Source organism: Drosophila guanche, unplaced genomic scaffold, assembly GCF_900245975.1.
Source record: "Drosophila guanche unplaced genomic scaffold, DGUA_6, whole genome shotgun sequence".
Taxonomy (NCBI): Eukaryota; Metazoa; Arthropoda; class Insecta; order Diptera; family Drosophilidae; genus Drosophila; species Drosophila guanche.
The window spans coordinates 119,830-189,484 of NW_022995757.1; the positions used below are offsets into that span (position 1 = coordinate 119,830).

Below are 69,655 nucleotides of genomic sequence, written 5' to 3' on the forward strand. Positions count from 1 at the left end.
TTAAGCTGTTATTATTTATAGTTTTCTTAACACTTAATTCTGTTAATTCAGCATGCTTAAAACAATTCCCTAAATATAAAGCTATTATTTTAATAATTTATGTATGCATCAAACACTAATATCCAACAGGGGTCGTGCTTATAAAATTAATCGCAAGTAGAAACAAACAAAAAAATAACAACAAAAATGGCAGCGACTTTCCTTAATATTTCCACATAAATCTAACGTTTTTGCAGGCTGGCTTGTTCAATCAATCAAGTCTTTGGGGGTATTCAAAATGCAAAAATATAGCAACAAGCAAAAAAAAAAAGAACGTAAAGTAAATCCCTAATTTTTTTGTTTTTTGCAGCCGCTTTCCGGTTTTTGTGTTGCTATTGTTTCGCTTGATGGATGCCATGACAAGGTTTTCATAACTTTGTGCCCCTCCCCCAAAACACAGAGACAGAAAGAGAGAGAGAGAGAGAGAGAGAGAGAGACAGAGACGAGCGTTTACAGCATGCAAAAACGATGCCAAAATATCCGCAGCCCGTAGTAAACCGTAAAGCCCGTATAGTATATTCCACGTTTTGACATTGCTACTCATGGAGTGTGGAAAATTCTTTTATTTTTGGCTGAAACTGAAAGAGAAACGGCAACAGAAACAGTTGTTTCTGGCTGCCAATCAGTTGGGCCGCGTGAAAAAATGTTTCTGCCATGAGGACAGAAGGTGGATAGGGGGAGGATGGAATGTATGGTTTGGTGTGTGTGTTTTTGGCATTAATATAAAACGCAATCAAAATCAAATCAAATGAAAATTTGCTCTCGTTGATAAGTTCATTATGTTTGCTTGCTCTTGGTTAGTTTTTGCCCCAATAATCAATGCATTGCAGAATTTATCTTGGACATTAATGCAGGCAGCAGCAGCAGTTGAACGTCGAAAGTCCCTCTCCTCTCTATTCGTAATTTGGAGAGCTTCCTTCTGGGCCCATCCGTGTCTGTGCTCTGATTTCATTTGTTGTGGCAGACACAGCCAAAAATTAAGTGCGAATCCCGCCCGCCCATGGTAAATTACAATTTTTGTGCTAAATTTATTGTTAAGTTTAGCATTTAGCACTTTTATTGTTGCACGAAAAAATGTTAAACGAAGTTTTCGTGGCTGGCTTGAATGGTTTTTATCCTCCTTCGTCAAATGCTGATGGTAGTGTTAGAGTTTTGGCTTTTTAGACATACTCCTCGTCGCTCAAATCGAGAAAAGGTAACCCAGCCGGAATCTCGGGAAACGGATCTGGACTATAATTATTCGAGGGGCGCAACGCAGAAGTGAGGTTTAATGGCCAGGCTTCGGCCAGATCAATGTCAGCCTCCGGTGGTGCATTGCGTTCAACGTTGACCCGTGGATTGTTACGTAGAATGCCCGCTGTGCTGCCATGGTGGGAGCGAAAATGTTCCGAAATGTTGCGCAATGGATAGGGATCGCCCGAGGCCGTTGCCGCGCACAAAGGACAAGTAACGAGGGTCCAATCGTCGTGATGCTTCTCGCGCGCATGCTTCATCAGTTCGATGTCCGTGTGGCCCATAATGCCGCAGAGGGGACAGGTGAAGCTCTCGGCGCACAGCACTGGCATTGGCTCACCGGAAAAGTGCAGTCTCCTGGCCTCCGGGTCCAGCAAACACTGCATGGCGTGTCCCAAGTGATGGTGTAATGTAGTTACCTTGTTGTCGTAGCAAGTCTGGCACAGATTATACGTGTCGCACTTCAAACACTTGTAGCGGTATTTAACTAGGAAGTCAGAACCACAACCATCGCATTCAAAGAAAAAGTGATATTCCATTTTTCATTGAAAATTCCTTGGAGATTGGTGGACTGGACTGGCAGAGGATTGGATTCATTAGTTTCCTCAATTTCTTCGACAGACTTACTTACAAGAATTACAACAATTTGCACTTGACCCGCAAAATTACAAATTTTATTTGACTTGAGAAATTCCAGAGAGCTGCCGGCAGCTTGAAGTTGTTACAAAGAAAGAACTGACAGACAAGATAGTGTCGCGTGGCTTCAATTTCGAAGCTCTGAAACGAATGGGAATAAGCCAAATAGAGTGACCAGATGGAAAGAAAAACAGCTGTTGAACTTTAATCGAATTTAATTTGCAGCAGCTGATTTTAAATGACTTTTGACTGATCATTTTAATGTTTAATTGGCTTTAATGTAAGTGTTTTGTTAAACAAATAAAAGAATTAGACACTGCAGATATGATGAGTTAAAATAATATTCTTAGCTGTTACGCCTGCTATATTTTTTTATACTCGGTCCTCGAAAAGTAAATATATTTGTACTTGTGCGGAAAAAATGTAACACACAGAAGGAAGCGTTCCACAAAGTATATTTATTCTTGATCAGCATTAATAGCCGAGTCAATTCACACATGTCTGTCTGTCTTGTGGAGCGCCTGGATCTCAGAGATTCTAAAAGCTAGAGCCACCAAATGTTGCATCCAGCTGGCTGTATGCTTACACCGTTTCAAGTGTATTTTACAATTTCGTCCCGCCCCCTTCCGCCTCCACAATGGGCGAAAATCTGCGGTATCCACAATTTTGAAGATATCGGAAAACTGAAAACGGAATACCATATCAGATCACCGAATTGGGATCCGATTGGATCTTTATTATAGCCAGAATGAAGTAATTAATTTGAAGTGGCTAAACCCCAAAAGACCGTGTTGGCGCAAGAAGAGATGTAGATGTAGATTTAGATCAAATGTAAAATGTAAAATTTGAAGAAAACTACAAGCTTCAGATGTATAACTGAGTACCGGGTATAAAAGTTGTGACGCGTAAGAAGCGCCTCACACGCGTCCTCTCGTTTTTAATACATTTCCACTGGCTGCCAATTAAATTAGCATAATATCAATCGAATATATATTTGCAATTCATACGACTACGAGTTATCCCCACGCTCATTACATTTGGATTAACATGTTAATAATTCGAAGCCAGAACCCAGAACCCATAACCCAGAACCCACTCAAGCAGCCACTCAAGCCCGGAGCCAGTGCCCGAATTGAGTCTCCTCCTCGAGTCAATAATTTACAAATGCATGCGGCAAGACAGAGTGTGTGGCATGGGGCATGTGGCATGGGGCATGGGGCATTGGGCACTTATGCACGTCACAAATCAATGTTTGACCATTGATAGTTGGAGTGTTATAATTGTATGTTTGACAATCTTCATAACTGTCAATTAGATTTCCATTTTGCTGTGGCACCAAATACCACCCGACCCACATTGCCAACTGCCTAATGTAATTGTTTAACACACTGCTGGGCATTATTATAAACAAAATACCTGAACAGACACGAGACAGTTGAGTAGACAGACGGAAGAGGCACAGAGGCCGAAGACCACCATCGAGACATCTGTATGAGGGCATCTGCAACATGATTGCCTTTGATTTTATTGACTGCATTGCGATTGTGGTTCCTCTTGTCCCTCTTCCTTCGACATTTATCCATGTCCTGTCCTTGCCCATTTTGCATACTCAACCATGCTAGGGCCTGGGCCTGGGCCTTGCACTTGCTCCTTCGATTTTGATTTATCGCAGCAAATTGTGTTTTGGCCTTTTTGATTGCTGAAGCGGGAACTGGTCTGCCCTGCTCTGCTCTGTCCTGCTCTTGTAATTTAAATCCACAGCTGAAATGAACTTTGGCAGACACCTTAAGACTCAAAATTGCAATTGAAAGATTTTCAAGCAGCAAGCGAAAATGCAGTTGGCAACCTTTTGTGCACCTTAAAGTTGAGTTTTGCTTGACCAAAATAGTTTTCCTAGTTGGAAAAATGTCGGAATCTCGCGTCTTTCGCTGCGGGTTGACCGGCACAGGAACTGGAATAGGGACAGTGAAACATTTGAGCCAGCAGTTCCGCTTTCGCTCCCTCTGCTGGAAACAAAAAATTACTAGGCATAAACTGACAAAAGGATGAAAAACACAAAAAAAAAAAACGGAATGCTCAAAGCGACAGAGTGGTGGTAGGACAGAGGGGCTAGGGCTAGGGCTATGACCAAATCAAAAGCATAATGCATAATTACAACAATGGAACAGAGGACAACGCACAACGGACAGCATACAACGGACAGCTGTGCGGACGAGGGTCATCCAGATGAAGCGTGTCCAGTGGTTGCTTGGCTGCCTGCCTGCCGGTTCGCTGCCTGTTTCAGGGTCCTTATCAGGACATCCGCTTTCAGCGATTTTTAATTGCTATTGTTACAGTTTATTGTTTTATTATAAAGGCCAAGTGAATGAATAGCCAAAGACTGAGCTGGATAGCAAATCAGAACACAGCACAGAAACGTCTCGATGGTCAGATAGAGAGAGAGAGCGGGAAAAAGATTGAGACAAAATTTTTTCACGCGAAATTTTCATTTAATTTATTTTGTCGTTTTAGCGAGTTCTTAGACTTTTTTGCGTTTCTCTCAGCGATTTCAATTTCATACAAAATAAAAATAAACGAACAATTAGCAGAGCAGACAAGGGAATGGCAGCTGCTGTTTTCATTTAAAAAATTCATAATTAAAATGTTTAAATACATTTAAGTTTTCTTTATATTTTTCTGAAACATTTTTGATCAATTTTACATCTCAAAGAAACTTAGTTTTGACAGAAGTAAAAAACGAGACGCTTCTGACGCGTCACAACTTTCATACCCGGAACTCCGTCAGATATCTTAGTGGTTTTTATAGAATTTTACATGTGACATTTTAAATTTGTTCTACATCTGTCATCTACATATACATCACTTCTTAAGTCAAACATGTGCACATTTGCTCATTTCATACTCTGCTTCGTGCGGTGTAGAAAAAATGTAAAATGTAAAACGTAAAGTTAAAAAAAAAACACAAAGTTACAGATGTAATACTGAGTGCCGGGTATAAAAGTTGTGACGCGTAAGAAGCGTTTCACACGTCCCTTCTCGTTTTGTTTGTACATTTATTGTACCATTTATAAAGAAATTTCTGTGCCTAAAAATGATAAATTATAATTTAATAATAATTCCCTTTGATGCCCTTTGCGTGCCTAATACTATGACAGATTGCCTCCAAGAATACATCTCAGAATTGGTTTATATAGACACCCATTGTTACGCTGCTCTACCCAACTTTGACCCCCAGTGGGGCCAGTGCCAGTGCCACTGCTCCTTGAACTACTTCAGATGACAAAAACATCAAATTAATATGCACTTTTCCAGCACTTGATCCTGCATGTGTTCGCGTGTGTGTGAAGTGGCAGAGCGACTGGCCTGCGCATATCCTTTCCGGGGGGTACTAGAAGCAGCGCAGAGGAGTGCAAATAATGGAAGAAGAAAAAAAAAAGAGAAGAATTTTGTATACAAATATGGTGAACAAATATAGTTGAAATGAAACAGCAAAGTGCACTCGAAAGAGGAGAAAGTGGAGTGCTGTGTGGAGTGCTGTCGAGTGGTGTGGAGTTTGGAGTGGTGGAGCAGAGAGTGGTGGTGCTGGTGGAGCTCCACAAGGGCCAAAAAAACATAAGCATAAGTGCCTGCGAGGACGAGAACGAGGATGGCACTACAATAATCATAAAAGCGCAAAAGAACAACAGGAACAGGAGCAGGAATACCGAATGGCACAGTCCAAGCAGCTCCAAGCACATGTGTCTCTCTGGCTACCATTCCTCCATCAAGTGCCAACCGGAAATAATGTATTAATCCTGTTGAGGCCATATTTTTTATTGAAGCCGCCTGGTGCGTCATTTGCATTAGCAATCTTTGTCAGCCATTTCCGCTCCTCCTCCAGCCAGGTGATAAACCACATTCTTCTAATATTTAACTCCATAAAAGAGCGGCAGAAACAAGTGGCAAAGGCAGGCAGGCAGGCAGGCAGGCTGGAATGTGTGCAAATACTCGTGCCATAATATATTTAAATATATGTACTTCGTGTGTATTACAAGCTGCAGGACAGGTTTTAAAGCCTTTAATAAATATAACTGGCTCAGCGAGCGAGCAGCGGCAGCAGCAGCAGCAGCAACGCGTCCTGTAATTATTATTACGCATACGCCCCATTGCACGACCAAAAATGTAAGCCCCATTACCAGCCGCCGGCACAGTAGTCAGCGATGCCAGCAAAAGTAGTAGCCAAAAAAACAAAACAAAAATAAACATTGTCGACAGGCAGTGGCTGGGCGAGCGGCAACTTGAACTAATTAATTTTTTGTTTTTAAATTTTTAGTTTTTATTTATCCAAAATTAAAATGTTCCTTTTAATTGAACACATTTTTTTTTTATGTTTAAAATACATTTTTTTGGTTTAATCTAAAATTTAACAAAAAATTTAATTTATTGTTTTAGTTTGTTTTCTTATTTAATTTTCTTTTTTTTACTAAAAATTAGGAGCAATTGCTTAAAAATATTAGTTAGCTTCACAAATTATTTGCAATCTTTTGGCACAACACTCCTAGCTGTAGGCTTAACTTCCGCTCAAATAATCAAACACCAAAATTGTTTAAGAACATTTAGAAATATATATTTTTTTATTTTTAAGCACACCATTAAACTCTACATAAAATACTCTCTAAACTCAATTCATTGGGCAAATTGTTTCCGTTTCAATTGCTCAATTTCAGCCCACGGTCTGAGCCACGAGCTGACCAAAAGGGCTGCCGGCAAATGGAGATCCTGTAAAAGAAAAAGCAAAAGTGTGAGTGCGAGAGTGTGAGTCGGTAAAGGCATAACGCTGGCGACAATTATGCGCATGTCGGCGGCTTAAGCAGCCATTAATCCTGTTTCCTTATAACCGCCGCGCAGCGCCCCGCAACAACCCGACTCGACTTTGGGGCAACAGCCCGGGACTTGCACTTCCATTGTTTCCGCTTGCTTTTTCATAAATTTAAATACAAAACATATTAAGTTTTATAGCCCGGGAGGGGTTAAGTTGTACAGCCCCAGTCGGGGCTGTGCATATGTTTGAGAATTTACCAACACTGTCATGTGCGGAACTCGGGACTCGAGAACTGCATTAGCAGGGCGGCGAAGGTTCAGGAAGCTGTTGCCGGGGGAACGTTACTTTAAGCTTAACAAGAAGTGCTGTCAAGGGATAAACGCTTAGCTTAGATCCAGTCCGGGCAAGGATTGGTTAAATGAGAGGGAACAATTTTGTAGAAAGCTGGAAGGATCAGGAAGCTGTTCAGGTTCTCACAGACAGACTCACACTTGCACTCTATCTGCTTCGAGCTCATCGTCATAAATAAATAAAGTAGAAAGCAAACAGCACAAAGCATAAATGGCATAAATAAACTTCAATTCATTATGCTGATAATAAAGAAAGAAAAAAACAAACCATATGTGGAATATCTATATGCATATCCTTTAGATACGACTATCGATGGGGCTATGTACAGTCAAAAAGCAGAAAATATTACCATGCATAAATAACGTATGGAGGCAGCGCCACGAGTGCCACGAGTCTGTGTGTCACAAACAAGTTTATCCATTTCTATATCTATTTGTTTTATCTGCACGGGGGAGAGTGCATTTCTATATGGTATAGATGGTAAATGCAATATAAATATAATGCACACAGACACAAACAACACGAGAAGGGACGTGTGAAACGCTTCTTACGCGTCACAACTTTTATACCCGGTACTCAGTAGAACATCTGTACCTTAACGGTTTCTTCTTCAAATTTTTACATTTTACATTTTACATTTTTTCTACATCACTTCTCACGCCAACACACTCCTTTAGCTCGCCCTCCTCGACTAGCGACACAGTCTGAAGAGGCACTGCAGAGTCAGAGGCCACTCACTACACGAAGCAGAGTGTGAATGAGAGAATGTGAAAAAAACAGCAAAAGCTGCTGGACATGGTGGGTTTAGCCAGTTTAAATGAATTTCTTCATTGTAGCATTGTGGGTCGGAAACGTTTCTTTCTGTGCGTTACAGCCGGTGTTCCGCACAAATAACATATACCCTATTTACCCTTCGAGTACCGGGTATAAATGTATGCAACGGAGAGAGAGTCAGCATACAAATGCCAATGCAATGGCGAACACAAAATTTTGTTTTTTTTTTTTTTTTTTTGGGCCTTCTGCGTCCCACACTGTCGTTGATTTACTATCCCGTCCAAGTGCCACCACCACCAACCAGCAGCCCAAACGAAACACTGCAATCTCGCTGGACCTACCATTAACTAAATTGATTTGTTTTCCAATAAAACAAAAGCATGCATAAACGAGAAGGGACGTGTGAGACGCTTCTTACGCGTCACAACTTTTATACCCGGCACTCAGTACTACATCCGCACCTTAGCGGTGTTTTGTCAAATTTAACATTTTTTCTTCATCTGTCATCTACATCTACAACACTTCTCACACCAACTCGCCCCTTTCCCTAGACCCAGACACTGCAGACTCACGGCAGAGGCAGAGGCCGAAGCAGAGTGTGAATGAGAGAATGTGCAAAAAACAACAAAAGCTGTGGGACAGGGAGGGTTTAGCCACTGCAAATTAATTTCTTCATTTTGCTATAATAATGATCCAATCGGATCCCAATTTGGTGGTCTGGTAGATATGGTTATTCCCTGCGGAATGGCGTTTTTAGTTTTCTTTTATCTTTAAAATTGTAGAATTGGGAGGTTTTCGCCCTTTTGCGGTGGCGGAAGGGGGCGGCGCTAACTGAAATACTCTGGTTTCAGTGTGAGCATACAGAAGTCTGGATGCAAATTTTGGTGGCTCTAGCTTTTATGGTCTCTGAGATCCGGGCGCTCAACAAGACGGACGGACAGACAGACAGACATGGCTCAATCGACTCGGCTATTGATGCTGATCAAGAATATATATACTTTATGGGGTCGGAAACGCTTCCTTCTGTGCGTTACGTACATCCACTTTGTGCACAAATACAATATACCCGATTTACTCTTCGAGTACCGGGTATAAAAAGAAGAAAATATGAGGTCCAGAGAGCAGCAAAAAAATGTTTCAACATTAAAATTGATGAAGCCAAGAAAAACTACAGTGGCGGTCCCATTTTAGATAAGAATTGCATTGAAAGCCATTGCCCCCAAGCAGCCGTACAAATTTGCACATTTTTTGACTCTATTTTGAATTTTATTTTTGTATTTTGTTGAAACTTTTATGTTTGCAGCTGCCCAAATAAAAATTCCTAACATTATTTTGAATTCATCTGTTATACGAATCCCATGTCTGACTCCCAACACAATTTGAATAATATTTGAACCCGTTACATCCATATGTATTTATTTTACATAATACCACATAATATGTATTGCCGCCTCACGCTCTTTGTGCTGGTTTTTCGCACTTAATTAATTAAATACTGTGGACTGTGGACTGTGTACCGTGTAAATTCCATGCCGCACTTTGCCAGAGCATTACACACACACCTACCCATCGCCGCCAAGCTCTTTTCTTTTTGTAAACACTTTACTAAAGGGTTCATTTCCGCTTGCCATTTCGCATTGCAAAACAAAATAAAAGCGGAAATAAAGAATGAAAAGCGAAGACACAGCACAGGCAACCAGTGCACTGTCTTTGTGTGTGTGTATGTGTGTGTGTGTGTGTGTGTGTGTGTGTGGCATGCTTAGTTAGCTTTGCCCCTTGACCGCATAGTTCCTGGCTTCTGGCCATCCGGTTGTCTCCGCTTCGCTTGGTGCGTTGGGCGTTAGGCGGGGCGAATGTTCATATAATATTTAAAAATTCCTTTGTGCATTTTTGTTTGTGTTCATTTTCCCTTGCGGATGCTGCTTGCTGCTTGCTGCATGTGCTTCATTTAGTTTTCATTATGTTTGCTTGCCATTAATGCCAAAAATCAGAACCAAAAATTACTTTCGCTTCATTTGCTGAAGTTTGCTAGCGAAAAAGGGCTCATAAAATTCTTAAAAATTTCATTTTTTCAGCGCCTTTAGGCCTTGCACAGTATATTGCTAGTAGCTCTCAAGAAAAGTTATCCATAAGCCAGCTAGTCACACTTATCCATAAAGTACACCAGCAATATGAGACTTTGTTTTGTTTTTTTTTTCTCTTTGCTGCAACTCGACTCCCTTTACTTACGCCCCATTTATAAACCTAAGAGAATCCACTTAATCTCTCTCTCTGTCTGCTGAGACTTAGAGAATATTCTCGAAAAGTTTTCCTTGATAGTGGCAACAATTGATAAGCACTGCTCCTTATTTCTTACACAGAAAATTCACACACTGACAGTGGAACAGACAGGCGGACAGACAGGCGGACAGATGGAGGCAGCGTAGCGGAAGTCATAAACAATTTTTATGTTTTCACATTTCAAGTGAAATTCATTTCGCGTTTTTCTTTCTTTCATTCCTTTGGCCTTCATTTTCTGTTTGCTTTCTTTTTTGTTGCTCTGTTATGGCTGCTGCGCTTTATGGATTTCAATTTCTTATTCCTTCTCACATGACCCATGAATGTATGTGCAAAGGGGGAAAAAAACAACCCGAAAGGAAGTGGAATTTGAGGCAATCCCTGCCTAGGAATGTCACCTGGCCAGCTAATGAAAGTGTCTTATGAAAATGAAAACTTGCAGCGAGCGCAAAATTTTGCGACACACAAAAAATTTGACTTAAAATAAGCAAGTCCTGCCCGGCTCCTCCGCCCAAAGTTGATGCCGGTAATGAGCTTAAATGGCTCATGACACATATAACCTGAAAGGGGAAAGGGCAAAAGGCAAAAGGGAAGCTTAAATTATGCTGAAATTGAGCTCAAGCCATGTCCTTGGAGTCCGCTCCACCTGGCAACTAGCACCTTCAGCATCGCCTTTCGTAATTTGCTGCCTTTTCTTGGTTTCCTCCATTTACAATTTTTTAAATCATTTTTGGCGCTGATTCGGCAAAAAAATATTTTTTTTTTCGTTTCTTTGCTTGGCAGTGAATTAAATTTTTAGAACGAAGGGGGAAAAACCTGTGCTGGCAATTGAAACTGATGCTTCGTGATATTCTCTCAGTGTATTCCGAGACTTCGTTGCCCTCGTCTGGGTGGTCTCTTTCGCCTGTTCTGGCGATAAGACGTTGGCTCTGCTCTGTGCTTCTGCTCCCCTAATTCTAAGCTCTCTCCACACACACAACTTAACCTCGATTCCAGCCAGCACATTTGTATTTCTGCCTAATTTGCCAGACATTTGAATGCTTTCCGCTGAAATTCGATTAAGAGCCAACGAACAGAACATATTTCCCCCTCACCACACCACAAAGCCGCATATTTTGTTAATCAAAGCTTAAGTCTAGAATATTTTCTAGAAGGTTTTTTCTCTGCCTTAAAGCAGAGCAAGCCCAAGCCCGTCCAGGACTGGTCCTGTATGTCATTCGGTTCTTCATTTATGGGCGATACTCGGGCATTCATTTCTCGTTGCTGTAATCAACTGCAACAGCAAAAGGGACGAGAGCGGCTCACCGCAGTGTGGACTTTAAATGAAACATTCAGCGCGGCAAATTGCAATAAGCCGGAACAAGCCGAATGACGAGAATCCCTGGGCAAAGGGGGAAGTCAACCCCGGAATGCAGGTTGCAAAGAAGAAGTTGGTAGCCGGAATCCCCGTGTGCATTCCCCATAGAGTCCCCCGTTCGGTTAAGCTGCGAATAGTCCTGGCTGTGGGATGTGTAGAAACGAGACCATGGCAGCCTCCGAAAAGGAGCGTTTAAGCGCTCAAAACTGTCACAGATCAGGGAAATATTTGTGCAAATTTTAACTATAAAGTTGGGAAAGACAGTACAAGTACAGTAAACAATTTTTATTTTTCTTATTTTTGCTCTGCCATTTGTTGTTTCATAATTAAAATGATACGCAATGAGTGTGGCTGTGTGGCAGCATTTAAAGCGATTGCAATTCAAAGCAAATTCAATTCAATGCGCCAGAGTCAGAGTCAGAGTCAGAGCCGGAGCCGGATAAATAAAAATATAAAATGCTCATCACGAAACGACTGCCAAGACGACGATAAAGCAGGAGCAGGTGGAAGGTGGAAGGTGGCAGGAGGCGCTGTCGCTGTGGAGCAGGAACAGGAAATGGAGATGATGCCATAATGCTTTAATCGCTTAACGGAAGTCGTGCAAGTGTGTGTGCGTGTGTGCCAGCGTGTGTGTAGTCACACGTTCAGATTTAACCCAACCCACACTCATCCTGTCTCATCCTGCCATACAAAATGTAATTAAGATCGATTATATGCCTTCCTGCAGTCGCAGCTTAAATCATTTCGCTCTCTACCCGCTCTAAAAATAATAAAGTGACATCCACACATCCACATGGAGCCAAAGACTCTCTCCGTTTTTCCGCCTTCTTCTTTTTTTCTTTGTGCTTATTAACTGCTAGATTGTGTGCGTTGCCGGGGAATAGACTGGCTTCGAAAGTTTTTGTGGGCAAACCGTTTCTGCTCTTTTCCTTTTGCGCTTTGTGGATCATTAACCGATGTGGCGGCAGACACTGTGCGGATGCCCTGTGAATGGAGAGAGAGAGAACATATGTAGATCGCGGACTGAACAGCGAACACCGCGCAGTTTTTTTTTGTCACTACTCAGCTCGGCATTTTGTTCCCCAAGTAATGACTGCGTCTGCCATGGGACATTCTCGTGTCCAAGTGGTTTATGTTCGTTGCTCTTTTGAGGGTATAAGAAGGGCCGCCAGGGACACGCTGGAGTTTGGGTTTGAGTTTGGACTTGGGTTTTATTTTGTGGATAGGGAACAAAACGTAACGACCATCATTTGTTGCAAAATGATGTATAATTTAATACCTGCAAAGCCAACTCCCAAATGGCCACCCATTCGTGTGTGTGTGTGTGTGTGTGTGTGTGTGTGTGACCTCCAAAAACAAACCAAAGCCCAGGCGAAGTCAACATTGTACTTCACTTCACTACCCCATTCCCAGCTTCTTCTCCTTTCCTTTTTTCTGTTCGCTCTCCTCTCTCTCTCTCTCTCTCTGGGCACATCCGGGACTGGGGACCCGGCCACGGACCACTAACGCGTCCCCAATGGGCAGCCAACAAAAACCGAGCACATGTGTGTATGAAAAAAAAAACAACAACAAAAAATACAACCAAAACGCAACAAGAGGACTTGGTTGGGAGAGTGTGGGTGGGGGTGGGGAGTTGGGCGTTCTCTGAGTACTCGTGCATTCAGTAGGAAGCGGGCATTGCTTTTTGTTTGCCCGCCACTGTAGTGGAGGGACCACCACCAGCAGGCTGGCCGGAGCAGAGTCATAGGCAGCGGGAGAGGGAGAGGGAGAGCCACCGAGTCAGTGGCTATGGCAAGTGCTCGTGGTCGTGGTCGTATCGGGGTGGCTGTCGCGGCGGAGGCTGCTGCAGGGGCTTCTGCCCGGCGGTTGTTTAACTCGAGTGCTGCACATAATTCATGTGTCCACTTGCAATTTTTCGTGCGCTCTGCGACATTGTTATGCTGGCCGTGTTGTAAAAACACCAAAAACAAAAGAGAAGCCGAAAAAAAACAGAAGAAAACAAAACAACAAAGAGAGGTGGAACATTGTGATACGTGTGCGAGCGACTTTATATGCCGTTATTAGTGTGTTAGAGAGACTGACTGACTCCGAGCTCAGTGGGAGGACGCATGTGTGTGTGTGTGTGAGTGGGTGTCACACACAAAATAGATTACTCAGTGTCGCGGCACTCTATCACGGCGAGATCGAGTCGGGAACTGCTGGCTGCTGGCGAAGGTGTCGCCCTGATGCGAATGCTAAGTGAATCAATTTTTTGGGCACCGCAAACTGCCACTTGACTGCGCTGCAATTGGCAAAGGGACATTTTTGTTAATTAATTTTGTATTTTTCCTGTCTAATTGGGTTCTGTTTTTAAGTGTTTCAAATGAAATGGAAGCAACAAATAAACTAACTCTAAATAAACAATTATTATTCAATTATTATTCTTTGAGTATTCATTATTCAAGGCCCGCGCAGAAGTTTTCTTATGCAAGAGAAAAACACTCAACAAGTAAACATCTTTAACTGCATTCAGTGAAAATAAACAAAGGCAGAGCTCAATGATTAAACAATAAATGGCAAACTAATGGAGTTCCCCGCCAGCGTCAGGGCTACTCCGAGTGACAGCAAACTGCATTTTCCCATATGTCAGCAATCGAAACAGCACCACAGCCACCAGCGACAGCGACAGCGACAGCGAAGTCCCTTTGGCAGCATAATTTATGGCTGAACATTTATGGCTTTATGGACTGGCGTTTGTCAAAGCTGCAGGCAACTTTTGTTTCAATTTGTTTTTATTTCTTTTTTAAAGTTGAACCCGGAGTGGAGCAGCTGATTAGCCCCCGAGCCTGTGGATCATTAGTAACTGCTGCGAACGGAGGCCCGGCCCGGCCCGGCCGCCTGTCTCTTCGCTTATCTTTCACTTTGCTCGGCAATTATCTAGTCAATCAATTGATAAATGGAACTCTCTCTCCCTGCTATTGCCCCAGAGAGCAACAGTGACTGACTGCCCCCAAGCAGACAAGGGAAAACTCCAAGAGACAAACATAGAAAAAAAGAAAGAAAAAAGTCTTTGGCTGGGGCCGGACTCTGCTCAGTCGTCACTTGACAACGACATTAGGCGACACCCTTCAATGGGTTTGAAGACGGTTCCATTCCATTCCATTTCGACCTTTTCGCTACACCCTTTTTATGTGCCAAATTATCCTTTCAGCTTGGCTGGGACCCCAGATTTCAGTTCAGTTGCCTCATTTGCTTGATTAATTGCCGCGATATCGGCATAGGAGTGGAGCACAGCAAATTAATGTTGACAGTCGTAACAGCATTTGAAAATTGAACATTTTGCATTAAATGTGATGTCACTCGATGGTTGTCAAACCTATGCGAAAATTGAATATTTTCAATGGCCCGACCACTTCCTCCTCGCTGTCCCCCAAAGGCGCATCGAAGTGGAAAATTATTTGGCCATTATGTCAATTCAGGATAAAACGGGGTGGAGATAGAAATAAAACGAAAATAAATCAAATTGAAAGGGAATGCATTATAAATTTAATTAAATCTAACTTGAAGTCTGCGGCTGCGGCATGCCTACAATTATTTGGAGAACTATTTGAAAGGGTTTTCTGCTTCTGGCATCTTGACTCCCAGCCATTTATGCCGCTTGTTGCAGTGGCCGCAAACAACAAATAAATAAAAACACAAACACACACAAATTTCAATTTTCCACATGGGAAATGTCGCCCCGGCGAACCAATTTATGATATCCGCAAAAAGTGGTCAACAAAAAACAACAAAAACAAATGAATTCGGAGCGCCAGACGGCGCTGTTGACAGCAGCAAAAAAAAAACGCCACATTTCGAGAGATTATTGCGAATTTTCAATGCGCTAACAAATGAAGGAATTCCATATTAAAATCATATTTTAATCGCATTTGGGCACCAGAAGTGTGTGCACGAAAGAAGTTGCATGTGTGTACGCACACATAGGCCCATCTTTCAGGGATGGTAAACGGAACAGAACTATCGAGAAGAACTGCCCTATCCATTGGCCATTATGCTTTATGTCTGCACACAAAGAGATCCGGGCTTCTGGCTTGGCCTGGCCACATAAATCATTTTTAAAGTCGATGTTTATTTACAATTACAGTTTATTTGGCAGAATGCAGACAGCATGCAGCTGGCCACGTAAATAATTATTTAAATGATTTAAATTGAAATTCAAGCCAACCAAAGTACCCTGCATGCTTTTTGCCAAAAAGAAGCTATCGATATTTGATATCGGTTATTGAGAGCATCGGCTCATTTTTTTTTGTGCAACGTGAAAGCCTCAGAACGTGCAAAGTTAACAATTAAAAATGAATCCAATCGCGGTGTCTAGTCAAAGTCAGGAAACACCAACAACATCCGGAGAGTGCGTGGAAAAATGAACACACCAAAAGCCACAAATAATTCTCGACTTTTGTGGCTGAATTTTTCTTCCTTAGATCGCTGCCGTCGGATGCACGTGGATCACTGTCCCTATCCTTGACGTAAGCAGCCATTGCTTAGTCCCTTAGCCTCCATTTAGTCTCTAACTTACTTTACATATTCCCACAGCCTGCCAGGCTATCATCATCGCATGAGTGCTGAAGAGAAGGAAAAACATCTCATTGCGTAAGCGCAAACCTTCTGGCAGCCAAGCTGGAGTCTAATTTTATATTTTCCGCCCGCAGGCTGGGGTTAACAACCCTTGAAGAAATTAAGGAATTTGCAAGAGGACTCGAGATGTGAGTAATTATTTTGGGGTAACAGTTTGCCGGGCACTCGAGCCTCGAGCCTCGAGCCTCGCTTGTGGCTAAATTGGAGCATTCAAACATAAAACGAATGCCAAAAGGCGTACTAGAAGAATACATTCAATCATACATGATCGTAACCTTTATTTATTTAATTGTTTAACTTTATTTCAATTCGATTTAAAAGCGGCAATTCAAAGCCACAAATTCGAGTGCGAACCGACTTGTTTATGGCTTCCTCGAACAGCCTTGATTCATCTACTTCTACGGACACGTAAGTAAATAAAGATCGGTGGAGAAGTGGATCTTAAAATGTATATTTTTAGTGAGGACAAGGCTGCTAGCCAACTGCCGGATTTTTTCGAATCGTAAGTTAATATAAGATGTGAAATCATAAGCTTTGCATTCTATTTGTGTATATTTTTGTAATAGAATCGCCGAACGTGTGAAAATCAAAAAGAGAACTTGCACTGAGCCCAAAGGAGCTGCTTGAAATGATGATGTGACTGAGGCTGGCGAATGTAAGTGAATTATTGATTGAATATTTTTGAATGCAAATAATTATTACAACTAGCAAATATATACTTTAAATATGTTTTTGTTTTTTTTTTTTGCGGCAAGGAAGTGCAACATTCTGGCTGACAGCCCCATCCAATTCGCAATCGGAACCATCAGCAAGCGCAGCCTTTTTTTTTTTGCTAAGGAACTTGCCTAAATTTTTATTTATTGTTTTTTCTTACATAAATCTTTGACTAAAATTGTTATCTGGATGCCTACTGATTTAAGTTAATTGATTTTGTAAATCAATTGCCATTGCGTAACGTTTGCGAGCAATTATTTATGTATGCCTATAAATATTCTGTACTCGTCAAAATTTGCGTTTGGCGTTGCTGCTCTTACTCGGCACACATTCAACGCTTTTGTTATTGAATTTTAATTAATTTCACAAATAATGGCACACAACAAGAAAAAAGAACACCAGCCAGCAACCAAACAAATGAATTTATGTCAAACGCAAATTAAGTTTTACAAAATTTACAATTCCCAGAGAAACAAAACAGCATTCGAACACATACAAACACAATCGAAACTTATAATGTTTACAATACAAATTGCAGAGAAAATACAAATATTTAATATTTTTTGGAATGTAATTTACATCAACATCTACAAATGTATTAAATAAAGCCATGTGTTCTTCCAAATGTACATTCAATTCTTGAGACAATAATTATACTCAGGAATTCCCTAAACTAAATATAGATTACATTAAATTAAGTACTTATAGAACTTAAATATTGAAAGTTTGAGACACAATTCAATAAAATAAACTCTCGCAGATATTTTATTCTCAGGCACTCGAAATAAGTAAATATTTAAATAAATTAAATTTAATTATTGCGTTCAATTTTGAATTTAATTTTGAAAGAATCGCTTCCAAAGTGTCTCGTTATTTTACGTAATTTATTGCTAAGCCAAAATCGTAATTTCAATTCTCAATTTATTTCTCAAAATGTTTCTTGATGAGTTTTATCTATTTTTTGTATCTTTTATATTAATAAACTTTAGTTTACAATTAAACTATCCCAATTACCTTTCGAGGGCTTTATTTGAGTTCAAATATTTTGTTGGCGCATTTATTATACCCGGTGCTCGAAGAGCAAATAGGGTATATTGTATTTGTGCGAATAACGGCTGTACAGTGGCGGAAAAAATAATAGAAACGCAGGCGCATTCACACCTAGATCATCAACCAATGTAATTCTCTCAAGAAAACTACCGCAGAGGGTCTAAGGAGCCAGTAAGGGACTGGAGCGATAAAAAGTCATTACATTGCACTTCTAGGCATTAAGGTGTAACATGTTTGCACAGCTACATGACTGGAAGCTATTGAGATCTGATTGCAAGCCAGAGTGAGATGAAGTGTCCTTATACTGGACGCGGAGCTTAACATCATCCGCATACATAGGTACTCGAGAATGTGTTAATACAGAAGGCAGGTCATTAATAAAGAGTGTGAAAAGTAAGGGGCCTAAATGGCTGCACTGTTGTACTCCAGAAGTAACCATAACAGGCAAAGATAAGGAGATTTTGAAGAGGACTCTTTGAGACTTAGAGCACAGGTAGCTAGAAATCCATCTCAAGGTCGAGCTTTTGTGCAGGAGGAAGTGGGTTCCAAAATCGAATGCCTTACTAAAGTCAGTGTAAATAACATCCGTATGCAAGTTACCTTCGAATCCTTTAATGACAAAGGAGGTGAACTCTTAAAGATAAGTGGTGTTGATCGTTGTTGACCCACAATTTTGAAGACAAAAGAAAACTAAAAATGCCATTCTGTAGGAAATTACAAAATCTATCAGATAACCGTAATGGAATCCGATTAGATCATTGTTATAGCCAGAATGAAGATATCCTACTGTGTACCGGGTACAAAAGTTGTGACGCGTAAGAAGCGTCTCAAACGTCCTTCCTTTTTTTTCAGAGAGATGTTCGGTTTGTCTGCTGGAGCAGCCAGGAGCACAAGCGCATTAAAATGAGGTTGGTGGACACTATATTCAAACCAAAACTCAAAATGCCATCTGTCAATCGGGGTTCTCTAAGAATATCACAGTTGAAGTCATCTGCTAGGCTTTACAGTAATATATTACTTTGTTTCTTTAGTAAAGCGTAAAATTCGTCAATGTTTATACAAACGCCTCAGATAAAATAAATAAATAAATTAAATAGAAAATAAATAAGTATTGCGTGTGTTTGTTAATTTTTACATGGCAGTATTCCTTGTTGACGCAGTTGTGTTGACGCCAACGAATCACGTATAATAAACATGTTTAATAACGCTTTTGAGGCCATAAATAATATGATGAACCGTTTAACAATACGCACTGGTTGCGATTGTTCGCAGGAGACAGGAGGTGTTGACACACCCTAGTCATCCTCAGCCCGATGGACTATGACCTAATTGAACTCTTACCTCTACTCGACAAGACGCCACCTAATGACCTAATCGTTATTAATAAACATGTGTGAACTCCGTTATTTTATTTTCTTATAAAGTGTCCATCGGAGTCCATCGACACAAAATTGTACTTAAACGTCTTTTGACTCTCGAACTATGGCAAATATTTGCCTAGAAAATAAATTTAAAAATTGAGGCAACCTCTTGTGTGTGTTGTTCTAATGGAATGTATGTAGCTATAGAATAATGATTGCTAATGCACCAAAAATGTGGCAGATGATGAAATGCTATGGAAATGAATATAATATTTTAACTACTTTCGGAGTATTAATTACTTCTCATATTTAATTAACATATTGAATATTATTGTTGATGTACCAGCACTGCAGCCGTTTATTGAGTGTCCAGAAGTATGTTTTAAAGTGATTTGAATTGGTTAATGTGTAGGTTTTTTGTGGGTTTGTCCTTTGCGAAGTTTCTCGAATCCGTCAATGAGGAAAGAAGTCCAAAAGCGCCTGTAAAAACGTGTATATGGCAAGAATCTCCATAAAGTGATTTAAATTCCATTAAACACTTACCAAGCTGGTGCTATTCTGTGTTCTAGTATATTTGAAGATGTTATTATACCCGGAACTCAAAGAGTAAATAGGGTATATTGTATTTTTGCGAATAACGGTTGTATGTAACGCACAGAAGGAAGCGTTTCCGACCCCATAAAGTATATCAATAGACGAGTCGATTGAGCCATGTCTGTCTGTCCGTCCGTCCGTCTTGTTGAGCGCCTGGATCTCAGAGACTATAAGAGCTAGAGCCACAAAATTTTTGGCTCCAGACTGCTGTATGCTCACACTGAAACCACCGCAAAAGGGCGAAAACCTCCCAAATCTACAATTTTGATAAAAGATAAAATAAATCCAAAAACGCCATTCTGTAGGGAATGAACATATCTATCAGATCACAAAATTGGGATCCGATCATTATTATAGCCACAATGAAGAAATTAATTTGCAGTGGCTAAACCCACCCCGTCCTGCAGCTTATATTTGTTTTTGCCACATTCTCTCATTCACATTTTGCTTCTGCAGTGTGCGGCCTCTGCCTCTTGCGTTCCTCTGCCTCTGCCGGGACTATGCAGTGTGGGTCTTGGAAAGATGACAGATGAAGAAAAAATTTAAAATTTGACGAAAAACCGCTAAGGTGCAGTTGTCTACTGAGTACCGGGTATAAGAGTTGTGACGCGTAAGAAGCGTCTCACACGTCCCTTCTAGTTCCAATTCGAATTTGGAGTGCAGAAAAGGAAACTACCATTAACGACGAATGCCATAAAGAGTGGCAAGAGAATTTCGGGAATTATTTCACTCTGTTGATTTGCAAGTGCACTTCAACGGGAAGGCAAGCCCCACCCGCACCCACACCCTACAGATCCCTCCCCCCTGCCAGTCCGTTGTAACTGTCTTGCGTTGGCATCCGTTTGGGCGTGGGGCAGGTGTTGATTTTTTTTTGCTTCTTGAAACATGAGTAATATTGAAATTTAATTACACATAATTCAAACACAATTCCAACGGTGAATCCGTTGTGCAATGCAACAACATGTCATGGCCCCCCCCCCCCCCCCCCCCCCCCCTGGATGTGGCTGTTGCAAGTACATGGAAATGAGAGGCAGGGATGCGCCACCCTACTCAACCATCCATCGCCTGCCTGCTTCTCTCTCTCTCTCTCTCTTTCCTGCTCTTCTGGACTACACTTTTTGCGCATTTTCTCACACGCTCTAATTAGTTAAGCGAAGCGTGGGGGAGGAGGACGAACGGATGGAGAATGGCGAATGATGCTGGGTGGGTGATGAGTAGGGGGTGGGGTATGAGTGAGGTGCAGTGATGAGTGGCGGGGGACTGGAATTGGAGGACAAGCCCGTGCGGCGGTTCCAGCTTACCAGCGGATGCATCTTTTGTTAGAATCTGAGCGGTTTTTGCACGTTGCCACAGCAACGGCAACGGCAACGGGGCTGTAAAATTTTTATCCGATTTGCTTTTATTTTCACAATAATTGCAGCAACAACAACAGCTGCAGCAGCAGCAGCAGCAGCAGAGATAGAGAGAGGTAGAGCAAGAGCAAGAGGTGGAATGAAATGGGTGCAATGTGCTGGCTGCTATAATTCAAAACAACAGTAGCCAAAGCCACGAGTCCATCTGGCAAATGCTCACCGAAGCTCCTGCCCTCCTCCCCCGCACTGACATTGTGCAGCGGTAATTAAATTGCTGCCTGCGCAGCCTTTGTTCGTGTTCGCGGCCGCCCCCTCCTCCGCAATGAATCCATCCAGCACATTAGCTCTTAGCGTCCACCCTGCGATTTCAACGAAAGTTGTGTGAAGAGAAAATGCACGCAGAATCACGATCGATCCGCACCTCAGCTTGGGAGAATAGTCTTCTGCAAGCAGGGGGAGCTTTCAGTGGGAGAGAGCTTTCTGCGTGCAGTGTGTTTGTTGTTGTTGCGGCTTCGCTTTAAGCTACAGTGGGTGCGAGAGCCCAAAGTATTAGAAGAAAGTGTTGTTAATATTTAAGTTACTCAATTCATGGCATTTCGTCAAGAGCTCAAGGTATTTTCATGGCAAAATGGTTTAGCATTTAAGCCTGCCTCAATGTTTGTTTACTTGCACTTGTGTGTCGTAATGGTGCTGGAAATTATTGCAGCCTCGTCCGTCTGTCCACTGTGGCAGCACCACTTGTAGCGACTTGTCAGTCGGTCTGTGGTTTGGCTTTATCCGCAGCCGAGTGGCCAAATGGCCGAGTAAGTCAGCACAATTGCTGTGGAGTCCGTCTGAGTGTATTTTCAATGCATCATCAGCATGATAATTATCAGCATCACTCGTAATTCCCAGACCATGGTACAGTGAAAGCCCAGCAGCACACGCCTTTCGGGCTCGATTTAAGTCGCTTTGTGGGGGAGCTGGCACAGGCCTGACTGTGCCACAGACAGGAACAATAAAAAGTGCTACAAAAGCATCTGCTGCCAACATATCTGAACAGTTCCAGACAATGCACCGGACGGACATTAGGCTTACGTTGGACTGCAGCTGCAAGATGGCTGCTGGCCTGAAAATGCATTGCATTCGGTAGGCAGGCAGACAGGCAGACGCAGCAGCCACCGCAGCTACTTGCAATGGCCGCAAGCTGTCGACAGTAACGTTTGCCCAGTAGAGCAAATGCCAGTGCACATTCGTACGTATGTAAGTATGTATGTACAAATGTATATATGTATGTAGGTGCACATTCCATTACTTTTACACTGCATATGGGTAGAGGGTAGAGGGGGGTAGGGGATGCACATTGACCAACCAACTGAGTAGATTGGGTTGAAAGCCAACGAGTGTTAAGCATTTTAATGGCAGGCATTAATTTAGAGATTTACCTTCTGCCTGCACACACACACACACACACACATACACTGGCAAGGCATAAGCAAAAGTGCATTCGAATTGGGCATCGTAAGCTGTGCGGAATATGTGCAAGTAAGTTGTGTGTGCACTTTGTTGCTCAACGGCAATTGCCATTTAATTAAAACACCTTGCACATTTATAATGCCAATTTCTCTCTCCTGTTTGCTGGACTTGCTGGACGTTGTTGGAAGATTGTTAAATGCACGTACATATCTGCAGGCTTTATCTGTCGTGTTTCGTAGCCCAGCTTTAAGTACATATGTACATGCTTGCGCGCTGCAGCGGCCGTTCTTTCGTCTATCTCTTCCACCTGCTTCGTGGCTGCACTGTTCTCGCGCTCTGCCAGCTTCCCGCTCGCTGCTGCTGCCTGCTCCAAAGCTCTCTTTCGATCGCTTGCTCTCGCTCGCTTCAACGAAGTTCTGCATTGTTTGTCGAAGCTTTTCGGCCATTCGAAGATAATTGTTCCAATTATTCTAACAAGCTAGTGTTCCACCCAATGCTCCATTCCACATTTTAATTTTCATTTATTTTGTTCCACTTTAAAATTTAAATTTACCCAAAAAAAATAAACAGCTCTCTCTCTCTCTCTCTCTATCTCTGTCTATTGCGGATTTTGGCTTTGGCACTTCTTTCGTCTATTACTGGTACTGCTGATGCTGCAGGCACTAAAACTGCAGCAGTCATCATATTAAAATGCAATTATACAATTGCTTTTGTGTGGCATCTGCCACATCTTCTCCACCCACTCCCACTCCCACTCCCAACCCAGCAACCCCACAACTGTTTGTCCTCGCAATGAAACCGCACCTGCCGCAACCCCTTTGAATTGCCTCGCTTCCGGTTCTTTCATTTTTGTCGCACTCGTGCATAATTTATAACCAGAGCGGCCTGTCTCTGAGTGTGTGTGTTTTGGCTTTAGGTGAGTCCATAAGCAATAACTGTGGCAAATGCTTTAAAAACAGTTTCAATTACTATTCAACCTCCTAAATGTATACATAATTCGGCTGCACACACTCAAATACAGATCATCAGTATTTAATTTAAGATTAAACACAAATTTTAATTTGCTTACCCTGGCGAAACGATCTCCAATTTGTGTCTGCCTCCATAACGCATGTGAGTCTGCCACCTAATGTGCGTTATTTAATAAAAGAAAAAAAAGAACAAAGTAAAAATAAAATCATTTCATTGTTTGTGCTGCTCCCAGGGATGGGAAACGCTTTCCTCCTCCGCAGTCTTGTACTTATCTGGCCGCATATCGAAGTCGGGTACAAAACTTAGGCACTTCCCTTCGACCGGCTACGCCCCTTTATCCTTGGCTCTTTTTGTGGCGCTTTTGAGCGTGCAAATGTTAAGTTGTCCCCTCTATGCCCCCCTCCTTTTGACAGAACCTTTTGGTTGAGAAACTTGGAGCGGCATCGGCATCGGCATCGACATCGACATCACCATCGCCGCCCTTTGTGCCAACTTGACAAACTAAAAATGAAAAAAGTTTCTTCTATGCGGCGCCTTTTTCAATATCCTTTTTCCCCACTCCACTGCCACTCTGTTCTTTGCTTCCTTTTTTTTTTTTCCTTACGTTTTACCACAAAAAGCATACAAAAGCGAGCATAGAGTTGAGGCGGCAGCGTACCAACACATTGAGCGGGTTCTGACATGGCCAGTGACTCTGTGGAGTCATGACGAGCGCGGCTCAACGTATTGGTTGTGATTTTTGGATGGAAACCTGAGACATCGCTCCATTAACGAATGCAATAATAAAAATATTCATTGCTTCCAGCATTATTCAGATTAAAAGTAAAGACTTTAAAAAAGAATTTTCCCACGTTTGAAACCATCGTGGAAATTTGGAGACTGCAGCAGCAAAAGCCGCTGGACACCTTTTCGTATCCTTCAGCAAGAGGCTGATGTCTGTCCAGAATTTTTGACTGCGAAAACTGTCTCTCTGCAGGTTGAAGCTTTCTCGTTGGATCTGCCGACAATCAATCGAAGATCATCTGTGGCCGCGTGTCGATCTGCAAACTGTTGGCCAGATCTTGTCTTGGCAGACTCCCAGCTCGTTTCGGGCAAGGTGGACTGACCTTTAACCCGTCGTAGGTTCATCAGAGCGTATCAATTCCGTGGGGAAACCAGTTCTTGGTGCTGCTATCTGTTCGATCAAGACATAAATTACAAACAAAAAACCGGCAGATCCCAGCAGCAGCCGTCGCGCCGGGTTCAATTCCCACTCGCGATTTGCCCACAAATTTACACAAATTTCTTGCATTGAAAAATGTATTTATGTATTTATTGACGGTGCGGGGATAGGCCACGAAGGCGAATGGCAGACAAATGAACAATTCGCCGTGTGGCAGGGTCGGGTCTCTCTTCAATTTACTCCTTTCCTCCGTTTTGGGTGGCTGGTCCGAGTTCATGAGCGTGCCAGACATCCTTGAACTTGCCACAGCCAGGATATCATGTTCGCAATATTTTCGTGTCTGCCCTTTTGCCCCTTTTTATGTGTTCAAACTTAAGTACATAATGCTGCGCCAAGTCATTGACTTGGCCCAATCCAAGAGCCGCATTCCTCTGCCCGTTTCAACAATTGGAAAAGGATTTCTCCGACGTTTCTCAGGGTCGACAACGTTGTACATTGTATATGTGCTTTAAGGGATTTATGTATTTATGAATAAATACTTTTTGTGCCAAAGTGAAACTGAAAACTTCTCAAAAACTGCCCAGAGTGGATTTGATTTATTTTATTATTATTTATTTCTTCGAGAAAATCTGAAACAGTCTACAAAAATGAATGGGAACGAAATTTCTTGTGTCTGCGAACTTTCTCTCGAAAGGTTCGACCAAAAGTCAAAGCATTTCGAAAGAAATCACAAAATACAATTTCAAATATGTTTAATGGACTTTTGCACATACAAATAAAATGTAAATTCTGTAAGAAACTAACCGGAAACTAGTTTAAGAAATTATGCAAGAACTGCTAAAAAGAATCCCCTAAAGCCGAAACCTGTTTTATAGTTTTATAGAATTTTTGTGGCTTACAATATTTATTCAAATAAAAAAAGACTTTCCTGAGCCAGTGTACATGTTTATAATAATCAAAGTTGTAGACAGCGTTGTATGCTATGCAAAGGAAAGGAAAGCAAAGTTTGCATTATTTATGGCAGTGATCGCTGGCAGCGCAGTCGACACAGATGCACAGCGTGAAAGCTTCGTGTGGCTTCGGCTTATGCGCAGCGGCAGAGAAACAACTTCGCAGTGGTCCATGCACAAATGATCGGCTGCCGCAGCGGCAGAGAAGCAAGAAACGTTTTTCGACTTCGTGTACCTGCGTGCCGATGCCTGACTTAAAGACAAAGAGCGTAGGTGCCAAAGAAAGCGCGCTCTCTCTCTCTCTCTCTCTCTCTCGCTTACACTTCCTCCGTGCAATTCTCTGCCAGGTAAATGCATGGTAAAGAACCGTTACTTGTGTTGAGTATGACCTATGCACAAAGCAAGAAATGCGACAGAGCAGCAATAAACGCTTTTGACTTTCAAGGTTGCATCTTTTTCTTTTTCAGGAAACTTTGTTTGCGTTCTGTTTGTAATATTGTTTTGTTTGCTTGGTAAATAACTTAATCGCTAGTAAAAAAAAAAGAGCATCTCTATGTATTTGTGTGTGCATTGCATTATTCAGTTGTTGAGCTGCAGTCGCCGCCAGATGCGCTGCAAGCGCGAGTCGTCGACCGACTGCACGACTTGGGGTTCATTGTGGTAGGGCTCTATGAAATTGACTGCCGATTGCCGCTGCCGCTGCCGCTGCTGCTGGTTCGGATGGTTCTGCTGCTTCTTTTGATTTCTTTGCCGCTTCAACTTGTTCTTCTTCTGCTGCTGCTTCTGCTTCTGCTTCTGCTTTGGCTTGTGCGCGTGACGGTGATGATGGGTCTTCTTGGAGCGGAGTTGCTGCTGCTGCTGCTGCTGCTGAAAGTTCCTTTTGCGCTTCAGTTTTTGTTGTTTGTATGTTTGCCTGCGCTGCGGCAGTGCCTCATTTGATGGCAGGTCCAAGCCATCTTGCACTTCGACTCCTGTCATCGTGGGCCCTGCCAGCTCGACCATTTCCACATTATCCTCCAGCTCCCGCTCCTCCGTCTTTCTGCCATGATCCATCGCTCGTGAACTGTTTGTCGTTGTTGTTGTCGTCGTTGTTGTTGTCGTTGTGGGCGTGGGCGTGGCCGTTGTCGTTGTCGTCGTGGAGGGCTGCGTAATCACGATGACATTGTCGCTGGGCGGCTGCTGAAAAATGCCACGCAGCAGCATGAATTTCTTAAGAAAATCTCGCCCAGTGCTTGCAGTGTCTGGAACTGCAGCTGCAGCCGCATCCACTTCCACCGCCACGGTGGAGCCTGCGCTGCGTCCTTGCAGCTGTGGCAGTCGATAGCCTGAAAAAAAGAAAATCAATCAGAAAACCAAATCTTGGGCTTCCCTTGAGGACTCACCGCTACGTCGCGCCTCGCTGCTGCCAGCCCGCAGCAGCACTGCGATGAGCATCAGCAGCCAGCGAACTCTTTGTGGCATCTTCATGCTGCGACTTTTCCCGGCACAATGTCTGCCCCAGCACGGGCAACGTCTGTTCTTATATCTAAGTGTTGGCCTCCAAAAATCGAAATGCAATTAAAAAATTTCACCCGCGTTGCGTGCGGCTAATGGCGAGACATGCAAAAGCAAAACAAAAGAAAGAAAAGGGAGGGAACTGGAAAGGGAACGGGAAAGGGAAAGGGAACGGGAACGGGAACAGAACAGATCAGAACAGTCGCGGCCTGTCATATGGTTACAGCAAAGTGAAAGCTCTCCCTCGCCGCTGTGTAGTAAATCAAATCTAATAAACTCAACAATAAATCTGTGTGTGGCAGATACAACACTCGGAACAGGCTCTCCATCTCTGTGTATACTTACATATTTTCCTACTGCATAAATAAATAAACGAATTTGTGTTTAAGCAGGCTGTGTGCCTGGGCCTAGGCTCTCTCTATCTCCATCTCCATCTCCATCTCCTTCTCCATTTACTTATTTATTTTTATGCACATATTTATATTACATGACCAGGCACTCGCCCTAGGATGAATATCTCTACATCTAAGCCGCAACCCATGCCCCACCCACAGAGCTCCTATCCATATCTGTGGCTACATGTGGAGTCGTCTTCGAGCTGAGTGCGTGAGACGCACAAGGCAAATAACTTTAACATAATTCACTTAAATCTTTTTGTTTTAATCTTGAAAAGTGTTTGCCACAGAACTCTCACCCACACACGCACACACACGCACACACACAGAGACAGTTCTGACAAGCACAAAGATACCCAGAAATACTCCGGACTCTGCTTCGACACGTAGTCGAAGTCTCTCCATCCCTCTCTCACTCCGTGTTCGTGTCGAGCAGCTCTCAACTTTAACACCCAACAAGTCGCACAAATGTTTTTCTGTAATCATCCAAAGTGTTGTGTCAATAGCTCGACGTTCCTTAAACTCCTCGTCAGATATAGATATATTTGCTGTTATCCTTATTATTATTTTTACTTTAGCACTTGCCCCACACACAGTGGCAAGAAATGTTGCCTTGCGCCGTGCTCCCGAAGAATTTTCTACCATTTTTCTACCATTTGTTCAGTTTGCCAGCTGAAAATGTTGCTAATACTTTATGCTTTCATTTATTGTTAAGTCAATTTAATATATTCGATAGTTTTCCAGAATTTATTATTTGAATATTTAACCATCAGCAAAGTTCAACAAAATATTTCCACGCACCCTTCCAGTGTCAGTTTCACTTGCTTAACAATTCCGAGTCAATCAAAAGTGCACACAAATATTTATATTTATATTTATGCTTATGTTTGTTTATGCTTATTGATATTTTTCCCATGGGATGTTCAATCAATAATTTGTAGACCCTGTTCAAGTGTTATTTTTTGAGCCATTCAAGTTGCCATTTTCGGTTGTTATTTTGCATGCATTTCTGATTAAAAACGAAGGAGCTGGCAGGTCTTCTTGTGGGTCACCGCTCCGAAAATTCAATTATAGAATTTTCTATTAACTTAAAAGCTTCTTATATTTATTTAATTTGTTATTGTGTCGCTCACTTTTGGGCTGGTTTTACGTATAAACTGAATGTTGGGTGCAGGGGTTCCATCTGGCTGTTGGTTTTATTGACACAGGCAAAAGGGAGAGGCACAGGCAGAGGCACAGGCAGAGGCACAGGCAGAGACAGCTTAGGCATTGCATGAGAATGTTGCCATCAATTAGACACATCCACAAAACGGTTGGGGAAGAGGCAGCCAGAGGTGGAAAACTAACTGGCAGGCAGCAGCAGGCAGCAGCAGAACCCATTCATGATTCAGGCTCAGCCTTGGTCTCAGTCTCAGTCTCAGTCTCAACCTCAGTCTCTGCCTTTGGAATTTCTTCATTCGTTTCCCTTCACACAAACATTTGCCAGATAATTTGACAGTCTGGCACTCGAGTGCACTCTGCCAGCCCCTCCTCTAACCCTTTTTGCCATTTTGGTTGAGTGATTGAATTGTTTTTAGTGCAACATTGAAGTTGATCTACTTAGCGCCCATCATTTCATGGGACAATCCTTTTATCTGACTCCAACTCTGGGCTGAAAACTTTGTTCGCCTCCGAGCATGTCGAATGTTTATGGCTAATAAGCAAAACTCCTCACAATTTCAAAACTTTGACAGCATCCGGCCAATGGCAAAACTTATCAACTTTTTATTATTGCGCCCAGCCAGCAGAAAAAAACAGTAGAAAAAAAAAACGAAACAATAAAGAAGATGAAGCTGAAGACAGTCGTTTGGTGTACAAACAAAAACTTTTGCATTGCATTTACTGCATTTATTTTGTGTCCTTTTTTGAAGACTTCTTTTTCGAAAAACAGAACAGAATTTTCGAACATTTCGATGAATTTAATTTGCTGTCAAATGCAACCTTTTTTTGTGTTCATTTTGCTGTTAAAAATGCGTTTACATTTTACATTTTAATTTGCATTTCATTTTGATTTTTTGCTCAAAATTCTTTCTTTCAAATTTGCTTTTAAAACGCTTCCTCTAACCTGCTGGTTTTTGCCTTAATTTTCTTCTTAAAATTTTATTTCATATTTGCTTTATTTTCCCTTGAATTTGCTTTTAAATTTGATCATTAATTTGCCTTTTAAATTTGCTTTTTTGCTCTTTATTTTTGCCTGCTAAATATTTGTTTCGCTTCTTAAATTTGCTTTTAGATTTATAAAAAAAAAAACGTTTGCTTAAATGTTAGAATTCCTTTGCCATTTCGTAGTTGTTGTCATTGGGGTCGAGAGTTCCACCTCAAAGATATTGCACTCGGCGGATGTTCTGGGCGAAGTTCTGCAGCGGATTGCGCCTCATCAGGGGACGTTGTCTGAGACGTTGTCCCAAGCGAGCAAAGCCCTCCGTTGGGGTCTGTCCAGTGGCCAGAGTCTCAATGGGATCCTCGGGCTCCTCCGCCTCGTCGGTCAGGGCCAGGGACAGCTGCTCGTCGTTGGTGGGACGCTCCTCGTCGTTCTCCCGAACGGGCAGAGGCAGCGGCATGCTGGCAAGCTGCCGGAACATGCGCAGATTGAGTGGCACGTAGCGCACCTCGTTGCCAATGGTAATGGGCACCAGGGGCATGCCAGCACCGAAGACGTGGGGGGAGAGGCCTCCAGTCAATCCTCCGTCCAGGCCGGCCCCATAGAGCGCTGCCTCATTCCAGCCATAGCCTGCGTATGGCAGCTGGGAGGATGCCTCATCCTGGCGCGTGCGGAAGTACTGCATGGGCAGACTGGATGCGGGATACCCGATCGGACTGCGTATGAACTGCCCAAAGCGAGTGCCTGTTCCAGCTGCATCTGCTGGAGGGCTGGCCGTATTGTTCAGGCTGTTCACATTGTTGTTCACAGTCGTGACGTTCGCCGGCGGAGTCATGGGTCCACTCACGACAAAGACTGTGGTGCCGCCGTTGCCAGATTTGCCGGGAAAGTGTCCCAAGAAGCGGCCATGGGTGACGTCCTGAGTGTGTGGCTGATAGCGCTGCAGCAGCTGTGCCGGACTGAGGCCGGAGGAGAGCAGCAGCAGCTGCTGCAGCTCATCCTCATAGCCGCCAGCATTCACACTGGCAAGGAGTCGTGGCTGTGGCTCTTCCTGTTGCTGGCTCTGTGGTGGCTCGGGGAACTGCAATTGCCACAGCGGCACTCCGAAGCTACTCCTCGCTGAAATGTTGTGCAACACAGCCACCAGCAGCAGCAGCAATAGAATCTTCTTTTGATTGTTCATTGTTCGTTGGAGCTGGAGTTGTCTCTGACTTGGACTGTGCTCTTTCGGTGTAGGGTTTGCCGCTTTTATAGCTCAGTTTTTTGCTCGACTTGTGCTCCAATTGGAACCGAACCCAGCCCAGCCCAGCCCAGCCCTAATGAGCCGCAATTTATCCATCGCTTATCGCTGACGCTTATCACAGAAATTTGCAGAAAAAAAAGAATTTCACGCTTTCATCGCGATTAAAAGCATTAATCTCGGTTCGCTTTTGCTTTTGCTTTTGCCTCTCGGATTGTGCTCGGATTGTTCTTGGAATTATTTCGTTTGGTTTGTGTGTTTCCTTGGACTGCTGCCTGGGCTTTGGCCTTGGCTCGAGCTGATGTTAATTACACGCGCCGCGGATAAGCCAAATTAATGGCATCAGTTTTTGAGCAGATTTTTTGTGTGTTTTTCGCTCATTTTATTCGCTGCTCAAGCACATAAGTGTATGAATACTCTCTCAGCATAAATGCCAGAAACAGCATATTTTTCCAAGCTTTAAACAGCCAAACATTTGTCAGATAAATCAATTAAACCAGCAACATTTAGTGCAGCTTTAATGCAGAAATTGCCAACAAAGTTTGCACTTGAAAATGCCCCAAATATGGAGACAAAAATCTCACACACTTCTTTTTCTGTGACTTTTTGCCACTTGGAAAATATTTCAAATGTTTCGCACTCCGGCAAATATTTTGCTTGGGCTGAGTTCTTGGCCTAAATCGGCGGCAATGCAAACTCTGCACATATTTCTATGAATTCTTGAAGATATTCCTTTTATTTTTTATATTGCATTGCATTTCATTTCCATTTCCATTTCCATTTCGTGCAAGACAAATAAGTATTTTGTTGCACTTCTTGTTATGCCAGGCTTTGTCTCTGTCTCTCTGTCTCTCTGTCTCTCTGTCTCTCTGCTCCACTCCACTCCATCCACCGTCTCCTGTCTCCTGTCTCCTGTCCCCTTCTCTGTCAGTCTGCTTGTGGCTGTGTTGGCCGTTTGTGTTGGCCCAATGTGTCAAAGTCAAGTCTGGGTAAAAAGTTGGCTTCGTTTTTTGTATTTCTTTGTTGCCCGCTTTTGGCCTCTGCCACACGTATTCGTGTGTATCTATCCATTCCAGGCTTTGATTCTGTCTCTGCTTCCTGCTCCGCTCTTTCTTTTCCTTTCTTTTCTTTTCTTTTCCTTTCTTTATTCTTCCATCTTTTCGAATGGAGCAAACGGCTGAGCGCTGCATACTTCCAGGCGTTGACACAAAACAAAAAATGAAACAATCCTCGATGGATACCCTATGGACAGCCATGGGAAATAAAGATCTTAGAGTGCTGCCCTTGAGTGGCTTGACTTTAGGGTAAGAAATTGTTGAAGTGAGCCTGGAAGTTGGGTCCACAAATAACCATTTGGAAGCGCTTCTAGCTGCAGTTTTGGATGCTTTAAAAATGTATTTCAAATATTCTGTGATAGTGTAGACCAAAAATGTTTGCAGGAATGATTGTCGGGGCCCGAATTGAGAGTGCCAGCGGAAATGGCGAATTTGGCGGAAAATATGTGATGCCATAATGCAATTTTCTTCGCCCTGTGACTGCACTTGGAAACCGCTGAACCCCCAGAACACCCTCAACCCTCAACCCCATCCCTCCCCAGCTTCTCAGCTCCTTGCACTGACTGCACTTTGGCCCTGACGATATTCTTTTCACTTTTCGCCCAAAGACTTTTTGTCGCAATAAAAATTTAAGTCGATTTTATGGGGCCAAAGGGATGGATGGGTGTGTGTGTGTGTGTGTGTGTGTGTGTGTGTGTGTGTGGGCTTCGGGGGTGCCTTCAAGAAGTTGCAGATCTCTCCATATTTTCTTTGCTGGCTGCAGTCTCTCGGAGCGACTTTCTTACAATTCTCGAGGCCAGAAAAACGAGGGATAGAGCCGGAAAAGTTTTCGTTTTCTCTGGCGATTTTGTTGTCTAAACTTGGCTTTTATGCTGCAGCACGGTGAGGGGGGGGGGGGGGCGGGGTAGGACAGGAAGGGAAGCAGGGAACAGTCAACGGGCTAATGGCATCATCAAAAATTGGAAAGGTTTATTTAAATTTCAACTTGTTTCGAAAACGTTTAAAAAGTTTTTCGCTACTAACTGACTTCTGATAAAACAAGAGTCCACCCCCTACCCACTGCTCCACACCCTTGCTGCCACATCGACTGACGCTGTCTGCCCCACGGCCATGTTAAAACAACTGACAAAAAGTTGGCTGCCTCCTCCCAGTGGCAGGAGCAGAAGCAGGAGCAGGAGCAGGAGCAGCTGGAATCATGTATCCAAAAGGGCTGCTGGGTGGGCTGGGGTGGGTTGTGGTGGGTCGAGGAGAGGTCGTGACAAAATTAGCACAAGATATTTTATTTCCGATACGCAGACAGGTCCCCTCCTCCATGAGCCTCCCTCTCGATCTCCAGGCAGACTCCGAAAACCTATTTTAGGCCTTGACAAGACCCAAACAATGAGATGGAAGATTGAAGGATTCACCTGAGAGGGGACCATGGACATGGGCAGGGTGGAGGGTGGTGGTTGGAGGATGGGCAGGGGTGGGAATGTTAATAGAGGGTGAAGGATTGTGACGGCTGGGAGAGTTGGGAGTGAATGTGAATAAAATAACTTAAATAAACTAATAAATAAATTAAGGGAAAATATATAAATGATATAAATAACAAACAATTAGAGGTAATGGTAAAATTAATAAACAAATGCAAAAAATACAAAAAAAATTGATTTATACAAGAATTGTAAAAAATAACTTAAATAAATCAAAAAAAAAATATAAAAAATAAAATATTAAAATTAAAAATAAATAATAAATAAATAAAATAAAAAAAAAGTTAAAATAAATGCAAAAAAAAATTAATTTAAAAAAAAGTAACAAACATGCAAAAAAAAAAGCAATCAATTTTTAAAAATAAATTTAATTAAAGGAATGCAACAAATTACCTCGAATCTAAGCAGCTGCAGTCCAAGAAGCATTCAAATTCAATTCGAAGCCACAAAATACATGCCGGACAGCAGACTTTTTACATTCTACGTTACATTCCAACGCCCACTACACACTGATACATACATGTATGTAAATGTGTAGAGTGAACCTCTTGCAAGCAGTCTTTGCATTGCCATGGGTCAACCTGAGTAACTCATCTCGCAGCTAGCCCGCTGCTCCGTCCAATGAAACTGTCAGTTTTCAAATATCAACCCCAGCCCAGCCCCCAGCCAGCAGTCCATTGTGTAAAGTTTCGAGTGTCAGCCCAGCCCCCACCAATATTGACAGCGCACAAATGTAGAGCACTGGGCACAAGTGGGAGTGTTGGCATGTGGACTGGGCATGGGACCGAGGACTATGACTACGACTACGACCACTCTTTGGGTGTGGAACGTGCCTGAGCACGTCTTCTACTTAACTTTGTTAAACACAAATCCTTTGGGCAAAGAGTTGGTCCATTCGGTCGTTGCCCCTCGATGGGGCACGAACACGCATTAGATTCCAACGGGGCAGGAGTGGGAGTCGGGACGGCAGCAGACATAATCGCATAAAGATAAAACTGTTTAACAGTCGCAATGAACAAAAGGAAACTTGCGGCTGATGGTTTTTGGCAAGGGTTTTTGGCTGCCGCCGAGCAGGAGTATCATTCAATTGACCCCCTGCTGGGGGTGGTGGTGGGGGGTGGGGTACGCCCGACGCAAAAATCTGTCAATTATTTAAATCGCCGCGCAAAAATCTTAGCAAGGTCCCAAGCCAAAGCACCCGCAGGCAGCAGGCAGCAGGCGGCAGGCGGCAGGCAGCTCAACGGGTGGCGCCGCTTAAATATAAAAATTAGATACACATTATGTACATTATATACCTGCTGTATATAGGCAAAATATAAGAGTACACACCTTGCTGGATGTCTGTGTCTGTCTGCTGGTAATTAACATGAAAATAAGCGCATTAATGTCATGAATGCCAAGGGGGTCGGCAAGGCAGAGTCTCCTGCCAGCGGCCAGTTGCCACTGGCAACATTCAACTTTAAAATGTGCTCCAAGGTCGAAGGTCGCTGGGCGCCTCTCTAATTATGCCATCGAAATCGAAATTCATCCGGCTCTCAAAGACACAACACCAAAAAAAAGGCAAGAGAACACAAACAAATGCGAAATGTGCGCAAATTAAAATAATAAATCCGCCAAATTAAACACGGCGCTCGTTAAAGATGCTGCCCTCCCACTTACATACCGCCCAAGGAAGTCTTTTGTATCTGCTGCTGCTGCTGCTGCTGCTGCTGCTTATGGTGGCTTCTTTTGACGTCGTCATTAGCAGCATTTACACGTCGCTCAAGGATAATAAGTAAGGGAGGAAAGTGTGAAAGAAGCCCAGAAGCAGGCAGCAAGAAGAAGGCAGAGGAGACGCAGACTGACACAAATTAAACTGAAATTAGTTGCAACTCACTTTGCCTTAGCCGCCGAAAGTAGATGAGGGTCAGTGGGTAGCAAGTGCCCAACTGTCGAGTGTCGGGGCGGGCAGAGACTGCTGCTGCATTGGCTAATGAGAAATGCCAGTTACATGAATGTTAAGTAAAAGAAATGCACTCAAACATGCAGATGGAGAGATGCCCTAGAGAGAGAGAGAGAGAGAGATTGCTCGTAAGTGCTGTCAATTTATTAATGCCCCAAGTGTTTGGGCAAAGGCATTTGCTCTGCACATTCCATTTTGCACTTACATGCATGCAGGCGGTGGAATGCATTTATATATTTATATTTAATGGCAAATAATGCCAAATATTTATGTTTTATGTTGTACGTTTTGCTTGTTGCTTGGCCTGATACATTTCCAGAGTCATAAAGTTCCACGCTTTGTTAATGCAAATCACATGTAAAACGTGGAAAGCATGAAAGCAACGGATCTTTACAGTTGCACAGAAAGAGAGTAAGCGAACGAGCGAGAGAGAGAGAGGCCCCGTTGCTCTCTGGTTAGCTAAAAACGTTTCCAGCTTCTCTGCCGCTCGGCCGCTCTGCCGCTGCTGCGGTTCCACACGAAGCTTTTGCTGCGTGTGCCGACTGCGCTGCCCGGGATCTGTTTCTAGGCACAGAGAATCAAAAGCTCGATGAAAGTCTCGCGGGTCTACCCTGCCACTGATCAATCTTAATTGAGCCAAAATTGTTGCGCTGTTCGTCAGTTTCCCTGCGGCTGGCACACGCCTGTCGTTCTGGTTGATTCAGCTGCAACGGTTTATGGCTTGGCCATTGTGCTTGGGCCACCGCAAGCATTTCCTCTGCACTGACTGCACGCAGTAAGCGAGCGAGAGGGAGACGGAGAGGGAGAGGGAGAGTGGCTTTGATGGTTCCCGTGGAATCCTGTGGCGGTGGAATCCTACTGCTGATGTTCTTGCAGTTAATGCTGCAGTTGCAGCTGCGGTGCCCTCGTCAGCGATAAAACCACAAAACAGCAACAGCAACGGCAACGGCAATGCCAAAAGTGGAAGAAGTAGCAGCAGTGGGGAGTGGGGGCGGGAGCAGGATGTGGAGCTGTAGCTGCAGCTGCACGACAGGGACGACGACAGGGAGAATCTTGGCGTGCAAGAACAATGAGGTGATAAACTTGCAGGCTCAACGCATGACAACGATACCCAACAACGACGACGACAAGGACAACGGCAACGACAACGACGACGACTACGTCACATTTTGATGGCTCCTTGGAGAGCAGACCTTCCCCTCCCACCTTGGTTGGGGTCACCACCCAACATCCAGCAACCGTAGCCACTCCCACTGCGGATTGGGCTGGGCTGGGGCGGAATAGGAGGAGGAAGTGCAGCCATCCGCTTGCTGCTCGTTGTGTGCATGCAAACAACAAAGGAAAATCAGCAGCGCGTCTTTGGTTGGGGGCGATGTCATAGTCCTCCGTGGTCCCTTATGTACTGTGTCCTCCCCCCCACCCCCCCTTACACCCGCCCTGTGCCGGGCCTCCACTGTCCCCCTGTAGCATCCATACGTATTTTTTGTGTTGTTGCCGCTGCTTGCAGCTCTTTAACGTGTTTCAAAAGAAAAGTTGGTTGACTTTTGAATGACTTTCTTGGCGCGCGCTCGCTTGGCGCACAGGCACCGCCCCACCCCCAGCCCCAGCCCCAACCCTAACCCCAACTCTGGTTCAACCCCAATCCCACCCCCAGTTCTGCTCTGGTCTGCTGTTGTTTGTTTTATGTGTTAAGTGCGCTGGGCCCAAGCGCGCAAATTTCTTCTTGTAACTGATGCTGACGTTGACATCGCACCCCCCAGCGACCTCCCCCCGCTCCCCCCCTCATACACAAAAAATGTACCAGCAGAAGTATGTATGTTGTAGGTGTTTGTGTGTCGAGTCGAAAATCTAGTTACAATTAAAGTGACAGCCTGGCAACAGACAGCGAGTCTCCCAGCGAGTCCCAGAGTCCAGCGCCAAGTCCAGAGACCCAACATCATAGAAATTGCATTCCCTTTGATCCTTTCTTCTTCTGTTCCGAGCGAACTTTTCTGCTTTTCTTGCCAGATAAGAATGGCCAGCGCACACTTTGGAGTGATTAAAAAAGTGCACAATAGATGGATGGATGGATGGATGGATGGGTTGCCAGAGATGCTACAGCCCTTAGACTTCAAGCGCAAATAGATTCAGTTATGCTGTACAGGTCGATGGGAGATTACATCAATTTCTATCACAAATATACACATTTAAATCCAACAAACATTCATTTATACTCAAGTGTTCCAGCTCAAATAACGGTACTTCAGGTACTTTAGCTTCAGCTTCAGCTTCAGCTTCAGGGCATGCAGCTGTCGTTTAAGCTTTAACTGCGAGCTTTTGCTCTCTCTCTCTCTCTCTCTCTCTCGCTGTGTCGTGTCTGCCGTGGCCTGCACTTGTTTTAATTACTGTTCAGTGTTGATTCCCCTGCATCAAAAAGAGACCGACATAAAGTGAATTTACAATTTTTGCCGGCACAACCAACTGGACACAGGTCCCACTCCCCCTGCCTTACTCGATTTCGAACTGCAAGTCCTCGTGCTTGTCTGCGTTTCGTTCGGTTTATTTGCACTTCTCTTTCTCTTTCTCATTTTCTTTCTCTTTATTCGTTTACTGTGTCAGTGGTTAAGATCTGTTTAAGCTTCCCTTACACCCCCCTTACACCTCGTTGTTGTCCTCGCGTATGCGTAAACGCTGCTGCTGCTGCTGCTGGCGTTGCCTTTGGGGCTGCTGGCGACGTCGACGCTGCTGCTGCTGCTTTTGCTTCTGCTGCTGCTGCTGGCGACGACGCTGCTGCTGACGACGGCGCTTCTGCTGCTGCTGTCTCTGCTTGTTGCCGTTGCCGTTACCGTTGCCACGACGCTGGTTGGGCCGACGACGTCGCTGCGGCTGCACGCCGCGACGCGTGTTCAGGCTGCCATTTCCGTTGCCGTTGCGGATGCGTCGGCGTCGCACCACATTGCCATTTTGGCCGCGGCGACGTTTCTGCTGCTGCTTCTGCTTCTGCTTCTGCTGGGGACGACGACGGCGACGACGATTTGGGCCCTGATTCTGCTGTCCACGCGGATGATTGCTGTCCTGCTGCTGCTCTTCCTGCAGATCCTGCTCACCATTCTCGAGCTCCTGCTCCTGCTCCTGCTGCTGCTGCTGCTTCTCGGGCGCCTGCTGCTCCTCCTCCTGCGGCTGCGGCTTCTCGCTGCTGCTGACCTCAGCGGGCTGCTGGGCCCCACTGTTCCCCGACTTGATGGGCCTGATCTCGCCCACGCGCACATTGGTCACCTGATCGCAGGGCACATCGCTGTAGATGACGACGTTGCCGTAGTTGCACACAATCTGTCCCTCGCCATCGTCCGTCGCCTGCCGCCCCTCAATCGAGCCCAAGCCGCGCTTGTCCTCGATCTCGTAGATGTTTCCCGACTTGGTAATGAAGCCCGTCACCTGCAGCGGCTTGGCATCCTTCACCTGCACGCTCGACTGCTCCACCTGAACGGGCACAGCCTCTGGCATTGGCATCGCCATCGGCATCGGCACCGGCACCGGCACCGGCACGAGATGCTTCTGCTTGCTGGGCGGGGCATTCACAATCATCATGGGCTTGGTGGGTCGCGCCTCCAGCTGGGGCGCACTTGTGGGCCGCACCGTGGAGCTTGTCAGCGGCGCCACCGTCTGGCCTGGGTTCCAATAAAATGAGAAGCAGGAACATTCACTATCGGTTTCGAGGCGGTGTGCCGTAAAGGATTAAAAAAAATTTACCGCTCACCAGCGAGAGGTCACTGGAAAGGGCCATCGCCCAGACCAGGACCAGGATCATCGTCCAGAGTCCCTTATTGCATGGCATGTTCCAACTGTTTCGCTTGCCGCAACTCACACTCAACTGAGTCGCGTTCCGTTCGAGAACTTCAACTTATATCAACTTCTTCCACGATCTGCGCATAAATCATTCCCACTAACGGCATTTCTTTTGGCCAATTTTCGAGACCAGCGACAGCGATCGAGCATAATTAACTATCGTGGCTGAGAGACGAGCGAAAGAAAAGAAAATATCAGCCAAAGAACGGCGACCCAAGGGGCGACCCATTTACCTCCATCTCCTCTTTCCACTCCACGCAGCAGGCAGGCAGGCAGGCAGGCAGGCAGGCAGAGTTCAATGGCTCAGCCACGAACTCTGCACACTCGCCTCATTAACATTCATATTTCTCCGATATACGCAAATATACACAAATTTCTGGCCGCTGCTGCGCCTCTCTTTTCGCTTCATTTTCTCACATTTTGATTATGCAAATTGCTTGCCAGCGCTGACCTGCGGCCAAGCTCTCCCAAAAATATCAAGCAGTTTGGCAGCAGTCTCTAATAAGAGTCTCCCAATAATCTAATATTACTAGGATCAATTTTATATTATCAACTCTTAGAACTGGTTTCACATTCTTGACTTTATTTATAGAAAATGTAAACCTTGGCGGAGGGAGAGAGACAGCGGATAAACATTAGTAAATGCGCAAAAAAAGGCAGTTTTGCAGCACGATTTGCCTTAATCTATTTCAAAAGTAACTTCCGAGCATTTCCTGTGTTTACTTGAACCACTTTCCGTTTTCTCTCTGCCACTCCAATTATCACCTAAGCAGCGCAACTGTTGACTGTGGACTGCCCCCTCCCAGATATGTGCAACTTCTACAACAAACATCAAACCCATGATGATACTTTTGCTCTCGTTTATTTTCAAATACAAATCAAAATGAGAGAAATACAAAGAAAAAAGAGGTTTTTATTTGATTTTTTAGTCCCTGTGCCTGCGCCGCTGTCCCTCGTTCTGGCTCTGACTCTGTCGCTGGTTGTAGGAGCGCAGCGCCTCGGCCAGCTCGGTGAGTGATCCCTTTTGTGCCGTGTCCTGCTTGCGTTCCTGCTGCTTGCGCAACTGCTTGCACAGCTTCTTCAGCTGCTTGCGCTCCTTCTTGGACGACTTGGACTTGGTCCTCTCGCCGCTGTCCTCTTCGGAGGAGGAGGAACCGCCGCGCTTCTTGCGACGACTGACCTCGGCACATTGCTGCAGCAGCTTGGCCGCCTCCGCCTCATCGTTCTGGGGCTTGGGCGTGGTTGTGGTGGAAGTGGTGGTGGTGCTGCCAGGGGTGGTGCTGCTGCTGGCAGCTGCTGTTGTCGACTCTGCTTTCTCCTCTTTGGGCTTCGGCGTTGTCGTTGTTGTCGTTGTTGTCGTCGTTGTTGATGTCTTTGTGGTGGCGCTCGACTTATCCTCCTTGGGCTTGGCAGTGGTACTTGTGGTGCTTGTACTGCTTGCACTGCTTGCACTGCTTGGACTGCTTGTGCTGCTTGTCGTGGCCACCGTGGTGCTCTCCTGTGGACGCGCCAGACAGCAGCCGACCAGCAGCAGGCCAAACAAAATCCAAATTGCCGCACGCATTATCTCCTCTATCAGCCAACTGAAGACTCGTATTGCTCGCGGCTACAAAGACCGCAACTAAATGGAGATCATGTCTAGGCATTTGCTTATATAGCCGGCACTTAGCGGGTCTGCCCCCACCCCCTGCCGCGTACAGACTGGTTTTCGGCCATGTCTATAAATTGTCATTAGACATTGAAATTTTCATATATAATTTTTTGTTCGATTTCGGGGATTTTTCGCTGAGCCAACTGGCAGCTCTGCCTGTCGCCCCAGCAGCAGCCCCAGCCCCAGCCCCAGCACATATCGGACATCAAATAATGTCAATACATCAGCTATACATTCGTATCTGTGCGACTTGCCCCTTCGTCTGATGTTTGTGCCGATCATTAACGCCTCTGCGAATTGTTTGTCTGAGGGTGCCTCTGGCGCGGCCCATCGTCAGCAATATCTATGTTTATTTTTTGTCAATAAAAAGTACCCTGGCAGCTGCTGGTACAGCGAATTGTGGCACTCAGCTTTGATTCATATTTATTCATTTAAATAAATGTGAAGCTGCTTTATGCACAAGTTTGCTTACGATTTATTATTAGTTTATTTTGTTGAAAGTTTCGAAAAATTGCAAATAAATTAAAATGCTTTTCGAGATATTTTCAGGCGATAAATATGAGTTGGGGACTACAGTTTAGTTAGTAACTAATTTAGTTTGAGTTGAGTTATGACTGAGGACGGTTTTGTTCGGTTTTCTTTTGCTCCGGACACTCCCGACAATGCCGGGGTATCATTTTTCACTGTATTTATTGTGGCGCATTTTGTTTTGGTTGCTCAAAATGCCGCTAATTGTTTATCAATTACACTTGTTAATTGTTTAATTCGACGAGGCAGAGCTGTGGGACGAGTGTGCCTGGAATATCATACAAATTGCCACATTTCAACAGAATTTGCCAGATGGAACCCACACGACATCCACGCTGACTTTTTTATATTTTTTAAATGCCTTTTTTTTGTTTTCTTGCATATCTTTTCGCATGCTGTCTGTTGGCAATTTGTACAAGTAATTGAATAAAAAAGGAAAACGTGCCACGAAAAACAAGGAAAACAAGTAATTAAAAAGCGCAAAAAGGACAAAAGAACGCTGCAGTGCGCCAGTGGCAGGCAGTCCGTGGCATGCAACCCACGTAATCCATATGCGAAACATTTCCAGCGCTTCGCTGCGAATATGTTAATTGCGTGCGAAACCGCTGCGGTCGGTATATTTCGATATTTACACTTATTTATTACTTATTATAATTGTAATTTGCATTAAGAACCCTTTTCCAATCTAGTTTGCATTTCATTTTGATTCCCAGCACACAAAGTCTCCGCCCAATTTTGATGGCAACTAAATTGTTGCACAAACTCTCAGACAGGAGGGGCACCACCCCACGAAGTCTGTTTGTTGTTTGTTTATTTTCTGCTGCACTTTTGTGGCCTACAATTCTCTGCGCTCTTTCCCTCTCTAAAACAGTTTCTCTTTGCCACATCTATGCCTGGATCTCCCACGTTAATTTTGTAATTAATTGCTTTTTATTTTATTCAATTTTGCCCATTAAATCCACTCAAACTGAAAGACTCAAAAGACGTTTCTGAACTCCTTTTTGGTTGTTGGGCACTTCAATGTCTTTGCTTTGCCCCTAAATGTTCGCCATTTAAATTTGGGTGGCAGTGGGCGGAAAACTTCGTGGCTCTGCGGCCTTGTTGAATGTTTACAATGGCCAAAAACTACAGTTTCATGTCAGAACTCCACCCCAGAACCCCCCCCCCTCTCTGGCCAGAAGAATTATCATCATAAGCGGCACGGTAATGAGCGGCGAAGGAACTTTCCAAACGGGCGCTGATGGCCAAAAGAGGAAAGTTGACACGGGCACAAACGAACCGAAACCGACTCCAAGTCAACTTCACTTCGAGTGCATTTCCATCTTATCCCTTCTCCCCCTTAGGGGGAGGAATATTTTTCGCTGACAAGTGCATTTTCATAAAGATAGAATTTCAAGCAGCTCAAGAGGAGAGGCGCAGCAGCAGCAGCGCCGAAAAATGCTCGTAAAATTGTTGCTTGGAGCCAGGAACTGGCGTCGCGTCGCAGCACCGCTGCTGGGCAGTGCGGCTCGTTGAATGGCCAGCAAGTGGGCTAAAACGCGACTGTGCTAAAAGCCCGAGCCGAGCCTGTGCTAAATTTTAGACATTGACGAGGCTGACGTGTGCCGAGCGCAGACGAGCGGCAGCCGAAGTGGCTCGGTTGTGGAGGCGCAGGCGCCGGCGCTGGGAGCGGGCAGCGGGCAGCGCCGTTAACAGTGGGTTAACAGTGGGTTAACAGTGGCCGAGCAGCAGCCCAGCAGCAGCTGGGCAGAGTGGGAACAGTTTTTGGCCAAAGGCCTCAGGGGTTAAGCGGGAGGCAGGGGCCGCGGCCCGGCTCCAACTTTCGTTGTTTTTCTTTCATTTCACCTTTTTCGTTGGTGGGTTTTTGCGGCATTTTCACTTTGATGATGCGTGTGGCATGTTTAACGGCACTTGATGATGCAACAGCAGCAGTACAGGTGCACGCACCCATGCATGCCACCCCCGCCTGTCCATTCAACATCCAACATGGCAAATGCATTTCAATAGCTACCAATTCTCGTTGCACTTCATTAAACTCAATGTCGACATTCGACAGCAGCAGCAGCAGCAGCAGGACCGAGTGGCAGGCCTGACCTTCACACACACAGAGGGAGGGAGAGAGAGAGAGAGAGAGAGAGCAGGAGGCAGCGGCACGTAGACGGAAGTGCCAAAAAAACGGCACACAATAAACTCATCGAAACTCCACAAAAAACAAAACGAGAATGCCACAGAACGAAGCGTCTCTCTGCCATTTGTCCATTTTAATCAGGAGCAAATCTCTGATTAGATAATGTAATTTTCGGGCAAAGAATTCCTTCCTTCCTTCCTCACTAGCCTCTCCCGTGTGTTGCACAGTTCCTGCTGTCCATTGCTTTGTCACTTAAATGGTTCCACAAAAGAGAGAGAGAGAGGAGCTCTCCATGCCCACGGCTGAGCCCCTGTGTCTACCTCTAGCCCGAATGTCTTCTATTTTCGTTGCATACTTTCTGGGCAATCCGAAGCCACTTGCCTTGGAATGCAATCGAATGCTATAATTTCCATTAAACTGATTTCCCCACGGCTGCAAAGTGCAAGTCGAAAGCCCCAACAAATGTTTGCCAATCGACTGGTCGCGACCGGTGCACAGATCGAAGCGGAGTCCACCAGAGCCACCAGTTAATGGCCACAAAACCAAACAGCAGCAACCAAACAGAGCAGCGAACAGGCAACACGGCAACTCCCAGGGGGTCTCAAGCCCGAGTCGAATATAAATTGAATTAAGTGCCAGCAGAGCACAGAATCTGCAGCATAAATAAATCAACAGCTCAAAGTGCCGTGGCCAACTGTCAACTGCCTGCAACTCCTCAAAGATGATCATCGAACCATCGAACAAAAAAATACCATCCAGAAATCACCTAAATAATGACAGAAAAACAAAAAGCTAATCAAAAAACATCACAGCCCAAGCGTAAGGCTAATGAGCGACTTTCAGTTGCAATTTTTGCTTCAACCCAAAAAGTGATCGTGTTCGGCTGTCGTCTGTCCCCCAGTGTGAGTTCCCCCCCCAATCGCCAGAGACATAAACAAATTCGAGATAAAGCCGAGCTCCAGAAGTGTCTAGTGGGGGGAGAGTGAGTGCGTGAGGGAGCGCTCGGCGCTGGTCAGAAGTGTCTGTGGGTGCTCCAGGCAGTGCTGCTGTCACCTGCGACCCATGCAAAAGGAGCCACGAATAATTGTTCCCACATTTGCGCTGCACATAAAAAACCAATTCACTTTTTGGCTAATTTGAAGAAACGCCACAAAACTGTTTGCACGCAATGCAATCAGTTTTTGGTACACTGCCCGAGCAGCTGCAAGAATTTTGGATTATCGTTGCTGATATTTGAGCTGTGCCCCCCCGGCAGACTCCTCAATGAATAAACAAAATGCCGCCCCCCCGCCCCCAACGACTCAGCTCATATTTATCTCGTGCAAAAGTACAAGAAATGTTCGGCTATAGTTTGCAGTTTGCAATTCCTGGAAGTGTATTTTCCGCAGCGACTCTCCGCTGTTTACTTTTGTCGCCATAATATTTCCATAAGCTGCCGTTCAGCCCCCACACTTCGCACACAGTGGCTGCCCATTGGAATGTTTCCCTTTTCGCATTTGCTGAATGTCAGTCAGTCAGTTAGTGCTGGTGTCCGTCAGGTTTGGACGTCGCATTTTCAAGTCGTTAAATGCTTTTGCAGCTCGTCATTGTCGTTGCACTTTAGACTTGCAGCCAGGACACACACTGCACCCCAGTCGTGTCGCTGGCATTGTCAATGCTTTCGACTTCCTTCCGCTTTTGGCCAACAAATTTGCGTTGCGCATGCAGGGCCAGTGCCCCGGTACCCCACCGCAGGCAAACATAATCATCATTATTGCTGCAATCAGCATATTTGGCAGGCTTAAAGCTCCTGTTCCGAGTCAGTCTGCCACAGTCTGCCTTGCCTTCCCACCGTGTCCTGCACGAAGGCCTTATACACTTCTGCCCAGCCATGGCCCACTCGCCTCCCTCCACCTCTGCGCCTTTCCCTCTGCCCGTTTAGTTGTGTGGTTATGCTTAATATCCGTCATTAAAATGGTTCCTTCTCTCTTTTTTTTTTGCTGTTTTGTTTGCCGTTGCCTTTGCCTTTGCCTTTGCCTCTGCCGTTGGGGCAGGCCCAAAAGGGCCCTGGCGGAGCAGAGGTGCGTGGGTCCTGCTGAGCCCCGCGGAACTGAGCCAATACACATGCAGTATGCAAATATGAGGAGTGTACGTGGTGGGGCCAGAGCCAGTGGCATAGCCACGATAAGAATCCATTGCGCAGAAATTAATTAGTCAATTTGCATGAAATTTATGTACAAAGCGCGAACAAACGAAACCAAAACAAGTGGCAAACGGAGTGGCCCAGGCTTTGGTTTGAAAAAGGGTTTGTGGGCTCTTCGGGAGCTCTACTTTGATCGTGCCAAAAATAATCATGCACACGACAAACAACTGTTAGAAGTGACTTTTCTTTTCTCTTCTTTTAAGGTTCTTTCCAGGCTCGCAATGGCAACTCATGCTTCCATTTGCTGCGATGGTTGTGGCAACGGGAACCTCCTTGGCTATCGCTTCAAGTGCCTGAAGTGCGCCGACTATGATCTGTGCCGGACGTGCTATGACCGGAAGGTGGTGACACTGAACCATCACTGGGGACATGCCATGCAGTGTTTGCTCGACGAGGATGCCAAGAGGCTGCACTTTGCCGGCGAGCCAATGCCAGTGCTGAACGCCGAGAGCTTCACCTGCCCCGTCTGCGGCGCTATGGGCCACTCGGAAGTGGATCTCGTGCAGCATGTGGACGAGGAGCATCGCAACTTCAGCGGCCTCGTCATTTGCCCTTTGTGCATGGCCGTGCCCTCGGCCGATCCCGATCTGCTGCGCAACATTTGGCAGCATTTCCGCAATCTTCATCGCAGCACACCGAGCGTGCTGGTCAATGTTGGACGCATTGCACGGGAGGTTGGCACCGAGCAGTCGCCCATTGCCGGCCCGTCCAGCTTCTGGGGTCCGTACTGTGCCCATGCAACGGCTCAGCCGCTGGCGCCGCTGGCACAGCCGATACGCTTCATCGATGACAGCAGCGATGAGGATGATGCCTAGAAAGCTCATTTCCAACGTTTACAATTCTAAACGTTTTTCCTGAAGCTTCAGCATTTTCTGACACACAAATAAAATGCATTTACGCTGCTCATACATAAAAACGAACGACAACGCATTGCCCGTGCGCGAGCGAGCGAGAGCAAGCGATCGGGAGAGAGAAAGCTTTGGCGCAGCTAGCAGCAGCAGCAGCACGCAGCAGCAGCAGCACGCAGAGCGTAGGCTGGGAGAGCGCGAGTAAAGTGCAGGCACGAAGCAGGTGGAAGAGAAAGACGAAAGAACGGCCGCTGCTGCTGTCGCTGCCGCTGCTGCTGCCGCTGCCGCTGCTGCTGCCGCTGCTGCGTGTAAGCTTGCACGAAAGTCTATGACTAGAACACTCTCTCTCTCTCTCTCTTGCTCTCAGTTATTCCTCTTTGTGGTGCTACTTTTTCTCGCTACCCCAGCCAGCAACGAGGCATTTCCCTCTTCCCACCGACCGCATGGTGCACTGCTTGACGCTTAAGACTTCTGCAGATGGAGGAGCAACCTGCCGCCCGCCAGCCGCCACTGGCAATTAAAGATTCTCATTCTCGTTTTCAGCGGCGGAGTTTCTCCTACGCTTGAGTGGGTGCAGACCTGCCCTGTGGCCCGCTCAAACTAATTACATAAGTAGGCACCGCAGCCGGGTAAGTTTCCCCTTAGCAGTGGCTCCTTTGCCCGCCCGCTGAGAGAGAGAGAGACAAGGCGCTCTGTCCCTATGGCTGCTTGGAGTAGGCTCGGCCCAGCACCGCCTGGTAATCGGCTTAGAGGTGGAAACCTTTTGTCATTATAAAAGGATTTCGAGCTTGACAAAATTTCCATTTGTTGCGAATTTTCCACCCAAAACGGCAGGCGGAAAGGTAAGAGTGGGGCCCAGTTTGCTTTGTTAGTTAACTTCTAGCTGGGTTGACGGCAGCCTCTTTGATTTTGCGTTTGTTCGCTCAAAGAAATTAAGATTCAAAAACCGATATTTGCCCCCTGTCAATCTCTCGGCCCGAACCAGGTCCAATTATAGGGCCAAACAAGGCACCTGCGAAAGGGTAGACAAAACATTTTCAGATAAATTGCCAATCGAACTAGATAAAATGAGCTGTGTAAATAGTGGAAGGGCCCAGACTCCACACTGCACACCGGTAGCCGGGAGCCGGGAGCCGGGAGCCAGGAGCAAAGAAAATGCCTCCGCTCCATTCCACTCGATGGGCTTTGATCTGTGGGCTGCATGCGTGGCTGATGCTTGACAATAGATAGACGTCGACACAAACAACGACATGGACACACAGCTAGGATGGGATGGGGTATGGCATGGCAGCCCCAATGCTGTGCGTCGTTATTGCTAATGAGTATTTCGAGGCAGAAGCGGCTCCTCTCTCTCCCACTCTCCCACTCTGCCACTCTGCCACTCTGCAGCAGGTGGAACGCAGAACGCTTTGGTCACGCGATTCACGAGGCAAAAGCTTTGCTCTCTGAGATTCACTCTCTTGCGCTTTTTGCACTGCTCATAGATCGCGAGCTTTAAAGCTTCGTAATCGAATTTCATTGTAGGTTTCTTTGTGCTCAAAACAACAAAACGATCGCCTCGCCACAGCTCACCTCACGCTGGCATCTCAACTCCATTCCTGGGCAACCCAATGGGGGCTGTCTGTCTGGCTGGCTCTGTCTGGCTGGCTCTGGCTGGCCTACACGCATACAAATGACAATAAAAGCGAACGACTTTGGTTTTTGAATCGAAAATTGTTGGCCCACGCGCCATGCCATGCCATGGAGTAGCTCTCTGTCTCTCTGTCTCTCTGTCTCTCTGGCCATGGCCATGCCCATCCGTGCCCCTTTCCTCCACCGTGAGATGCCACAGTTTCCAGCTGAAAGTTGAACCACAATCGACATCGCTGGCCGCCGCCACACGCTTGCACAATTTTTAATCATTGCTTCGGCATTCAGGACTGGTCCTTCTGCCGCTGCTGCTGCCTGGGTCTCTGCTCTTCGGTGCCGGCATTGTTGTTAGGATGAGCATGAGGACACATAAACATGCATGACAGCAGGCGGCTAACGGCTCAGCGGGAATGTGGAGCCAAGAGACGGAGACGGAGACTGGGCCCGGGCCCGGGCCCGGGCTTGGCTAGAGCTCTTTGGGTTTATTGTTCAGGCTTTCGGTCCTTTATCTTGTTTCTAACTCATTGGATCGCAAAAACGGTCTCGTGTTCACCTTAATTGGGGTAAACATAAGTTCTGATTGCCCCAGCAGCAGCAGCAGCAGCAGCAGCAGGGCTGCAACAATGGCTGGCAGATGGCAGCCACAGAAGAAAGAATCGAACAAAATAAAAAAAAGAGTTGCCAGCGACATTTTTCTTACGGTATCCAGCACCCACCCCCTGCATGGCTGTGGCTATCGTTCGCTTAAGGGATTTTCCTTCCTTGTTTGCCGTAAACTCAAGCCAAAAGCCAAAGTCAAAGACGACGTCGAACATATCCAATTAGAAGGCTACAAGATAGCAACAAGGGGGTTCAAAAGGTTACGGGGGGATGCTCCTTTGTTTGGACTCTCTCAAAGAGAGAGAGAGAGAGATCGCAGCGCACCGATAAAAAATGTTCAACGTGTAATTTTTATTTATTGCTTACAATTCTCCCAGAACAAATGACAGCCCCTGCCCCTCCTCGCACCCTTTTTCTGGTGGACCCCATAATATATTCAAGTTTGGAGCCCGCTGCCCCGGCCACAATGAAAATTAAATGTTCAACTCTGCCCACAGAGAAGGCTCCAAACATGCACAAAAAATTGCTGCCAACTTTTGAGAATTGAAAAAGCGTTTAGACATTGTTCGCTTTTCTCTCTCCGTGTGTCTCTGTCTGTGGCCAGATGGGGTTGGCGGGGAGGGACTTTCACCGACTAAATGATGGGGAAACTATAAAAATTTCCATAACAATAATAAAGGCAAGGAAAAAGGCAGCGAGCAAGCGAGTGAGGGAGAGGGAGAGGGAGAGGGACATTTATTCATTTCAGTTTTAGGAATTAGCATAAAAGCAAAAGCTCACATAAGGGATGCTGTCTGCCCCAACCCCTAACCAAACACACACACACACAGAAGCAGCAGCAGCAGCAGCAGCAGAAGCAGAAGCAGAGTGGAGTGCGTGAGTCTTGGGGTCTGGAGGGGCTTTTCGGCACAATCAAAGCTTGTAAGAGCGTGCGGGGGAGGGGCCATGATAAGCGTGAAAAACGTGCAAATTTTCATAAAACCAAATGAGCCGCAAAATCATACAAAAAAAAACAAAACAAAAAAAAAGAGGGCGAACGAGCAAACGGTAATAATAATCGGCAGAAAGGCAGGCAGTTGGATAATGAAGGCAAGCAACAAAAAATGAATATATGACACAGTTTTCTCTTTGCTAATGTGGAAACTTTGTCAGAGAAGAACAAAGACAGAGAGAGAGCGGGAGCGGGAGAAGCGAGAAGCAGGGAAAACGAAAACATTAAAAGGCATTCAAAAATATTTAAGAATAAGCTAAAAACAAATGCGCAGCTGGCTGATACCTGAGAAGTCCTTAAGAGGAAGGACATTCGCCATACGCCAGGAGCTTGTTAACCAAACAATTTGGCCTCGAAAGTATGCAATGAAATCTGTTATTTGCCAAATGAAGGGATATAAGCCGGGGCTATGGCTTACCCCAGATCATTTGGGGCTTGGGCAAATAAAACCATTTCACCGCAGACCCAAACGGGCCTCGCCCTGCCCAACCTGAGCCCCCGAATCCTCTCCTCTCTCCGCCGTCATAGCGCGCCGAATGAATATATTTTGTTGCTGTCGTTGTGTTGGTGTTTGGTGGCTCCTTGGGGGGAGATTGGAGAAGCAATAACAAGAGAAAGGCAAAAAATGACCAACACATTTTGCGCCTCAATAAAACTGTCAACATTATAAAGCGCCACTTAAGAAATGAACAAAAGCCAGCCACAGCCACAAAGACAAGGCCAAAAAGGTGTGCGCGAAGGAGGGAGGGAGCGAGAGAAGAGAAGAAAAGAGACATAGGAATAAGGAAGAGAGAGCGCTGGGCTGGGCTGGGCTGGGCTGGGCTGGGCTGGGGTGGGTGGCAAAACAATAATCATAAAATTAAAAGCAAGCCAAAAGGCAGATGGCGAAAATTAAATAAATAAATAAAATCAAACAGCAAACAAAAATAAACTAAAATACAAAAAATAATCAGAGAAGAGATAGGAAAATGTTGGCGATATTTGGCAATAATTAACCCTAGGATGATGTAAATATTTGATGCCAAAAGCATGGTCGGTAAGGGTATACAAATAATAATAATAATAATAATAAAAGTAAAGAGAAAACTTTTCTCTTGAGGTGGGGCCTGGAGTGGTTGACATGTTTAGCATGACGCACACACAGAGAGCGGGGAGAAATGTTGACATTTTTTCTGAAAACTGCCACTAAATGTCAGCAAATGAGGGTCAGAACACACACACACACACGCAGACACACAGGGTCAACACACACGTGTGGGCACACCCACGCGACTCCAACCTCGTGCAAGGCAGCAACCTAAAAATTGTAATAAAAAGTAAACAGTGCGAGGGAGGCTTCAGCCTCATGTGATGGAAGCCGGCGACACCCTCAAAGCAACAAATGAAATCATAAACACAACGAATCGATCCTATATTGAATAATAATAAACTGATTATTCCTCTTAAATATGCGAACTGAAGCAAAACAAAGTTAAACAGCAATTTCAGCGAGCTTTTGCAGCAGCAGGTAGCGATCGAGAGAGAGAGAGAGAGAGAGAGCAGCAGCAGCAGCAGCAGCAGCGGCAGCAGCAGCAGCACGAGCGTAAGCTCGGCGAGCGCGCGAACATTGCAGGCACGAAGAGGGTGGAAGAGAAAGACGAAAGCCGCTGCCGCTGCCGCTGCTGCTGCTGCTGCGCGTAAGCTTCTGCTAGAACTGTGCTTGCGTACAGTGAGTACAGCAAGTAATGGGCCAATATGTAAATCGTATGCATTTTCGACATAAATCAGCGTTTAAATGCGATATACAAATGAAGAAATATGCAGCACCAGGAATATATACCTTTTTTTGCCCACATACAGCAGATGGAAACAGCCCCGAAGCCCATTCCTGTCCACCCCTCAACGACTTTTGATGGCATAACCCTAAACATCTGCATACCCCAGGGTGTGTAGGGCATAATGAGGAGAGAAAAACAGCTAACAAGTGAAAAAGCTTGTTCGCTCCCTCCTTCCCTGTGTGTGTGTGTGTGTGTGTTTTTTTCTAATGAATTGACCGTAAAATGAACTTGTTGATGAGCCTTATGAGCTGAGCAAAGTGCCACACCCCCTGAGCCGCCCCCGCGCTATGTCCAGTTAGCGTGGTCATTTGCAATAAAAAAGGATTATGAGCTGAAGGACAACACCCGAAAAAAAAAACACAGAGAGAGAGAGAGAGAGAGAGAGCAGAGAAGTGATGTAGGAAGCCAGCACTCGCTCTCACGGAGCATATAAATATTTATAAGTGTGTTAGGGGGCGGGTCATAAGAGTGTCAGTGCCATTTAACAACTTGCCACAGAAGCGGGTTACGAACACACACACACGCATGTAAAGCTCTCAGCAATACAAAAAAAAAAAGAGAAAAGGGAAATGTGCGTTCCCTGCCTCGCCCTGTTCCAGGACACAGCAAAGACAACTACACAAAAAGGAAACAAAAAAGTCATGAATTAATTTAAATGAATTTCGATTTAAATATTAAACAGCTTGGCGAATTTTCCTCAACAAACTGTTGAATGCTTTTATGTATTATTATTATTTATTGCATTTATTTCTGCTCTCCCTCTCTCTCGTGCCGCTTGCTCTAGGGATCACCATGAGCAGAACCCAGCTGCAGCTTACCGCCCTTACGGGGGGGGAGGGGCTGTGCCTGTCGCCCCATGGCTGTGCGTGCTAAAACATTTTGTAGAGCCCTTCCGCAGTCCTGTGCCTGCACCTACATCACCTGTACATCACCGCAACATTGTAAACTCTTGTTGAATATTTTTCTATTATTGAGCCACTGGTCGGCCGTACCTCAATGCGCAGCCAGGAACCAGGAACCCAGCCCTTAGCCGCCCCCGTCCGCACTTCGATCACCGTTTGGAATCCATTTCAGAGCCTTCCTTTGTTGTTGTTGCTGCTTCATTTTATGAAAATGCCTGCCAACGTCAGGGAGCTTCCGTGTCCTTTCGTCTCTGGCTGCCGGATGTTTAGTGCAAAGTTTTAGTCGTACAACTTGGGCCTGGGCTACCTAAGCCTCAGACGCTTCGGGGCAGCACCCTACCCTTGCTTCACTCTTTTGGTTTTTGGTGTTCAGGCTTCAACTTTAACTTTTTGTCGGCTTCTGTCGTGTTTCCTTCTGGCTGCCGCTGCCGCCGCCGCTGCCGCTGCTTTTTGTTGTTATTTTGTTTTCGTTGCTAGGGTCTCGGGTTGCCTTTTTGCCATTTCTTTATTTCTTTCTTTGTGCAAATTTGTTCCACCTAATGGCCGTGCAAAAAAGACTTACAGAGCTTACAGTTTTGCCGCCAAAAATGCTCATTGAAAGCAAGAAAACTTCCAAATGAAATCAATTTTTCAGCCCAAGAGTCACAGGCTCTCATTTCGGGAAATAATCTCCAAATGTTCTTCAGTGTTTGAAGTAATTTTACAAATTTTAATTGCTTTGGAATTCTCACTGTAATAATACTCAAAAATGCATCTTTTGCTTGAGCATTTCTGCACTTCGCTTTGGAGTTCCTTCTGTGTCCTTTTGGGACTCGTTTCGTGAGTCACGCAAGTGGGAGAGGTCTCAAAAATGCCTACTGCCTGTCATTATTTCGGTTGCAGTTCTGCAATTGCTGCCTGGGCTAAAAGGCGTGATGGAAACTTCCGTTTTGGCCGTGCAGCGGGCGTCAACGGGGCGTATGAGTGTCCACACTTGTACTCTCCTTCAGGCTGTGGCTGCTTCTGGCCCCGCTTCGTGGGCATATTAATTACGTGGCCAAACAGCAGCCAAGGAATGCCCAGCAGCCGCAGGGTTTCCTCCACTCCTTCACTTCAAGCATACTTTTGCTGGCTGCTCATTAGAATCAAAGTTTTTGGCATTCCGTTTGCTGGCACTCTGTCGGTTGGTGGGCTTTTCTCGTAATTATAAACACGAAGCTGTCACCATCAATGTCCAACATTCATTTGTTTTGCCATGGATAGTCCACGACGACGACGATGACACCCACAGACAGTCGGAGGACCACTCGAGCTCGTTCCACTTGCCAGTTGATTAATGAACGTGGCGACAGCCAGCCGTTGACATCGATTCCTGGGACACCCCGACCGGTCTGCGGTTTTGCGTAATGTGACAAAAAAAGAAACAAAAACCCACTGGGAAAGGGCCAGTCGAACGGCGGGCATTAAAAGTCAGCAAACACAATGGCATCTGCTGCTTGGGCTCTGCCCTGCCACTTGACTCGGCTGCCGCACTCCATCTGGTTCTGCTTCTGGTTCTGGTTCTGGTTCTGCTTCTGGTTTTGGCTGCTGCCTCTCCTCTGTCTGCATATGGACATTCATTTCGTCTGGCTGAAGAATAGAACGAAGCGAATCGGAATGAAATCCACACCATTAGACGGCAAGCACAGCACAGAGACATTGTGCAACAAATCTTTCTGTGGCCTCTGGCACGTGACGAGCGGCGGGTCACGTGGCGTATGCGTAATGCAATTTTTGGCCAAGGCCTCACGAAGATGTTGCAGCACTCGATGAGTTGGCAAATCATTTCGCTGCCAACTCCCCTCTGCTGCCGATGATAAATTGTTGCTGCCATTTCAATTTTTATGCAAATTCTCAACGTTCTCGTTTCGCTTTGCTTGTGGCCAAAAGGTGCTGAAAGGGAATCGCTCTCTCTCTCTCTCTCTCTCTCTGTCTGGAGTGTGGCTGGCATTTAATTTGTGCTTGACTTTTATCTCATGGCTAATTATGCCGCTGCTTTGGCTTGCAGCAACTGAACTTCGTCAAGTGGCAGTGCAGCAAGAGGAGAAGGCAAAAGGCAAAAGGCAAAGGGAAAAAGGAGATGAGGCGGCAGATAGACGCTCTCGGAGCTCCATTCAGGCTCTAACAAATTTCGTTTGTTTTCTCATTTCTGTTTGGGTGTCTCATAAAATTACAAACTTCCAGCTGCCAGCCCAAGATGGATAGACTTAGTGGTGGGCGGTGGGAGGATGAGTGTCTCTCCATCTTTCTCTCTCTGTCGTGTCTCCCTCGATATTTACGACATGGCTGAGATTTCAACTTGAGCTGAAAAACTTTCCCACAAAACTTCTGTGCACCAATTGTTGCCTGGTGGCTGGTGGCTGTGGTTGTTCTTGTTGTTGTTGTTGTGTAAATGATAGCTGCTGCAACAAGCAGCAATGCAGCCGCCAAGCCGCAAGTTGTCGCTCAGCCACCCGCGCGCTCTGCTCTCAGTCTCAGTCTCAGTCTCTGCTTCTGCCAGTCGCTGTCTTCGTTTTTGTTTTAATTGTCACACACACACACACACACACACACACATGTACACACACACACATGTAATGCGAAGAGCCGCCCACTTGTTTACCGCTCGCTGTGCGTCGCCTTGGCAGCCGCTTGTTGCCTGTTGCCTGTTGCCATCTCCTGTTGCCGCTTCATTCTCATCTTTGTTCGGTCCACAGGGCCACAGCCCCACTCTCTCCCCCCAGCATGTGTATTTGCACTTGGCAACTTAGCGCCGAGGTTTCGTTTTAATAAGTTTAACAAGTTCCTTGGCATAATTTGCGGTGCTTCTCATCTACTTCCTCCATTGCACTACACAGGACACGCGGGCACGCGGGCACGCGGTTGGGGTTGGGGTTGGGGTTGGGTTTGGGTGAGTGCCTGCAACAGGTCCAGAGGCAGCAGACTGTGGGGGGGCCTCGCCGCCGCTCACGTAGCCAAACACGCCTGAAATGCGAGGCCAGCGCACAAAAAAAGGTTCTGCCTGCTGCTGCCACAGTGGCGGCAAGACGCTGCAAAAAGGTGCCCAAGAATGTTGCACTGGCAGCAGCAAGCACAAAATTATTACTTTTACTAATGGAATAGTTTTCATCCACGATCAACTCAACACTTCTGCGTTTCCAGCAGCACGCTTCCAGAGCTTTCAGCTGAAAGCTCTCTCTCTCTCTCTCTCTGCTGCTCTCCACACTCCGCTCTCTCTCTCTCTCTTTCTCTCTGCTCCACTGTGTGCACATTTTCTAATTTGCGAGACCCTCGCCCTAAACCTCCCGCACCCGGGGAAATTCCATGCGGCAAACATACTTTTGTTCTTATCAGGCAGGGCAGACAGGCAGGCAGGCTGGCAGGCAGCGTTGCTTCTCCTTTGAAGTCGCCTCTGCTCTGCCCAGCGCCATAATTCAATTAAAATGGCAGCCGTCGAGCGAGCAGCGATCCCCAGACCACGTCAGCAAGGAGGACTCCCACTCGAGCACCAACGACTGCGACTCCCGAGCACATTGCTTCGCCTCCAGACGCTCTGTGGCTTTAAAGTCCTTAAAGAATTTGTAGGAGAGAGCCAAGCAAAGTGGGGTGGGGTGAAATCTGGTTCAGGCTCAGGCTCAGGTGTGGCGACGGACCAGGTTGTAGGCTGCTCAAAATTTGCATGCAAACAATGACATGCATAAACAAGTAGCCCCCAAAACAACAGCAACAGCAGGCAGGATAGGCAGCGGCAGAGACTGAGGCAGCGACACATTCAAAGCCAACATTGACGCTTGTGATGATGATGGTGACATCGTCATAACGCAGGAGCCACGCTCGGACACGCCAAAGGAGAGAGGCAGAGGGCACCGTCCGCATTGCATTTCGACCATTGTCCCTGCGGCCAGACAGCCAGGAATGGGCGAGTGAAGACTGGGGAGGGGTGCCGGGCACGCCTACGGCAGTTTTTTGTGTGTGCCTGCCGTGCCATCACAGTGACTGATAGATACTTGGAGATGACAAAGGAGCACAGCAGCAACACTACCCGATAGTTACTCGTTGCTAAGGAATGTGTAAGCCCAGATTATTTATTTCATTTCTCTTTGTGCTGCCTTCGCAGCCATGATCGCAGCAGAGGTCGGGCAGCGCAGTCGGCACATGCACAGCAATTGCTTCGTGTGAAGCGGCAGAGAAGCGAAGCAACTTCGTGTGCACTGCGGATCGGCTGCGCGTCGCGGCAGCGAAGCAAGAAACGTTTTCAGCGCCCGCTGGGCAAGCTCTCTGAGAGATCCGTTATGGCCCATGCACGCGCGAGACAGGGAAACAAGAAACTTTTTTCACATCGCGCTGATGCCCCTGGATTACAGTATCACAGTATCTGGCCTGTGGTTGACGCATCTCTGGTGGCCTTAACGAGCTTTCATGGACCGGCCATAGATTTGCCTTGGGCCCTATCAGATGGTGGCCACCTGCGCATCAACCCAACCCACGATTAGCTGCATGAATGATGGCGGCTGGGGCACTTGATTCCTGCTGTGCGACTGCCTGGGGGCAGCAGGCAGCTGCTCGCAGAGGCAGAGTCATCGATTGAATTCATTTTGCAGTTTTATTCCACGGAATAGTAACTTTTGGGCTGTCATTATTCGAATGAATATGTGCACACTCGTTGCTCATATTTACTATTCTGCATTACTGAGAGCGGCTGGCACGTCTCGTTTTTTGCCAGCCCCTCCATTCCTCCCTCCACTCTGCCAGCTCATTGTCTGCCATCCAATCCCAATCCCAAAGCCAGTGCCAGTGCCAGTGCCATTCAATTCTCTTGCAGCACTCAACTCGTCATTGCAGGGCGCAGAAAAAACTTTCAATTCACGCACGCAAGTTGGACAGTGCGGGACAGGACAGGAAGAGTCCTTCGACTCGCATGAAATTCAATCAGAACTTTGGGAGAACTCCGCCTCTGTCCCTCTGCTGCCAAAAAATTGCTAAGCGCAGAGACAGGGTGCCGGCGAGGAGACTGGAATCCAAACGATTCGAGTGCTTGCGAAAATTTAAATATGCGCGCTGCATACAGTGCGTGCCGGCAGTGAATGGCCAGAGCAAGGATGGTGGGGGAGGGGAAGGGTCCTGTCCTGCAGGTACGTAATGTTTTTGGCATTAGCCGGCAACGTTTTTGTGCCATTGCTGCTGCGATTTTCAAATCAATTGGCAAACAGAACAACAAAAGCGCAAACACACACACAGCGTCAGTGTGTCAGTGGGTACGAGTGTGTGTGTGTGTGTGTGTGTGTGTGTGTGTGTGTGTTCTGTGAGTTGTGCTTTGGCGGCATTTACTTGGTGCAGTAACATAAATTACCACAGACAGCGACCACAGAGGCACTCACACTCGCACAACATAATAAACGGTGGACAGGTCATGACCAGAAGGAAGGGCAGCGGCAGCAGCAGCAGCAGCAGCAGAAGCAGTCGTCCATGTGGTGGTCGATGCCAGTGGGTGGTCCTGGTGCTGGTGCTGGCGGTGCCACCGCAGACGAACCGCCGCGGCAGCCACTGCAACGTTCTGCGGCTTACAAATTATTTACTTAATTGCCAACGAAATGTGTCTAATGAGCCAAATGGCAAAATGCAATGAATGGCAATGCGAAGCACTCGAATGGCACAAAGGATTACACACACACACACACAGAGAGAGAGGGAGATGCACATAGGTATGTACATATTTATCTATGCACAGGTATGCCGTTTATTCATCTATTTGGCATCTCTATTGCTCTCTTTGGGATTGCAGCAGCGTCGCTGCATTTCTTGCACTCTTTGGGCTGAGCTTTCGCAGCAGCGCCGCGACTGATCTGGAGAGCGCGACAAAACGAGAGAGAGAGCGGCAGAAAAAGCAACAGCAAGAAAGAAAGACGCGAGAGATGCTTGGATGTACAGTGGGCAGTGCAAGCAAAAAACCAATAATAATTTTACTTTAACGCTTTAAATATATTTAAATTGATTTATCTTTTCCATCATAAAATTCGTTCTATTGATCAGCAAGCTCCGTTTAGCATGACCCAAAATCTATTCAACTCGATCAGGCTCCATTTGGTTCACTTTGTTCGTTCCACACACAAAAGCAAACACAATGCCATGTCCTTTAAAGTTTGTCATTTTGATCCGTTGGTTCCGCTTTGTTCTTTGCTTAGCTGCAAAATAATTTCCGTTAGACCGGTGGACAGTAGACAGTGGACAATGGACAATGGAGAATCGAAGCGAATATTTATCGGAGCAGCAAGAGAGGCGACAAAGGGTTGGGGGCCAAAATGGTCGTGTTTGCATATGTTGCTGGTGTTCCTGGCTGCCTGGCTGGCTGTGGCTGGGGAAGTGGATGGGCTGAGGTGTGAGAGGTGTCTGGTTTTGGTAGCATGCCGTGGATGGGCGTGGCATATTGAGCATTAGCTAAAACTCAAGTGAGCCGCAACGAATTGAAACGAATCGAATTTCTAGACCAGGCCTTGAACGAGCGGGGGGTCCAAGGAATGTGCCAAAAGGAGCCTCCACTGTGTCTATGCCTGTGTGTGTGTGTGTGTGTGTGTGTGGGGCGCAGCATTTTGCGGCGTGTTTGTGCAGTGACAGCAACAGCGACAAAGTTGATTTATCAGTTTGGTGGCCATTAATCATCGCAGCGACAAGTTGGACAGCCAACGGACCAGCTGGGGTCAAACACTGTTCCTCTTTGGATGGTAGTTGTTGTCCCCCTTCCCCTTCCCCTTCCCCTTCCCTTTCCCCTTCCCCCACCCCTTGTTGCTGTTGTTGTTGCTGCCTGCTCGCTGATACTCTCTTGGCTAACGGTCAACAATGTCGCTAACGCTTCAGAGCTTCGCTTCGCCATTTTCCCTGTTGTCTTTTGTTTTTGTTATTCTCTTTCTCCATGGCTTTATTTTTGTGTTTTTGTTGCTTTTGTTTCACTTTGAGATAATAAAACAAGCAGCTGAGATCGATGGCAAAGCGTTGGGGAGTGGTGCGCTCTAATAACCCAAGAGAGACACTGGCTTAGCACACACACACACACACACACACATTTCTGCACACACATTTAAAGAGACTTTCTGCACACAGGTGCCACACCGTCCCGAATCCCCTGCCTCGTGTCCCTTCAAGCGATTTGTTTTGCATTAGCTCGTTGAATGAGAAATTTTCTTGGCTGCATTTCAATTCACAGCACATAAATCGACAAATCGTTGCCGTTGGCTGGGGACAAACTTTTGCGGCACCCCCACCCACACCGATAACCACCCTCAACCTAAGCCCTAAGTATCCTTCTCAACTGGCAACACTTTGCGCCATTGCCCCCTGCTCGCCATAGTCTTTGGCCATTTATCTGCGCTGCGCAGGTGACACGCAGTGGAAAATGTGCAAAATTGCTGGACATATATATTGATCTCCCCCTGCCTTACACCTCCCCTCGCTCCCTCCCTCATCCGCTTTTTGCAGTAATTTGCAGAGCACGAGGCGATAAATGTTAAACGGCCAAATCGATGGCAACACATGCGAGCCAAAGCCAAAGCCAAAGCCCAGGCCCAAGCTCCAGGAGAGGTACAACTACAGGAGCGAGCTATGCCATCACAGGACACAGAACACAGTACACAGTACACAGGACTCTCTGCCTTGGCTTGACTTTACTTTTGACCGGTTTTGATGGTGGCCACCCGCTGCTCTGTCCCACTGCCAGGGGGCTGCAATTAAAGCGTCGCCCGTTAAAGCCGACAGCAGCGAATGCAAAGCGTGGAGTTGAAGCCACAAAAGCGAATTGCGGATACTCTGCGTGGATTGAGGCTAGAATTAAAAGATTGCTTAGGATTGGAAGCTGATGAAACACGAAATAAATTCTCTCTGCGTCTGGGATTACTCTCTTCTCAATTCGCTTTCGTCCGCTCTTGCTTTGCGGCGCTGCTGTTGCATTGAAGCGAATTGAAGCCCACGCACGATCTTGCTATTGTGAATTGGTCATTGCATTGGAGCGAATTCGCCCACGCTCGCTTTTGCTTTGCTGCGCTGCTGCCGTGAATTGGTCATTGCGTTGGAGCGAATTCGCCCTCGCTCGTTTATGCTTCGTCTATTAATCGCATTCTCGTGTTTTAGTGGTTGTAAACATTCGAACAGTATCCGAACAGGTAAATTTATGAGTTTATTTGTGCATATTAGAGTACATTAATGGCTGCATTTATTCCATTAAAACACCATGGGATCTCTGCTACTTGGCGGATATCCCAAGCTTGACTCGTAAGCCATTCGTTATGCGCTTTCCGGCAAAATATGTGGACTCTGAGTAAGTTACTTGACACCCCCGCTGGCATTGAGGCTTTGGCATCGTCTGCTCGAGTCTGGTCTGGTTTAGTTTGTTAGTCTGTCTGCTGTTTGCGATGTGTGCCAGGCATAAATAGCACATGGCCATAGTCGGAGTCAGAGGCAGAGGCAGAGGCAGAACCGTAGACAGAGTCAGAGGCAAACCGATGGCCATAGTCACAGTCAGACCCATAGCTATATCTCCCTGTGTAGATATTGCGTATGTGGCGTGTGATATTTACACAGGGAGCCACGCAAAACGCAAAGAGTGGGCGAGGGCGAGCGCGAGAGAACGTGGCAGAGAGAGAGAGAGAGAGAGAGAGCGTGGCAAATGGAACGGTAAAGTGGAGCCCAATGATGTTGATAGTAGGGCTGGGAGTGGAGTTACAGTTACAGTTACAGTTACAGTTGCAGCTTTGCCACTGGCACAGTTACTCCGAATTGTGTACACACACACACACACCTTCGACAGCCAGACATGAGCTGCGTGTAGATGTATCTACGTATCTTTTGTGTGCTTAGTGTAATTTCAACTAATTGCTTAATCAATAAATACACAAAGTTCAATTACTTTTATGAGCGGGCCATCAGCCATGAGTTGGATTTCTTTTACTCCACACCTACACCTGAGTGGTAGCAAAGGCGAGAGCTCTCTCCAGTTACATTCCAAATAATCCTGACCAAAAACTCACCTTCAAAATTCGATACATTTGGCTCTACAATTGGCTGCAGGTTACTGCCGGATTATTCCTGGAATAAGCCCCGCGCCAACTCCCACCTGACCAAGGATTATCCGCCCCCCTCCGTCATGCTGCTGTGAAGCTGTCAAAAAATTTGCTGAGCCTGGCTAATTTGTGCCGCGAGCACAATGTTCGGTTTGTTTTTTTTTGGTTCATGAATTCATTAGAATGGGGCTGGCTGGGTGCTGGCTGGGGTGTTGGTGGGATCTTGTTTAGTGTGAGGAAGTTTTCGGTCAAGCTAAGCGGCTTAAAATTGTTTGGCGCACAGCCAGTCAGCGGCGTCAAATGGCTGCCATCAACGCGGATTTTTCGGCGGCATCGGACCTGCGACTTACCAGTTCAATCCCTGTGCCCCCCCCCCCCCCCCCCCCCCCCCCCCAATCCTCCTTCAGGTTTTGCAGACTTCCTCTTGGGCGATAGCTTTGCCCCAAATGCGATCACACAAAAACCCAATTAAAAAGTTTGCATTTTTATGCCAAGCCACGAAAGAAAAAAAAAGAAGAAAGAAAAATAAGTAGAAAAAAAAATGTCGAACCCAAAGCGGAGGGGCAGGAGGGGACGAAGAAAAACGCGTGCGGAAAACTGTTTGTCAAATAATTTTTCACAGGGCAATAGAGAGAAAGCCAGTTGAGAGCACGAAGGGATGGCACTGGGGAATGTGCGATATGCTGATAAGGCCAGCGAAATGATAGAGGGAGGGACACCAGACGGTGGGGGGCGGGACAGCCATTAAGTGGGCATGGCCAGTCGAAGAAAATATAAATACGAAAAGTAAATGGAATTGTGACATTTACGCTTTTTGCAAGCTTAGAGAGTGTTAATACTTTGGCACGTCTGGGGGAAAGCAAATGGCAGTTCCAGTTGCCACAGGGCAAGAGGTACCGGGTACAGTCCCTCCTCAAACAGTTAGCGACACTCGCGCAGATGTCACAGGACAAGGATGAGGACGAGAGAGGCGAGAAAACATTTTCCAACTTACTTTTCCAAATTTTAATTATTTTTCTTGTTCGCTTTTTTTTTGTGCTTTTGTTTTATTTATTTTATATTTGTGAGTGTTGCCAACGCCCACACAAAACCCCCATGCGTTGTCCATCTTCATACCCCCTACACCCCCCCTGGCACTGTCTTTGTGCCCGTCCCTGGTTCTGTGTGTATTTTATTTTTACATTTTAATTAAAACGCAATTTGCACTTACTTAGAAAATCATTTCGCTTCAGCTTTTCGGTCTCTTTTTCAGTCGTGTTTTTTTTAATATAATTTTTTTATTTCTCTGTATTTGTGTATTGTTTATTTATCTTAACTGCTTCCCCCTTGATTCAGCGGCTGCCAAAGTTGTGTCTTTGAGGAACCAATTAATTTGAGACTCAAGTTTGTGACTCAATTTTTGCATTAAAAAATGTGCAAAAATGTTGAAAATATTTAAACCTCCATTGAGGATCTCCCTAAAGAGATTATGTGTAGGTGTAAGCTGCAGGCAGCAAACAAATTGTTGGCACTGTCAGTGCCGCTGCTGCACTACTTTCGCTGGCAGCCGATTTAATCTATTTGAAAATTTGAATTTTATTCAATTGCAACTAATCAGGCTTAGGGCACATGGCCAGTGGATTGTACAAAAATTGGCAAATGCAATGGAGGGAATTTCTCGCCGCTTTCAGCTGTTTATTACTCTTTTGCCCATCAAATAATCGCAAAAGCCAACAAGTTTAACGCCCACACAGCCCAGACCCCGGCCTCCAGGGCGCAGCACGCGTCGCTTTTTAATTGTTCGCTGGCCAGCGGCAAAATGTTTGAATAGTCCCGAATTCTGCACTAACTGCGAGTGCATAATTAAAATTGAGAGCCGTAGCGGAGGAGGGGGAGGGACGGACTAGGAGGACCCTCTCATAATTCTCACATAATATTTGGTCGAATGTTGGTTTGCGCCGTGAGGCTTTTGTTTTGTTGTGTGCATAATAAAATATATTTTATCTCATTGATCTATTACCACACACACACACACAAACAAGCAGAAAGGTTAGCAAGTGCGAAAAGCACACAGCGAGCAGAGAGCGGGCAGCAGGGAGCAGAGCGAGCGTGGGAGAGCAAACCGCAAGAGCGGAGAGAGCGGAGGTGAGCGCAGAGAAATGTTAAACGGGAGTGGAACAAGTGTGAAAGTGCGAAAAGTGTAAATGCGAAAGCGAGACAGATGTAATGATAGCATTGAGCTCGGTCCTCTTGCCATAACGGGAATAATGGGCATGCAGGCAGAAAAGTTTATGGAGAGAAGAATTACCACTCAATGGGAGGGCAAAGGAAAAGCAGAGAGAGTCACTGGGCGGGGACTTACCTACGATCCTGTTTGCTTCTTGGAGAACGCAATTTTGAGGAACGCTTGTCATTTTCGAACGTCACTTTGCACTTTGACGTAAAGTACAGAAAATATTAGATAAAGTAGATTCCCACAGACTGCCAAATACTTTTGTGTCCAAATGTTTATATGGAACCAAGTAACATTATACTTAAGCATCAACAACGCCACATTTCAGCATAACTAGAAACATATTGAGACGGAACACAGCTCTACACAGAGCTGGAAACACACAAAACAGAGAGCTGTGAGCGCAATCCAAAGAGAGCATCGAGGAGACATTCGTGCATTCATTTCAGCAACAATATATTTTGGTCGCAAGTCAGCCTTAAACGCGTTCACGCAACCCAAGTAAGTTATTAAAAATAAACATAATTAGTTGTAGTACGTAGCATACACTCTGACCCCACTTGATCTTGGGCAGCTTATTCGTAGCTACCCCTAGCTACCCCTAAGTGGGCGGCACACCTTTCCTGTAAGTAGTTCTATCGCCCTTGAGGAGCGTTTCGGGATAATAAATCCTTTTCATAAAGTGTTGATGATTCTGGGGGCACTTGCCCGCAGCCTTAGCTCAGGCCAAGTGGCTCCGCAAACAATTTAATTAAAATATGTCAGCCTACGACACCCGCAACACCCATCCACCCACGCGGAGGCAGCCACCAGCCACAGTGGCAAAACAGCTAACAACATTTGTTGCTGGGATAAAATGCCAAATTGAAATATTTTGCAGCCGTGACAGGCAAGCGGGTGACAACTTTTTGGGTGTTCTCCTGCCGCTACACAGGATTGGATGGGACAGGACAGGACAGGACAGGACTCTCGCTGCCACTTGCTCCACATTTTGAGTTGATGTTGCCCACTGTAGCACTAGTCACTGCCAGCCCCTTGGAGGTTTCTCCTACTGCTGCTGCTGCCTTGGTTTGTCTTTTGTCTTTTGTTTTTGCGTTTTTAATTTTGCTTTGTGACAATTTACCACCCACCATCCACCCTCTCCCTCTCCCTATCCCTCTCCCTCTACCATTGCCAGTTACTTTATTTTTTCGCAGTTGTCAACTGCCTTTAGCAGCACCCACAACATTCACCCGCCACTGACAATCAGTACGCGTCTCTGCTGGCAACACCCTTGTGTTGTCTTCATTTATGCAATCTTTTCTTTCTGTTTCGCGTCGCCATTTGATAAGTTTGACAGCGGCTACTTCTCACACAACCCTCTGGGCCGGCACGCCAGCAGCATGGCTGCTCCCTCGCTTTGTCCGCAGACCAGCAGACACCTCATCCCTTTCAGTCCACTTTTCGCCATTCTCCTGCTCCACTCGCGCTCTCTCTCTCTCTCTCCTGCTGTCTATTGTTGTGCAAATAAGCAGCGCTCAGGCGTCAAACTGAAAATAAATGAGCCAAAAGTGGTGGATACACAGCGAAAGTGATGGGCAGAGGAGAAACACAGAGAGAAAGTGTAAGAGAAAGGCAGTGGGAGTGGGTGTGGGTGTGAGCCTGGGTGTGGGGCAGGAGTACGTAGGATGACGATGATATTCTTGTTGCTGAAGTGAAAACAAATTAACTATCTCACGCTGAGTTTTTGTAGCTCTGCAGCAGAGAGCGGGCACAGGATCGGGCAATAGGAGATGAGGAATGGGCAAAAGTGTGGGAGGCAAAGCAGCAGACAAAGGAGAAGCAATCGCTAGGCTCAAGCAAACACTCGACAAAAAGGCTCCAAGGATTGTCCAAGTTGACAACTTTGTTGATTCAGCATTACCCCAACCAAAAGAAGAAGAGCAAAAAAGAGAAAAGAAAACAAACGCAACCAAACAAGACAAAGCGGCTGTCGGAAAAGGGGCGAGAGAAACAGTCAACAGAGCTGTCAGTCAGCAGACATCACAATAATGGTGGCACCTTCAGCTGCTGGCAGAATTCCCACTCCCCCTTCCCCAAACAACCAAAACCCCACACTAATCGTACATCATTGAAGCTGCTTATGTTCAGAGTGAAATAATTATAACCGCTACTCAGAGAGCTTTCAACTGCATGAAGTATATAAATATTTCTGCATATCCGACACATGCATAAATATGTTTTGGTGCACTTGTGTGCATCGACAACAGACATGAAACGAAAAACGTTTCTTGCTTCTCTGTCCATACGTAGTAACGGATCTTTGCCATGCACTTAAGCGGGAGAGTAAGCGAGGGAGCGATAGCGCCTTTGCACGCAGCCAAACGAAGCCCAAAAACGTTTCTTGCTTCTCTGCCGCTGCGCGCAGCCGAGCAAAAGTGCATAGGCCACATACGAAGTTCTTTCTCTGCCGCTGCAGCGGCTCACGAAGCTGTTGCGCTGTGCGTTCGCCGACTGCGCTGCCGAGATCTTTTCGTATGCTGCCGGGCTTTGGCATAAATCTCAGAGGCTACGAGTGCGGCAAAAAGTGTAATGACACGAATCAAAAAATCCCAACATCTAGCACCATTTGAATCCTCTGTAGGCGCACACAAAGCAAACTCGTCACTCAATTCCTTAGTCTCAAACAGACGACCCGTAGAAACACACAACAAATATTCTGTGAAACAGAAAAATAATTTTACATTCTCTCGCCTGTGCTAATTTAATTCAAGGGCAACGCAATGGCATTTATTACACGACGCGACGACAAGGGGCAACGTGTAGAGCAGAATCTGCTGTCTGGCAGAGCTGCAACTGGACGCGACAGTCCAATGCCCAACTGGGGAGCTCAGAGTGATAACGATGAGTCCGATGCGGGACTAACCGATCGTACGCTTGTGGCTGAAGCCGAGACCGACACCGATACCTCAACCTGCACACTGGTTGGGGATCGCGGGGATGTTGGTGAGTATCTGGAGAGTGACGCTGAAACCCTGAAGAACTTCTGCCAGGAGTTGGAGGAGGCTGAGGCCGCTGATGCATTGACTGGACTCCACATCGATGGCAATGAGTCGCCCCTCGAGGAGGATTGGCTCAGCGAGAGCCCCACCCTTGTGCATGCCGATTCCATTGGCGATTGCAGCGACCTCGGTGACAGTCAGGGAAGTTCTTCACCCACTGCTTCGGTGTCTTCGCAGTCCATGTTCAGCTGGACCCATGCCTATGCCGATGTTCTTGAGCCATCGAAGGGTGGTTGTCGCTTTTTGCCATCACTGAACCTGGACAGCTGCAGACTGCAGACCGTCAGACTGCCGAGCACCAAGCCAGAGAGCGCCAAGCCAGAGACCGCCAAGCCAGAGAGCGCCAAGACGATCGTCTCTGCCAGCAGCAAGAGCAGCGAGCAAAAGGAGCACGAGAGAAAGCTGCGCTATGAGGAGTGGATGCAGCGCAAGAATGAAAAGAAGAAAGAGGATCTTTTGGCCAAGAAGCGTGAGACTGAGAGACTCGAGAGACTGCACAAGGAGCGCATGCAGAAGTCCGAGCAGAAGGTCAGAGAGTGGAACCTTAAGAAGGCGCAACTGCTCCAGGAGCAGCGAAACAAGAAGCCTTTGACCATCCCCAAGAAGTCCAGCACCACCTCGGTGCCCACCAATGTGAGCCGTCCCAGAGAGACCCCAGAGGAGCGCAGGCAGCGCCTCCAGGTCTTTGAGCGCAGCATTGCCGCCAGAGAGCAGCGCCTGGCACGCGAGCAAGAGGAGCATGAGCAGCGTGTTCTGGCGCGCCGTCAGTTGGCCGATGGCGCCTTCTCCCGCTGGATGGAGAACGTACACACCCGCCCCAAGCCCGTGCCCTTCAATCAGGGCATCGACTCGCTCCGTGGCACTGCCTCGAAGATTTACATTAATCCCAATGAGTGGGACTCGAGCATTGACCTTCCGTCAGATGCTCGCGACGTCTAGTCGACGTCCGACACACAACCAAAAAAAAAATTGTTTTGTTTTATTGAAATTGTAACTTTATTTTGGAATCGAAATTTGCAACAAGAACAACAGGCCGCAACCCCACAACAGCCGAACAGAGTAGAAGAATCAATAATTTTGGATTGAATATTGTGAGTATTCCGCAAGGCAGTCTGCCGCTGTAAAATCCTCTAAAAATATTGCTTACAGGCAGAAGACCTAAGACCTTGTCCAGCAGGACACTGAAGTAGATGTTCCACGTTCCAATTGGTGACCGATGGACGACGACTTTCCCTTTCCGTCGCTGGTTGCGCCTCACTTTCGCCACTCAAAAATTCCAACTCTATTTTTCGTTTGCTAAATTCAAAAAAGTCAAAATAAATTGCGGCAAATGCAACAATTTAAGCTACGAGGAATTATTAATGTTAGTTGGGCAGAAATATTGCAATTGTTTTTTTTTTGCTCGCCAAGCAGTGCAGCGCGGCTCTTTGCCAAGCAGTGCCAAGCAGTGCTGCCAATGTTAGACCAAAAAATGAGTGCCGTAGCATGGGGATTCTTGAATGGGAAACGATGAGCCCAGAAGTGGCGTTTTATGTGCACAATTTTATGCTAATGGCTTGCCATGGAATTAGCTAGCAAATCCACGCGCAACTTTAAGCCAGTTGACACACGCACAGGACCAAAAGCAAAAGGGAAATATGAAGCATACGCACTCGACAAAGGACCCAACGAGGGGTTGCTGAGTCGCAGTCGCAGTCGGAGTCGGAGTCGGAGTCGCTAAGCCAGTTGGCACCAGTAACAATAACTTAGAAGCGCAAACAAGCAAAAGCTGCTGACGAGCCAAAGTTCCCCTTGCTGCTGCTGTTCTGGCTGTGTCCTGGATGTAACATTTCAATTGAAAGGATTTACATTTTGTTGTTAGGTTTTCAACATTTTTGTTTTACAGTTAAGGTCGCTTGTTCTCCCAGAGGGGAGCGACACACACATAATTGTGTGGTTCAGTCTGGTGTGTGTTTGGCTCACAGTTGGCGAGTCACTTGTCCACGCGTGTGTTGCTCTTGGGTTCCTAGGTGTGTGTGTCCATCATTGATTGATGTCTTTGTAGTTACTGTGCCACCGATGACAGCAGCACACGAAAAAGGATTTCAAATATTTTTGCATATTTATGCAGCATTTACCACAAGCAGTGCAAGTTTCTGTTCATATTTTTACAGCATTTACCACAAGCAGTGCAAGTTTTCTTTTGTGCCTCAGCAACAGCATTTAGTAGCACAAAAATATGGGGTTTGAATTTTGAACTGTATTTTGTGTCCTTTCTTTTAAGCTTTTTTTGTGTGGCTACGTGAAATCAGCGGCTATCAAGCAGTAAATATTTTTGCAAGCCTCTGAAAATATTTAGAGCATACTTTTGGCGCACAATTAAAGCTTGAATTAAAGTTTTCCGATGTTTGTTATTCCCGGAAGCTAATGAAGCACCCGAGCTGCCGATTCACTCACATTCAGACAGACATTCGACTCGCATTTGGTTGCCTGTCTAATGGCATTTTAATTGTCTCTTGTCAGTTTTGGCTACTATTCCTGTCATTATTGTGTCTCATCATTGACATCGTATGCAACGTAAGCGGTGGGTTGCCACAACAAACACACACACACACACACACACACACACACACACACACACACACATCATGCCCCCAGAGAGAGTGTGTTGGGCGGGCGGTGGATCCAGAAGTTTTTATTTCGAAAATAAACTCATTTTAAATACTTTTGCCAACAATTTGCCATAATTTGGCTCATTTCCTACAACACACGACGTTGCCAGCTTTGTCACTTGGTGGGCCACACAGCAGGGGGGTGGACGGGCACCGTTCACCATTCACCGAATTTT

General features: G+C 45.9%; 7 protein-coding genes and 1 long non-coding RNA gene across 9 annotated transcripts; 3 read left to right on the forward strand and 5 right to left on the reverse strand.

Annotated features, from left to right (window-relative positions):
• Positions 1-1,199: 1,199 nt before the first annotated feature.
• On the reverse strand, positions 1,200-1,811 carry LOC117590433 (E3 ubiquitin-protein ligase KCMF1-like). The gene has a single exon (XM_034283052.1). The coding sequence runs from the start codon at positions 1,809-1,811 to the stop codon at positions 1,200-1,202; it is 612 nt and encodes a 203-aa protein (XP_034138943.1).
• Positions 1,812-16,409: 14,598 nt separating this feature from the next.
• LOC117590372 lies at positions 16,410-17,063 on the forward strand. The gene is made up of 4 exons (XR_004574289.1): positions 16,410-16,490; positions 16,543-16,584; positions 16,649-16,737; positions 16,838-17,063. It is a non-coding gene; the product is annotated as an uncharacterized LOC117590372 (long non-coding RNA).
• A 9,204-nt stretch (positions 17,064-26,267) lies between these two features.
• On the reverse strand, positions 26,268-27,168 carry LOC117590434 (activating signal cointegrator 1 complex subunit 2 homolog). Its single transcript, XM_034283053.1, has 3 exons — positions 27,075-27,168; positions 26,453-27,017; positions 26,268-26,328 (listed from the first exon to the last, which is right to left on the reverse strand). The coding sequence occupies exons 1-3, from the start codon at positions 27,157-27,159 to the stop codon at positions 26,268-26,270; spliced, it is 711 nt and encodes a 236-aa protein (XP_034138944.1). The 5' UTR covers positions 27,160-27,168.
• A 2,770-nt stretch (positions 27,169-29,938) lies between these two features.
• Positions 29,939-30,927, reverse strand: LOC117590295. The gene has a single exon (XM_034282783.1). The coding sequence runs from the start codon at positions 30,902-30,904 to the stop codon at positions 29,939-29,941; it is 966 nt and encodes a 321-aa protein (XP_034138674.1). The 5' UTR covers positions 30,905-30,927.
• Positions 30,928-38,064: 7,137 nt separating this feature from the next.
• Positions 38,065-39,244, reverse strand: LOC117590435 (transcription factor SPT20 homolog). Its single transcript, XM_034283054.1, has 2 exons — positions 39,160-39,244; positions 38,065-39,077 (listed from the first exon to the last, which is right to left on the reverse strand). The coding sequence occupies exons 1-2, from the start codon at positions 39,242-39,244 to the stop codon at positions 38,065-38,067; spliced, it is 1,098 nt and encodes a 365-aa protein (XP_034138945.1).
• Positions 39,245-40,095: 851 nt separating this feature from the next.
• Positions 40,096-40,886, reverse strand: LOC117590227 (cell wall integrity and stress response component 2). Its single transcript, XM_034282696.1, has one exon. It carries the CDS (start codon positions 40,817-40,819, stop codon positions 40,181-40,183), a length of 639 nt encoding a protein of 212 aa, XP_034138587.1. The 5' UTR covers positions 40,820-40,886; the 3' UTR covers positions 40,096-40,180.
• A 5,079-nt stretch (positions 40,887-45,965) lies between these two features.
• Positions 45,966-46,559, forward strand: LOC117590436 (E3 ubiquitin-protein ligase KCMF1). Its single transcript, XM_034283055.1, has one exon. It carries the CDS (start codon positions 45,966-45,968, stop codon positions 46,557-46,559), a length of 594 nt encoding a protein of 197 aa, XP_034138946.1.
• Positions 46,560-64,100: 17,541 nt separating this feature from the next.
• LOC117590229 lies at positions 64,101-68,172 on the forward strand. Of its 2 annotated transcripts, XM_034282698.1 has the most exons (3): positions 64,101-64,288; positions 66,541-67,919; positions 67,978-68,172. In XM_034282698.1, exon 2 carries the CDS (start codon positions 66,550-66,552, stop codon positions 67,765-67,767), a length of 1,218 nt encoding a protein of 405 aa, XP_034138589.1. In that variant the 5' UTR covers positions 64,101-64,288; positions 66,541-66,549; the 3' UTR covers positions 67,768-67,919; positions 67,978-68,172. The 2 variants fall into 2 exon arrangements, with proteins under 2 accessions (XP_034138589.1, XP_034138590.1); XM_034282699.1 differs by lacking the exon at positions 64,101-64,288 and having other exon boundaries at positions 66,454-67,919.
• Positions 68,173-69,655: the final 1,483 nt, after the last annotated feature.

What these genes read in the sequence shown, in the direction of transcription:
- LOC117590433 (XM_034283052.1), bottom strand. Translation starts at nt 1,811, where the DNA reads ATGGAATATCACTTTTTCTTTGAATGCGATGGTTGTGGTTCTGACTTC.
- LOC117590434 (XM_034283053.1), bottom strand. Translation starts at nt 27,159, where the DNA reads ATGAAGATGCCACAAAGAGTTCGCTGGCTGCTGATGCTCATCGCAGTG. An exon ending in CAGCGAGGCGCGACGTAGCG is followed by an intron (nt 27,018 to 27,074) that starts GTGAGTCCTCAA and finishes TCTTTTTTTCAG; the next exon opens with GCTATCGACTGCCACAGCTG. An exon ending in CAGCAGCAGAAGAAGAACAA is followed by an intron (nt 26,329 to 26,452) that starts GTTGAAGCGGCA and finishes CAAGTCGTGCAG; the next exon opens with TCGGTCGACGACTCGCGCTT.
- LOC117590295 (XM_034282783.1), bottom strand. Translation starts at nt 30,904, where the DNA reads ATGAACAATCAAAAGAAGATTCTATTGCTGCTGCTGCTGGTGGCTGTG.
- LOC117590435 (XM_034283054.1), bottom strand. Translation starts at nt 39,244, where the DNA reads ATGCCATGCAATAAGGGACTCTGGACGATGATCCTGGTCCTGGTCTGG. An exon ending in TGACCTCTCGCTGGTGAGCG is followed by an intron (nt 39,078 to 39,159) that starts GTAAATTTTTTT and finishes ATTGGAACCCAG; the next exon opens with GCCAGACGGTGGCGCCGCTG.
- LOC117590227 (XM_034282696.1), bottom strand. Translation starts at nt 40,819, where the DNA reads ATGCGTGCGGCAATTTGGATTTTGTTTGGCCTGCTGCTGGTCGGCTGC.
- LOC117590436 (XM_034283055.1), top strand. Translation starts at nt 45,966, where the DNA reads ATGGCAACTCATGCTTCCATTTGCTGCGATGGTTGTGGCAACGGGAAC.
- LOC117590229 (XM_034282698.1), top strand. Translation starts at nt 66,550, where the DNA reads ATGGCATTTATTACACGACGCGACGACAAGGGGCAACGTGTAGAGCAG.